Here is a 72089-nt window from a genome sequence, read left to right as displayed (position 1 = left end):
GGTCTCATAGCATGCCTAGGATTGAGTCTCATGCATACATTTGCATCCTAGTCAATGCATTTTTTTTTTCAATTGAGCCTCTATTTTGCTTGTGTGTCTTGTGTTTTTTTTTTTGTGTTTTTTTTTTCTTAATAAAAAAAAAATATATTGGTTGCCATTGTGACACTAGCACAAGTTGTTTTTGCATCAATCCTTCATTGGACTTAACAAGTCAACATCACAAATTCATGATTATTTTGTATATCTTATGCATGAGAATTGATGGCTTTGATGGACTTTGGGTTTTATGGGCATAAATGGTGTGATAAGTGTGACAATGTAGTTGTTTCTTTTTGGACTTTATGATTTTCACAAGCTTGAGTTTGACTGCATGAGTGAGCTTTTGGTGGGCAACCATGTATAGGAGTTGGACTAGCACTAAGGCCAAATTGACTAATTCGCTAGTTGAACCTTAGATATAAAACTCTTACACCATTCTTTCTTTACTTGAGCACCTATGCATAAAAAATAAAAAAATCTATGTTCTTAAACTGTGAAAAGAGTGAACAGTAATGCATTGTCCTTAAAATTTCTTACGTCCTTAAAGAAAAATTCAGTATTTGATTCATTGTGGAAAAAAATAAATGATAAATGGACATGGATGCAATTAGTGCTCCGTCTTAAGGACAATGTGTGTATGAGAGTTTCTAGGCCCTAGTATACATAAGGTTTTGCTTTTGGCTTTTGACTTTAAAGTCTTATCATACTTCTTCATAAGGTTTCTATTCAAAGCCTGACCCCCTTAACAAAATCAAGTCTTAATCTTGCTTGTAAAGCTTTTACATACTACACACAATACATGGTCTATCTGCTTCATACTATGAATGCATTGTATGTTATTAAAATCTCTATCGAGGATGTGAAACTTATGACTTTACTATACATATTTGACCTATTCAATGAGTTGTCAACTCATTGGAGACAAGTTGTTTTGAGATGTGAATATTTTATCCTAAGTGTCACGATAATATCCTTCGGGTAAGTTCTAGTGTTTTTTTTTTTTTTTGTGATTTTTAATAGTAATTGGCTATTTTTGGTCAATCACATCCGGACAGGTTTGCAGCCATGTCCTAACGGACCCTTGTGTCAATTTTCACTAATGAGTAGACATGTCTGGATGGATCACTTACTCGTCCGGACATGACTTGAACATACACATGGTATTTGATTTTAAAACACCCAAACAACTTTTCATTTCTAATTTTCTCTCATTTGGGTCTCTTTAAATCATCCATACACACGGATTTGGGTAATTCCCATTGATTTACATCTTCAAATCATCAATTTTTCTTCAACTTCAATCTAGGAAGGTGAGTTTCTCATCTTACTCATTTGTGTGTTTCTTTACAATTTCGCATTCCATACACATTTTAGGCCTTAAGGGTTTCCACTTAGATTTTCTAATAATGTGGTTGGATTGTAAAAAATTTGTCTTTTCATATATTTAGAGCACTAGCAACAGATACCCAACCATTTTCCCTAAATTTCGGGAACAAAATTACTTTTTGATTCCCTATAAAAAAAAATATTTCACAATAAATTCCCTTATATTTCTCTATGTCAATTAAATACTCTTTCTTTATTCTTATTTTATTCATTTTCTTACTTTCCTACTTTTTGTCATTTTATCATTATATAATTCATTTGGTAGTTACAGTGCTACCCAATACATTGGGTAGCACTGTAGCTACCAAGAATTTATAAGAAATAAAGGGAAACTGATGTGGGTGATATTTTGTGACTTTTGTTTGTATGGCTCACTCACACACATTGTGCACACCATATGTTAGATAAAATGCCTCGGTGGGCATTTTCTTGGATTTTGTGCATGCAATTGATTGACATAGCATTCTCTTTTACTCCATTATGCATGTCGATCATCATTGTACATTCTAGGGTTTAGAAGAAGAAAAAAATGTTTTTCATAAATTCCTCATTGTGTCATTGCCTTAGTTTTATGAGCATTTGTGTCTCATTTTGATTTTTTTTTTTTTTTTTTTTTTTTTTTTGGCATGGTGTAGTTAATTTACTCATGGTTTTTAAAACATGGTGCATTGGTCTTTCCCATGGTTGGAGGCTAAGTTATCTTTGAGAGCTTGTACACACTTAGGTGATTTTAGCCTAGGTAAGTGTCTAGCAAGTCCACACGTGCACTTTCAAATGGTTTATGTGTCACCTTATGCTTAGGTGATTACATTGTGTGTTTGGACTAGTGTTTGTTGGTTGGACTGCTTTTTTAGGGAAATGGTCAAATTCTCAAGGAGGCATTCTTGAAAGGCTGCTACTCAAGTTGTGAAAGATAAGTTCAAATCCAAGACCTTGGTAGTCGAACAGGGCGTTAAGGTATCTGAGCTTGAGAAACCCCATTTCTCTTTTATTTTATAAATCTTTAGGACTAAAGGTTGGGTGTAACGCCCCCAAAATTAGGTAATTGTATTTACATAACTGGGAGGTTTCCTGGCAATTTTCTCAGTTCAATTAACTGATAATTGACTGGAGAAGTTACCTTAAAATTGAATCAGAGTAAAGGGCATGCAAAAACATAAATTATGACCAGAGATTTAATTATAAATTTATCATCATAACAACAAGCATCATCAACTTGAACTCAGAACTTTCAAACAAACACTATTATTAAATTCTATTTACCTAATCCAGACAATATGATTCATCGACTTGGCATCTTCATCCAATGAATTCCTCATTCTATCTTCAAGAGACCTTCTAATCTGCAAAACAATAGGGTGTTTCCCAATGGAAGAGAATAATTGCTTAAGTCCATGAGCCAGTAAATAAATAATTACAAAAACGACTATTCAATGAGCCTTGAATAACAATCTTATACCTTTGGAATCTTAGACGTGAGTTTTCACAAATGATGTATATTACTTCTGTTATTACGCCTAGGTAGAAAAGTAATTTATTTTGAAGAAACGATGGGCAAGATTCCAGTAGCAATATTAATATTTTAATGCAGAGTAAACATGTTACATATTATACAAGTCATAGCTGTTCTTTATATGGTCTACCCAGGATATTACCCATTCCTAGTAGGGTTGGTGCTGTACCGAGGGACCTGTAATACAGCATTGGTGCCTTGGATATTGTACGCTACAGTCCATTACTAGACCCCGACCGAATCTAACTTCGGGTGGCCCACAGCCTCATGCCGCTAATAACGTCTGTCTATAGTGACCACCACTCAAGCATGATCGCACCAGTCACAAGAACCATTAAATTCAAGGCCAAACATCATTCCAAGTAATCTTTATGACCATAGGATCAAGCCTATATAGTAAGCCCATGACCGTTTTTCCGCACATACCAATGTACCATGTCATACGATGCAAATATTGTTAATTTGTTAACACTATAAAATAAGTATTACTCATCACGAAGCAGTATAAACACAGTAGGCTCTAAGCATATGTTATAAAGAACAAAATGCGATTAGTTAGCTGATATATCGCACGTCAAAATGATACCAATTTTGTAAGTATTTACTTACCTCAAACGATCATCCAAAGGCTCAGCCATTTAGAATTCCCACTACTGCAAAATCATGACCTAGTATTAAATGAAAACTACGAGAGTTCTAACCTATGCACGAAAAACCCTAAATATAACTTAAGCATTTTAACCTATCATTAAAACCTTAATTACCCCTTTCTCGCCACTATCGAACGTTTGGTATCAAGGTCAGTTGTTCAATCATCACAAGGATCAAAAATTCGGTCTAGTATACCGAACTTTTGAGAAGTAGCAGAATGCATGAAAGAATCAAAACTCAAACTCAAACCATTTTCTTTTAGAACTATGGCTTAAAATAGTTTCAATACGACATGTTAAATCATGTTAACATAAAGTGTAAACTCCTACTTTCTTAGAAAATGTTCCCTTTTAAGATAGATGAATTATGAAGACACCATGATACGTTTCAGACTCATTACAACACATGGTTAGGATGCTAGAATTATGAAGAAGAAAAAATGATTTTAAAGTTCATGGTTTACCTCGAATGAAGCTGAGTAACACCAAAGTCACCTCTTCTTTCTCTAAAATATCTCTCACTCAAAAAATAAGATAGCAATGATGCATGGAGGTGTGGAGGCATCTGAAGGTCATGGTGGTGGTTTATATAGACCGGTTTAAAGGAAACAAGGCTGAATGAGATAGATAGTAAATTAAAATTGCTTTTAAGGTATCATTGAACGTTCGGTGTACGATCTTGAACAATCGATGTACTATTTTGAAAAAGAAGAAAGGGTACAAATTGAACTTTCCAAAGATGCTTTGAACTTTCGATCTATTTCGAACACACGCATAAGTTGTCCACATTGAACATTGCGAAGATGATTTGAACTTTCCATGTACTATTCTAAACATGCATAGAAGTGGTCCACATTGAACGTTCCGAAGATGCTTCGAACTTTCAATGGGGGTCCATGTCAAAGATTTTAAGGGCTCATCGAACATTTGATCAAGGTTTATAAAAAAATAAAAAAATAAATAAATAAAACTTATTATTATCATTTGTAATTCAATAGGATAGTCTTAAAATATTACTGAGTTAACATCACTATGGAAATTTGGAATTTTACCTATTTAAAAAAATTAAGGTTTTTTGGGTATTACATTGGGAGTCCTTGTTTAAACCATTCAATGCTTACCTTAAAATTATTCGCCAATTCTACGTGAACATGGATTAGCAAGGGATGGATCCTCCTTCCTTTGTGAACTCCATTAGGGAAACCAAAATCAAGGTCACCGCTGAGCTTATCTTAGAGGTAATCCATATTCCTCTTGTCCCTCAGCCTGGCTATCATTTTGATAACCCTGGTAAACCAAATAAGACAACCATGTTCGCTTATGCAAATGGCTCTTCATGGTTAGAGCATGAGAAATGCGTTCATTTATCCTATTTCTCTCTAGTCATGCATCTTCTTTCCCAGATTATACTTTAGAATGTGTGGCTCATAAATTTGTTAGGGTTTCTACCCCAAAGTTTAATTACTTTGAATAAAATTTTAGTTTTAATTAAATAAATTTATTTAATAAACATCGGGCATATAACTATTTACAAGTATACTTTTAATGATTATTAATTTGTCATATACATATAAGATCCATAAGTTATATTGAATATGACTTGAACTGAGTAATGATATTATCATACAGAAGATGTAAGTCATAAACCACGTAACCTATAAACTATTGTTCGTAGTCGATAATGGAATTGAGCATTCCATTTGATAAGACTAACATGTCGATCATGATTTATCTTAATCATGTGAAGTGATGACTTTGGGTTGACATGTTAGTGTAGATACAATGCACAAAACAGGCCACATGAGATGTTATTCTTTTATAACATTGTCAAAAGAATGATTTGAACTCGCGACTCTTATAACATTAGCTCTCAATCCTGAGAGGGTCATGAACTCAAATTTGAAATGGAGGTCACTTTAATACATTTAAGAGTGAGACCTATCTCGGTCAAAATTCTTGACGTGTTGGGTGATCACATTAGCATTGTAGGAACACAACTGCTCAAAAAGGAATCCAAATTCTTTGATTTAATCAAATAGATAAGAAACATCTCCTTAAGATAGATTTAATAGAATTGATTATTCTTAATCCCGAGCCTAGGTGTGAATTGAGATTTCACAAGTACAAAGTGAAATGAGATTTCAAAATTAACAGAATAATCAAGGGATTAAATTGGGTACTCAAGGATAAAAGGTGGTGAATTAAAGTGATAATCATTTTTTGACTTTAATTCAACTAGGGATTATTTCATAGAGGAGTCAAATGCAAAACATAAAAATGTCATTGGGAGTATTTGAAATAATCAAAAATAAAATAATAGAGTGCAATTATAAGTGTTTAGTGAAATCAATTGTAATTAATAGTAACTTAGGACAAACCATGAGATGACAAGTATCTTGTGCATATTAGAGAGAAGGTTTAGAGGTTTCAAAATCAGCCATTGATCCTAGTGAAGAGCAAATTCACTATGTAAGTGTTTTCCTTGCAATTTTTTTTTTATTATTATTATTTCACAATTTTTTTTCTATGGTTTCATGATCTCTTTCTTGGGCTTTTCTACTGCATATAATGTACATAATCCCATAAAAATCACCACACAGAGATTGGGTTTGGGAGGGCTACATTCATGTTCGCTATTGTGGATGAGATTCCTATTGATCTTTGCATACATGCTATTGTGCAAATGATTGAATCTTTTTATGATAAATCCACTTCTCTCCCATATGTTGACCTCATCACCAAGCTGGTCAAGCATCTAGCATTCCTATGGCGACCTAATTCAAAAACATGACATGCATTATTTTTTTTAATCAAGCCGACATAGTGGTTAGGAGACTATACATATATCACATTGATAGATAATATCAAGGCCACATAACATAGCATGAACATAAACTCAATATCAGAATTCCATAACACTGTAATGGAAACATATGAACATGAGAGAGAATATACACGTAATAGATCAAAATTGATATAAACATCTATGTGATTAAAGCTTGCCCATTGTATCTTTTACATATAAAATAATGGATATACAAAAGGTGTCACATACAACACAATGTCTAGTACACGACAAAAGATGTGACAACATGAAAATAGATTAGCTAATAATCTGACACCGACGTCCAGCACCTATACTCTCAGTCATAGTAGCCCAAGTACAAGTCTATAGGATCCTCGTCTACATCCTCAACACCTGCATCAACAACATGGTCTATGTGATCGTAGAGTTAATCACATTAGCATAGGCTGATTAATGAGTTCACGATCTCAGTAAGTATAGAAATTACTGACTTTTACACTGAGCCGACTTATTAGTTTCTACATGAGTTTACAATAACAGCTACTTAGTTTAACTTTTCCTTCAAAATTTTCTGTAACTGATAAAGTAAGCATTGTAGCTATGAAAACATTTTAAAACATATTATCCAGATGTGAATATATATATATATAACAATCTCCCGTTTAGGAACATACACATACAAACCCATCCAATACATATCCATATTTACAATATATATTCCAGCTACACTCATATACATGCATTTTGAAACCTTCGGTGAATGCATACATATAAGCGTATCTAGACAAGAAATATCATCAAACATACATTCTACAACATTCGGAGAACACATACATATGGGCATATCTAAGTAAGAAACGTCATCAAGACATCATATGAAGGCCAACTGTAACAGTATACATATGCACTGTCTCATTCAATCGCATATATATAATGGTACATCTAACATGAAATCCATATTAAAACATGATATACATAATCATCATACATGCGTGTGTTGGGAACCTTTGACCAAAATTGTTCGTTCATTTGCGTAACATACCTGAGAAACCTTTGCCTAGTAGGTTTTCATAATGTTTCGTATTCATGCATAACATACTTGCGACACCTTTTCCCAGTTGGTTTTCATAATTTTTTCCTTTTCATGCGTAACATACTTGTGAAACCTTTTCCCAATTAGTTTTAATTTCATTCGTAACATATTCATGATGGACTTACTCGTACAATCGTGAGAGTCACTACCAAAAAAAAAAAAAAAACTCTTTCTTGACATTAATGTCAGGGTAATATTTTTTATTGTGGCGTATTGTCAAAAAATGTTAGGAAAAAAGAAAAAAAAAATCCTGGCATTTCACAATGTGCCAGGAATGTTAAACTTTCTTGACACATAATTTTATTGGTCAGGAAAATTGTAAAAAAAAAAAAATTATGGCGTTTAAATATGTGCCAGAATATTATAATTTAATGTCATATAAATTTAAATTCCTGACATTTAGAAATATGCAAGAAATTTTTTTGCCAAAATCAAAATCCCGCCTAATACTAATTCTGCTTTCGCACTTGATATTCTAGTAAGTCGGTTTTCTTTTACTAAGTATCCGATGCACACGTCTGCTAAAAAAAAAAAAAAACTGATGCACATACGCATTTTCTTTTTCCTATCTTTTCGCCCTCATCTCCCATAAGTACGCATTATTTGTTTTCTTTTTCTTTTCTTTTCTTTTTTTTTTTCTATCTTTTTCCCCTCTTCTATATATAGATATATTTATGGTTTTCATTTTAAGATTTTTAGAGTAAATTAAAATATGCTCTGTTCATATGCATGGTTGAATCTTTGTTTTGATTATATGTAGCCTTTATGATGTTCATTTGAACTATTTTCTATATGATGGTCTGTTTTGGTGCAAATCAGAGCGACTTGGACATGGGATTCATCTATTGGGGAAGTGTTGAACTGGGCCTTTCTGATGTAGGCTCGTAGCACAAATGTGTAGGAAGGGCTGCTTTAAGCATAGACTACTTTAGAGATTTTGGCTTGGGTGGTTGGTTTGCTTTGATATATAGGCATTGGACAAAGGTATCCTAGACTGAATCTGAGTCAGCCCATGAGGCAGGGATTTTAAAGAAGAAGAAGCAGAGGAATCATGATAGACACAAAAGGTTTTATCAAGGAGGGTGATTTTCTCACTAGTATCTAACTGTTTTGGTTTGAAACAATTAATAAGAAGCAGAGCAATCCGCACATCTCATTCCACTTGAAGATTAAAATCCTCCAAAAATGTCTTGAATAGGAGTATGCTTGTCGGTTTTTTTTTTTTGGGGGGAGGGGGGGGGGGGGGGGGGGGGGGGGGGGGGCAAAACTGTGTTTCCTGCCACATAAATATGTGCTAGAATGCCAGGAAATTTAATTTCCTGCACATATATCATGTGCCAGAAAACTAAATTTTCTGATACATAACTTATGTGACAGGAAATTTTCCTAACACATAACTTATGTGTCAAGAAACAAACTTTCTCGACTACAAAGCTACGACGTTAGAAATGAATTAAAGGTCAGGAATGGTTTCTTGACATTTAATATCTACTTCCTGACATATAATAAACGCTAAGAAATGCCCTTTCTTTTTTCCTTTTCTTTTTGTAGTGAGTAACTTCCATCACAATTGAGGAACCATTAACCTAGCTATGATAGTGTTCATAATTGTTTTATTTCATGTTTATATATCACGTTTCATGCTATAAATATTTGTGCTCATATTTTCCTGTTCATGCATCATTCAACATTATTTGCAAACACATCATAAATTCATAGAAATCATCAAAAGTATCGTATAAATAAGCTTATGAAGGATCCCCAATGCAAGCTTTGCAATATACCACTGCATTACACATTGCAATTACGCATTAAGGCTTAACCCAATACACTTTCTAACTCTAAACACCCTTATAAGTGCATAATTTTCACAGGTGTCAACTTCCATGACAACCCATAGAATTCTAAGGTTCCATTGGACATTTTACTAGCTATTAATACTAACCCGTAGAGAAACTTTTGAGTTAGATACCAAAAGCCCAAACCACAATACTTAGAGAAAATCTAGGTTTTAGTTCATACCTTGAATAATCGAAGTTTCGACTCACAAAACTCCAACCTGCAACTTAAAACTTCCAAATAGACAATAACCCATAATGAAATTAAAGGATTAAGCATTATATTTAGTAATATAGCTCATCGTGAGGAAAAACTAGAGCTTATGATTTTACCTTGAAACCATCAGTCAAAACAAAGTTCTAAGGCTGAGGATCGTGATTCTGGTATTATAAGTGGCTTTGGAGACCTCTAGAGTTCACAACTTTAGGGTTTAAGCAAACCCTATGAGAGACAATATAAGTTTGTGGCATGAGAGGGACGAGAAATGAGAGAATGGGCTAGAAATTTGAGCTCCTAGCTATTTATAGTCATTTACGCAATCATTCATTTGGATGGATAAATTACCCGTTCAAACGCCCCTCTCGTGAAATTCCTAAAATTCCTTCAGAACATGCCTCGTTTGAATAGATAAATGAGCCCGTTCGAACGCAACAACATAACTACTCGTTCCAACCATAATCAAACAAGAATGGAACGAGACCCACTGTAACATTTCGTTCGAACGAACTTGGAACGCGAATGGGATGAGACTCACTGTGACACTCATGTTCGAACGGAAAGGGAATGAGAATCGAACGAGACATTTTGTTAAGCACCCGTTCGAACGAAAAGGGATCGGGAATGGAACGAGACTTTTTGGAAGACTTTCTACTGTACATCACAACTGATCGTTCGAACAAAAGACTCCTTATTCGGACGCCAGTGTGAAAATCAAACTTTTCTTAAAACTTTCTGTGTTTTGCCCGGTTATTAATCCCACTACCATATTTACTTAATTTAGTGTTTTAATTACTTCTTGGCGGTTACAATTTCCATTCCCTATTTTGAACCTACCCAACTTCCTCCAGGTTTCTTTGGGAAAGCCACGGTCTAGAAACCCCTTTCCCAGCTCCAACTACCACAGATTTGGGATTTGGCTAAAGAGGAACCTACACTAGCTATTGGAGGTGACCTTGGTGCTTCTTTATCCTCATCCTACATGCCCATGTGTACTCTCATGGAGCAAGTCACTACTCTTTTGGAAAAGATGACAAATATAGAGAAGACGGTGACAGATATAAATGAGCACACAGTTGCTACGGATAAAAAGATAACAACCATGGGTGAGCATTTTGAGCAACAGTTGGCTACCCTGGGGAAACAGCTGACTCGGATTCAAGACTGAATTTGCAGCAAAGGCTGGTTGGGTTGAGCAGATAGAGGTCAATGTGAAGAACATTCTACAAAGGATGAGCAGGAGTCGTGACTGGATGCTGCTTGTTAGGACTATTTTTTCTTTTTTTTTCTATGAATTTCAGACTTGTTATGTGGTTGATCTTTCCCTTTTTCCCTTGGTTACAAAAAGTGGGAGATGTTTTTGGGATATTTTGACTGATTTTTTTTTTTTTTTGGACACATTGATTTATGGATGAATGATTTTCGGCATGGATTTTTTTTTTTTAACTTATGTAATTGACACATTGGATGGTGTACTGAATTGACATGGATGTAATGGTTATGATACATGAAAATTCAGTTCCAACTAGATGCGTTTTCATAATTTTGAGCTATTTCAATTGCTTGTGAGTTCTCCATGTGTTTTATAAGTTTGTTCATGAATTTAGAAAATAAAATTTCAAGAATTCAAATCTAACCTACTTTTGTAGTTTGTTAGGTTTAGATTGAGTCCTGGGATTTAAGTCCTGTAATCTTGTTCAATTTTTTGGTATAATTGGTTTTGTCATAGAATGGCCAAAGTGAGAATTTGTTAGGATTTTAGTTGGTTGATTCGATGCTCAAAACAAAATGCCTTAATGTAATTTGTTGCTGGATAGATTTGTACTAAGGTTTGAGTTGAAAATTATTCAAGTCAGTCAAGTACAAAGACTGTAGTCGCAAATTCGATCATAGGTGTCCGGACGGATTGGCAAGTCAGTGTGTCTCATCCACTAGTTCATTCGCACCTGTCCGAAGAACTTGAAGAAAATGAAAGTTTTGCCTTCTAGGAGGTTCGCACATGTTCCGACGATTTTGAGAAACAGTAAGCGTCATCTGCAATGGTGTACGCTGGTGTCTAGATGGCTCGCAATTTTAAGGCATGAAACCATAAAGATGTCCATATGGCTCACTTAGAGCATTAACAACAGCTTCCCTAAATCTCATTCCCTTTCCTACGTGTAAGGAAAACTCTTAAAAAATCACTTGAATCAGATTTCCTTGTTCCCTAAACTAAGGAAACACCAAGTGAACCAAAAGTTGTACCCTATATCTAGGAAAGCAAAAGTGGTTCACTTACCATTATTTTAATACAAAAAACTTTCTATTTCCTCTCTCATTCCTTTAGCATTAATTTGAAATAATCTTTAAATGATTTCTCTTTCATCTCTCTTTCTCTTAACATTTAATTTAAGTAATATTTAAATGATGTATGGAAATGATAAGGGAAACTATTGTGGAATGCATTTAAATAGGGTAGCAAAAAGTGGTTTAATTTCTTAAATTGAAAAAAATAATAATAATAAGGGAAGCTGCTGTTAGTGCTCTTACATGTTCAAATGCCGCCATAGAAAACCTAAACCGACTTTAGGTTTTAAGTGTGATTTTTCCCTATTCATAAAAAGAGTTAAGAGACACGTTTTCCTATAATTGAGCTAAGCTAAAGTTGAGATCTTTGAGACATTATACACTGAGTGCTTAGTCATTTATTTGATGCCAAGAGAAACTTATCGTATGAGCTGAATTGTGTTCCATTCTCTTGGAGTTGATCAAACCATAGTGTTCTACATCAACAAACAACTAAAGTCTACCGGTGGGTCGGTAAAGGAGACCAAAGAGAATAATTGCCCAAAGAGGATTTGAAGTTGTTGTGGCAGGAGGCAAGTAGAAGTGCTTGTATTTGTACAAATATCTAACCCGTTACAAACTTACAAGGGTTGTAAGTGTGTTGTACTTGTACTAATTCTTCGTAGTGGTTGGTTTTCTAGGTTTGACTGCCCCAGAGTGATTTTTACCTTTGATGTATTATTCAAAAGTTTTTCACTTCGTTAACAAAATTGTGTTTTATTGTGTGCTTGATAGTTGATTTTATTACTGCATAATTGTTATTGTTGTTGCATAATTATTGATTGATTGTGTTGGGGTCTAAACATCCATTTTTCATTATAATAAATGAAGTGATATCTCAATCTCTTATATCAAAGATTTTAATTAAAAATTCCAATAGAGATATACACAAGAGGATGATGATGATTATCAACAAACAAAGGTTTATTTTTTGCTAAAGCATTTGAAAGAACACCAGTGCCACGTAGAACCAAGAGACCACCTCAGCCTAATCCCAAGTACATTGATTGTTAAGGAGCAAGTAGTTGATCTGGAAGTGGCAACCAAACGCTAGAAGCAACTAGCAAGCCTTCACTTTATTGTTTATGAGTTATCTTATCCTTTATGTTTCCTTTGTTATCTTATCTTTTATCTCATGTATTTGGTAGCAACTATTAAGCAGTTAAGTCGGTAGGGAAATGGGGTATTGAGAATTGATTAAACATTATCTTGTGGTTTGTTTTGAGACCCCTACATAAATTTATTATCTATCTTATTTTATGTTCATAGTTGATCCATATTGAACTATAATTTTTAAGTGTTAAGGCTTAGAATGACACTGTAAGGATTATCAGGCTAAGTAATGAGTTGGGTGAAATGGGGAGGGGAGAATCCCACAACCTAGATTTGGCAAAATTAGAACAATGATAATGGCAAACATTCCAACAAGAAGTACAGATCAGACCGAGAAATGTTAAATCAAGTTAGATATGATAGCTGAGATTGATGTACTACACATGTCCACTGTGGAACATGAACAGTGGTGGCCACCCCCACATATATAATCATGCTCCGGGAGGAAATACTTGTCTGCCTCAACCAATTACAATAAGGAGCTGTTTGAAGAATACACTGAGGGGGAAATATTTGGTGCAGAAATTAGTTTTATTGCTATTTGACTATTACAAATTCAATTATTATGGTTTGACAAAATACAAAGATGATGAGAGACAGAGTGCAAGGTGAAAAGTAAAAGGGATGGAGTTGAATTTTGTGATCAAGATGACAAGGAGGGAGTCAATGAGATTGGAGTGTGAAAATTAAGGCCACAAAGAGGAAATGGAATGAAAGGCAGGCAAGAATCTGAGCCTTGACTCAAGCTATAAACTAATGGGAGGGGTGGTTTGGAATTGTTTTACCCACAAATATTGTAGGGTCCTGATCAGTCATGTATATTGACCCCACATAATGGACGGTTGGATGCCTGCATTAGCTGGGAGTGCAACAGATGCCACATAGAATATATGATCTCTAAATAGTGCCAAACTTAGAAAATATGAAGACAGAAGAAGAATAAGAGTATTATAAGAGCTCTCATGTCCAACACTCTGTTTCAAACCTGCAATAAAAGGTAACTAACAAGCTCATGTTTAAATGTTAAAGCAATTTCAGGCTGTTTTTTAGTCTATAATTGTTTGGAATAGGATCCTCTTCATTCAAGCATAAAGGGCCCACAAGCCTTCTACATATATAGATAATTATTGCACTGCTGCAAGTAGGGGCATCCATGCAGTCGGATATTAACCGCACGCATCCTCTATCCGTGCATATCTGCACATGCGAATGCGGATTGCAAAAATACTATTCGCGTATACAGATGCTGATAGCGGTTTTAAGGAATGCGAATGCACTTATTAATCGCATCCGCATACCTTTTATATAAAATATATATATTACATTTAATAAATTCACCAACATGACGTTGTTTTGGATTAGGTATAAGTTATGTTTTCATTGGTTTGATTGTCCATGTTACTTTCTCGTATAATATTTAGACAAAAAGGTAAAAGTAATGTGAAATCAATATGTTTTCAAAAGATTGGGGCTTCAAAGAAAATTAAAACAAGCCGAAAACACTAAATAACCGCATTTGCATTCAAATGTACAACCCTAGCTGCAAGCTCGCTATGTGTCAATCATCCAAGGACCATTTGTAAAAAGCCTCACATTAAAAGGGATAACCATCCACCACTTCAATGCATGGTTGCTAGTATTTTCTCTCATTTTCTAGCATCAGTGTACTAAGTGTATAATCCTACTTAACCACCAGGTTGTTGGTCCTTTTCTCTCCCTTTCTAGCATCGATGTACTAAGTGTACAAGCCCCACTTAATTGTTGGGTTACTCAACTCATACTTTTACAAACTCTTTTGCAAAACCACATTTTTCCTTCCAAACCTCATTCTTTTGAAAATCATTCTCTTTCAAAGCTCATTTTTCATTAAATGCGTGTAAATCACATAGAAACATAATTTCAAATTCATAAACATATTCAGATATTCTAGGCTCCACATCACAAATGAAAGCATGCCTATAGTAATACATATAGCATACGTGTAAACAATTTAGTGCTCGGTCCATAAGTTTATACTTACCACTTGCTTATCCTTTCTTGACAATACTCGCGACGTACGTTTTCTAGTTCGTCTGCATTTATGTTCTTATATTAGCTTTCTAGTTTCATCTAATAACCCTAAGGTTAATTGGACTATGAATTAGCTTTGTCCTTTAAACAACAATTATTTTTCTCTTTCCGAGCAGTAGCTTGTCCGAACGGTACGGAACAAGGCATTCTACCTCATTCATAAAATATCTCGTCTACCAAACAAAGCTCTCTGTGGTTGACCTCATTTGAACGAGGTCCGAGCAAGTTATCGAACAAGGCTCTTTGTTTTGTGTTTATCACGTAGCTCGTACGGATGGACTATGAACAAGTCCGGACGAGAATCAGTTAGTGTTCATTTTTCTCTAAAATTCTTCAAAACTCTATTTTTAACACCTCCAAAATTACTCCTTAGTTCCATGGAGTGTTTATGCATCACAAATGCACATAAAAACACCAAAGTTTTTACTTCCACATCTTTAGAGAAAACACTTGTTTCTCTTTTAACAATCAAAATAACTATATCCTCAACTTCTCAGCTCAACACATAGTACTACTATGCCTACATTTCCATAATAACTACACAAACAACAACAGGTGTAGTTTACTTTCCCTTACAACCAGTCCCTCCAAGTATCTCCTCCTTCAAACTAAAAATTAACTAAGAAACTAGCTCTTCCTTACTATTCTAGTAGCACTTCAGCAGTCGGAAGGAAAATGATGAAATGGTGCAGGTTTAACCTTCAACGGACATCCCTATTTATAGCTAAATTTTTTTCTATTGTCCACTTCTGTCTACATGAAGATTTAAGCTCGTCCAGATGCGTTTGTGTCGGCAGCCATGTCGCTCTAGTAATTTTGCGACACATGGATATCCTCTCTAGTCCGAACATATATTAGTCTCGTTCAGACGAGTATTTGGTCAGCACGCACTATCTCTCTCCTCCATTTGTCAAATCACCACGTGGCACATTCTCATCCTTTCGATCATTGTCTCGTTCAGACATAACCTCTCTTTGGTCTACACGACTTATTTGAAACGTGGTCTCCAAATTTGTCTTTCGTCTAAACAAATCCTCATGTGGTCTGAACATGACTCAACTAAAACGTGTTCTTCACATTTACTCTAAATTCGTTCGAACAAGGCCCTCCACTCGTCCAAACAGGGCTCTTTAATTTAATATTTTTTAAGTTTTTAAGTCAATTTCTTTACCTTATTTGACTCAATACTTAGTAAGTCAAGTTGAACTCAGTTTATGACGAACTTATTTACCTTAAAATAAAGTTAAAGATTTTATTTTCTTGGATGTTACAGAGCATTGAATTTTTTGTGCAGCAATATGTATTGAATAAATGTGTTAGTGATTCAATAAAAGTTATCGCTCTATCTCTTTCTTGTTCAACACTCCCCCCCCCCCCCCCCCCCCCCCCTATCCTAGCGTCTGTTGTACTAAACCAAGAAAAAAAAAAAAAAAAAAAGTTCATAGATAAAAATCCCAACTTAGAACATACCAAATTTACCTACTCCTCCATATCTTCAACTTTCCTAATTAGAATGATTAGATTATGTAAGGCCTAAGGGGTCCAACCTAAAGGTCCATGGGCCCAAAAGTGGCCTTGGCCTTGACCAAGGACCCGAGCTCACCAAAAAGGCACACACATGGGAACACTCCCCCTCAAGAACCTGAACCCATCAAAAGGGCTTACACATGGAATTAGCCCCCAGGATGAGGCCCAAACAAAAAACAAACTAAATAAGGAATCAAGATCTTATCTATTAATAACTTGCCAAATAGGAATTCCTGATAAAGGAAAACAAGAAAGTCAAAAAATCACCAAACAGGGAGATAACCGTTGACCATCTTCCCCCATGGAAAGCCAGCTACGGGCCTAAAGAACTTACCTCTCGAGAACACACCCATTAAGAAAATAATGGTCGTCGGTCCTAAAAGATAAAAAAGAAAATGAGTAATTACATTTTCCCTCCACCAACTACTGGTCATTATCAATATGCCACCATGAATTGACACCATCACCTAAAAAGAGCATTGAACTACCATTTACATACCAAAACCCCCATTCCATCAGTCAAATTCGTGAAAAGACTCAAATAACCTAACTTAAAATCAAAACTTACATATAATACCTGGGGTGGTCGTGCAGCCACACTCAACCTTTTTAGGGGTGGCCCGCAAGCCATCCCGAATGAAACCCGGGGGTGGTGCACGGCCACCCCGTAGGTCAGGGGTGGCCTTCGAGCCACCCCTAGAGGTGGCTTTGGCCACCATAGGAGTGGCTTGCTGGCACCTCCAAACCTGAGGGTGGCAGGTCGCGAGCCACCTCTAGGGGTGGCTCGAAGGCCACCCCCTGCCTCGGGGTAGCCGCGCGACCACCCACGGGTGGCTCGAAGGCCACCCCCGACCTATGGGGTGACCACGCGCCACCCTCGGGTTTTTCTGGGGTGGCCCGTGAGCCACCCCAGTTGAAACCCGAGGGTCGCCTTTGAGACACCCCTAGAGGTGGCTGGTGGCCACCCGCAGCATCAGGGGTGGCCTAGGGCTACCTCTAGGGAACACTTGAACGCCACCCCCGACCTACTGGGTGGCCGCACGCCACCCCGAGTTTCATCCGCAAGCCACCTGCAGAAAAATTTGGGGGTGCCCGCGTAGCCACCCCCAGGTTCGAAGGTGGCCAAAGCCACCTATAGGCCACCCAAAGAAACCTGCGGCCGCCCCCCCTCCCCCTAAGGGGGTGGCTACCAGTTCTTTTTTTTTTTTTCTTTCTATATATATATATATATATATATATATATATATATATTAGGTTTAATATTTTTTATTAAATTACTATTTGAGGGCATTTCAATCTTTAAACAAAATTTAACATCTAAAAAGAGAATATTTCATCTGATTTAACGAGATTCCCTAACGAAATGGGTGTTTTGGTATGTAAGTAGTTTACTGCTCTCTTTTGGTGAGTTCGTAGTGGCATGTTGACAATGGCCAATAGTTGATGTGGATAAAAGGTAATTACCCCAAAATAGAATCAACACATACAATAGATAATCCCCTAGCTGACGACACTTACCTTATTCGATATGCTTACCAATCTGATGCGCACAGACTCTACACAAGATGAGAAAAATAGGTAGTTCAAGTACATTTTGATCATAGACTCTCATTGTTAGTTTGCTCATATCCAAATGCCTTCTATTCTCCTTCCTATATTCTCTCACTAAGTTACACATCAAAGGTGGTTCTATCATCACAATCGACATGCCACTCTAACCTTTGGTTCTCTCGTAGGAATTCAACATTAGGAACTCGACGTGCGTGGCCACTGTATCAATAGTTAGTGTTGTCTATGGTACCAATAGTGCTATTCAAGCAATTGTACTTTAAAAGATAAAAGACTACCAATGGCAAATACCCAATCCATGAGCACTTAGGAGGCCCATGCCGACACCACTGGCCAACTGAATTCACAAGAGAATCACGCAAATCCACAAGTTAATCAACAATCAAATCCTCAACCTAATAACCATCTCAACCCCTTGGAGAAACACTCAAGAACAAAGTCTCCTTGCGATGGAGGCCCAACTTAACTAGATTTCATAAACGATGAATCTTTTGCTTCAACAAAATTTCGAACTAATGCAATGTCACTAACCTAACCTGAATTGTGATGGCATTGCAATTTACAATGTTCAACTGGAACAAAATCCACAAGCTAACGAAGAGGATTGTGAAAGCATCGCAGGGAATGACACAAAGAAGACCCGTCGGTAGACACATCAACAATAAGTTGACGGATGAGTAAGTGCTTGCATTAATGAGCTACAAATCAAGTTTGACGAAGTTATTAAGAAAGTGGATGGAGGGCACCCCTTAGCTGCCAACAACCTCCCCCGAGAGGCCGACATATCCTTTACTAGGAAGGTGGTTGAGCTAGCTCTCCTGTCAAAATTTCAGGTTTCCCAAATTGACATGTATGATGGGAACAGAGACCCAAGGACCTTATCGAAACATATCGAGCCAACATGACGCTTCAGGGAACCCCAAATGAATTCATGAGTCAAGCCTTTCCCCTCACTTTGAACGGACCCGATCGGAGATGGTTTAGGAGTTTCCTGTCGGGGTCAATTCAAACATTCGCCGAACAAGGTAAGACCTTCCTAACTCATATGATCGGTAACCTGAAATGAAGCGAATTAGCACAACAAAGTAAAAGACCAAAAGAAAATAAATAAATAAAATTCGAGCAGCAATCAAGAACCATACCTTAGCCATTGTTTCACACAGGCTTTTAGCCAAGTCCTCGGAGGATCCGACAGTGCCCATTCCAGCATAACCAACGAAAACACCACGAAGGCTCCTACAGTTGCCTGGTGCCCTGCGCCGAAGAGCCTTGCCCTTCACTCGAGGGCATCCGCACCACTTCTCTCGGCATCACGACAGCGGAATGAGTGGCTTCAACTAATTGGGCAACGCCCCACACTCAACCGAAGACTCCTCATCAACCCAAACGGGGAGCCTCTAGAGCTAACAAGCTAGCCCCTCCGAGGCCCTCAAAAATTAGGACCAACCCCTTTTCATCTGGCGCTCACACTTCCCTAGGTAAAGTGCTAGATGTTGAAGTCACTGCCATGCCCTCAACCACTGGCACTCTTGCCTCAACTTTGACCCCGACTTGTGGTTTTGTGACACCCCCTTCTTTTTCGTGAGGGGCCTCACACCCCGTCTACAAACCTATTCGGCTTCGTGTACGTCTTCTTACACTTCTTGGTGTCCCCGCGACAGCAAAGCCTGAGGTGAAAAGTGGACTACTTCTGGTTGTTGTAGTCCGGCGAAACCAAAAGGTGCCACACAACGCCCTAAACCAACCTTCACCCTCTTCCTACGTTGGGCCACCCCACTCGGCATGGCACTCCGCGTGCTTGGCAGCCTAGGTATTGCTGAGGGTTGCACCTCGACCTCATCCCCCCCTATGCGCATGGTCTTTGGGGGGGGGGGGGGGGGGGGGGGGGGGGTGGGGGTGAAAGATAGATTCAACCCTTCCACTGACGGCTCTTCTCCTCTTCTTTGCTTGTTCCTCTGTGGAGAGAATGCTCAGCCCTCGATAACCGACAGACTCCTTAAAGTGCTCATCTCGAATCAGTCAATCAGTGTTGTCCCAAAGTTGGGCATACATCACATTATCTCGCAACCCACACATTCTCCCATTCCACGTGCGTCTTAGACGCAACGAAAATTGTTGGCTCCTCCTTGGATGCAAGCGAATAGAACGAGTTAAAAAAAAAAGGAAAAATGAGAAAAATCTTCACTGCCCCCCTCACCCCCATTTTATATAGAGCCACGACACGTGACTCGAAGGGTGTCAGAACGCCTAGTGGATGGGCTGCTCGAAACTCAAAAAAGTACTAAAATTCCCAACGTTAGCCACACGTCATCCCCGCACAAACCCAATGGCCAACTCCTTGTTCCCAAAAAATGCACCATTATGGCGTCGCCTGACAGCATGTCACTATTTCCATAGGTCATGACATTCGCAACCCACACATTCTCCCATTCCACGTACGTCTTAGACGCAACGAAAATTGTTGGCTCCACCTTGGATGCAAGCGAATAGAACGAGTTAAAAAAAAAGAAAGGAAAAATGAGAAAAATCTTCACTGCCCCCCTCAACCCCATTTTATATAGAGCCACGACACGTGACTCGAAGGGTGTCACAACGCCTAGCAGATGGGCTGCTCGAAACTCAAAAAAGTACTAAAATTCCTGACGTTAGCCACACATCATCCCCGCACAAACCCAATGGCCAACTCCTTGTTCCCAAAAAATGCACCATTATGGCGTCGCCTGACAGCATGTCACTGTTTCCATAGGTCATGATGATGGAACCCTCAAAAGATTTGAATCAAGTGGATCCCAAGGTGCCACGTGACCTACGCCCATCAATGCCATCCACTAATCACCTCTTTGACTCCTAAAGTAATCAATATTCACCATAATAAAGTCGCCGACGAAAGTTTAGATGCTAAGGAAGGCTAAAGGACACACTCACCCAAAAAGGGGGCAATCCACTACGGAACAAACCAAACACAATTCCCATAAGACGACTTACCTGTCAAGTCACTCTAGGGAATGGGCGGCTACTAGAATGACTAGATTATTGCAAGGCCTACGGGGCCCAGCCCAAGGGTTCACGGGCCCGAAAGTGGGCTCGGCCCTGACCAAGGACTCAAGCTCACCAAAAAGGCTTACACACGAAATCACCCCCCTTGGCTGAGGCTCAAAATGAAAGCAAACTAAATAAGGAATCAAGATCTTACCTATTAATAACTCGCATGACAAGAAATCATGATAAAGGAAAATATGCAAGTCGAATAATCACCAAAAAATGGAGGTATCCGTTGGTCATCTTCCCCCCATGGAAAGCTAGCAATTGGCCTAAAAACTTACCTCTCGAGAACACACCCATTACGAAACTAAGGCCAACGGCTGTAAAAGATAAAGTAAATAAAATTGGTACATTCCATAGATAACCCCCTGGCCGATGACACTTACCTTATTCAATATGCTTACCAATTCAAGGCGCGCAGATTCTACAAATATGAGGAAAATAGGTGGTTCAAGTACATTCTGATCATACGCTCTCTCAGTGTTCATTTGCTCATATGCAAATTCTTTCTATTCTCGTTCCTATATTCTCTCTAATTTGGGCATTGAAGGTGATTTCACTGTCACCACCAACGTGCCGCTCACTTTTGGCTCTCTTGTAAGACTCTAGCATCATTGGGAACTCGACATGCAAGATCACTGTATCAACACAAACTACAACTCACTCTTTCCCAAAATAACTTTTAAACTTGATTCAAACTCAAAACAAAGAAAGTAGACTAAATATACACAAGATGTTCATCTCTAGCATCATAAAATGAGATATTTTCTACCAACAAGAGATGAGAAATAGATCCAAAATCACTTCAGAAATAGAAATCCCGATGGAATCAAATGATTATTTGTAGCTAACTAGATGCATTTCATACTAGCTGCCTAATAATTAAACTGAAGAAAAAAAAATGGTTGGAATAAGTTTACGTGTACAAATTAGTCTCTAGAGGAGAAGCTTCAAGAATGTACTATTGTGATGAAACCCCTCAAAAAAAAAAAAAAAAAAAAAAAAAAAAAAAAAAAAAAAAAAAAAAAAAAAAAAAAAAATTGTTTTCAGTACAATTGTGTTAGAAAACCCAATATTTCCTATTTATTATGTGAGTATATTTTCATTTTTGTCTTGATTTCCTTTTATATTGTCAAATCTGCATTTATTTCTATTTCTCAAAATAAGTATAATTCTTCTCTTTTTAAGATTGTATTTGGAGGTTTTTTTATAAGTAAGTTTAGTTTTATTGAAAGCGTAAAGCACCCCTACGTACACTGGAAGTATACAATAGGAAACACCTAACTAGAAAAGGAAAAAGAAGCAAGAAAATCAGCAAAGCTGATGGATAAAGGGTACAAAAAAGCCATCAACCAGAAATACAGCATATGGAGAAACAACTATAACACCTCCTCTAGGGAGCTCTCTAGGTTCTCAAAACACCTAAGGTTTCTTTCTCTCCAAATACACCAAAATAAGCATATAGGCACCATCTTCCATGTTGTAGCGCTCCTTGATCTCCCAGACTTCCACCAACTAGCAACTAGGTCTAGCACACTCCTAGGCATGACCCAAGAAATACCAAAGCGAGAGAAAATGTAGTACCATAGAGCGAAAGCCACATCACAATGCAGAAAAATATGGTCCACTAATTCCCCATCACGCTTGCATGGGCAGCATCTGTCTACAATGATTATGTGCTTCTTCCTGAGATTGTCCAAAGTAAGGATTCTATCTAGAGCTGCAGACCAAGTAAAGAAAGCTGCCATCGGGGGTGCCTGAGACCGCCACACACTCTTCCAAGGGAACCGAGTTCCTCCAAAACACGTCAAGGAACCAAAATAAGACTTAACCCTGAACACACCTTTCTTGGAAGAGACCCAACTAAGGCAATCTGCCTGATCTCTATTCACCCTAGTAGAGTCCAAAACCTGGAAGAAAGAGGTAAAAACATCTACTTTCCAATCATGCGCCTCTCTAACAAAACTCACATTCCACTGAATGGACCCGCCCAAAATCTCCATATTGTCAGCCACTGACGCATCCTTCACCCGAGCAATGCCAAAGAGATCAGGAAACACCTCTTTCAGAACCGTATCTCCGCACCACAAGTCATGCCAAAATCTAATCTTACTTCCATCCCCCACCTCATATCTAAGAAATTTGGAAAACGCCTCCCATCCTTTCCTTATGAACTTCCACAACCCTACTCCAAAAGCCCCTGCAATCTCACGAGAGCACCACCCACCCCACAAACTACCAAACTTGGAGTCCACCACAACTCTCCACCAAGCATCTCTTTCCATGCCAAAGCGCCATAACTATTTTCCTAACAACGCGCGGTTGAACAACACCAAATTCCTAATGTCAAGCCCCCCTTTTGAAATTGGGGTACAAACCTTCGCCCAACTCACCAAATGGTATTTAAATTCTTCTCCCATTCCACCCCAAAGAAAATCTCGTTGAAGCTTCTCAATGCGTGAAGCAACAGACACCGAAATAGGGAACAGAGACATGTAGTAAGTTGGTAAGTTGGAAAGAGTACTCTTGATAAGGGTCACCCTCCCTCCCTTGGAGAGATATAACCTTTTCCAACTAGCCAACCGATTTTCAACCTTCTCGATAACTCCATCCCAAATACGAGTGGACTTGTAGGAAGCCCCCAAAGAAAGACCCAGATACTTCACTGGCAAAGAAGCAACTTCACACCCTAAAATGTCGGCTAACCTTCCCACTTGGACAACATTCCCCACTAGAATAATACTGGATTTGGCCAAGTTGACCTTTAAACCTGAAACAGCCTCAAACAAGAGAAAGAGACTTCGCAAATACCGCATCTTAGAGGAGCTAGCATCACAGAAAATCAAAGTGTCGTCAGCAAACAAAAGATGCAAAAAAGAAGCATTACCCACTCTGAATCCATCCAACAAACCCCCATTAACCGCCGCTGTAATCATGCGACTCAAAGCCTCCATAACAAACACAAACAAAAGAGGAGACAAAGGATCCCCTTGCCTCAAGCCACGAGTGCTACTAAAAAAGCCGTTGGGCGAGCCATAAACTAGCACCGAAAACTTCGCAGAAGAAATGCATCGAGCTATCCACGAACACCATTTACCCCCGAAGCCGCACCTTCTCAACACATACAAGAGAAAATCCCAATTAACATGATCATAAGCTTTTTCCAAGTCCATTTTGCACATGACACCCGGCTCCCTTGATCTAGATTGACTATCAAGGCATTCATTAGCAATAAGGATCGAATCGAGAATCTGCCTCCCTTTGATGAAAGCACTCTGGGATTTGGAAATGACCTTTCCCAGAACCGACTTCAATCTGTTAGCCAAAACTTTAGCAATAATCTTGTAGATACCTCCCACAAGGCTTATGGGCCAGAAATCTTTGAGAGAGATAGCACCAGGAATCTTAGGAATAAGCGCAATAAAAGAAACATTCAGACTCTTCTCAAACACTTCTCTAGCATGAAAGTCAGAAAATACCTCCATAATGTCCAAGCGCAAAACTTCCCAACAAGCTTGGAAGAAAGCCATAGTAAAGCCATCAGGACCCGGCGCTTTGTCACCATTCATAGCGAACACTACCTTCCTAACCTCCTCCTCAAAGGCTCTCTCCAACCAACTTGCTTCTGACTCTAGAATATCATCAAAGGAAAGATCATCCAACCGAGGCCTCCAACTGTGCTTCTCAGAGAAGAGATCTTGATAGTACTGAACTACATGCTCACCTATCTCAGCCGGATCAGAAGAAATAGAATCTCCAATCAAAAAGGAGTCAATAGAGTTGTACCTTCTGTTTGAATTGGCTATAGAATGGAAGAATTTAGTACATTTATCTCCTTCTTTTAACCACATCACCCTGGACTTTTGCCTCCAACTAACCTCCTCCAAAAGAGAGCAACTCTCTATCTCACTGACAATCTCTAACTTCTTTAGGAGTTCCCCCTCAACCAAAGCCCTACTACCTTCAATAGTATCAAACATCTGAAGCTCCTCGAAAAGCTTTCTCTTGTTTCTCTTTACATTACCAAAAACCTCTACATTCCATATCTTCAAATTTTGTTTAAGAGCCTTTAGCTTACAAGTTAACACAAAACTAGGAGAGCCATGAAAAGAGTATGAGTCCCACCACTGTTTCACCAATCCCACAAAACCATCCACCTTAAGCCACATATTCTCAAACTTACCAAAAACCTCTACATTCCATATCTTCAAATTTTGTTTAAGAGCCTTTAGCTTACAAGTTAACACAAAACTAGGAGAGCCATGAAAAGAGTATGAGTCCCACCACTGTTTCACCAACCCCACAAAACCATCCACCTTAAGCCACATATTCTCAAACTTAAACGGCCTACTTCTTGTAGAAGAGTGAGCACAGTCGAGAAGAATAGGAAAATGGTCAGAGTAAAGGCGGGGAAGCCTCTTCTGAGAAGCCACAGGAAATCTAGCTTCCCAATCAGGAGAAACAAGAAATCGATCAATCCTGGACCAAACGGGAGGATCACAGGAGAACGACCAAGTATAAGAACCTCCAGCAAGAGGAAAATCGATAAGACCCTGATCAGGGATAAAATCACAAAAATCCCTCATGGCAGTCACACTACCATCTCCAGATCTTTCGCTAGGGAACCTAGTAATATTGAAATCACCCCCTATACACCAAGGCATACTCCACCAACTAAGGATCCCAGACAACTCATCCCAAAGACCCCTCCGATCGATCCTGAAGTTCGGACCATACACTCCCGCAAAACCCCACTCAAAATGATCTGCAACATTCCTAAAGGAAACTGCAAGCGTGAAAGCCCACACGCACACATCTACCTTTTCCACCACCCTCTTATCCCACATGATCAGGATACCCCCTGAAGCCCCACTAGAATCCAAACAACACCAATCCACATGATTGCACCCCCATAAGCTACGCACAAACCTTCTAGACGGATCTTTAACTTTTGTTTCTTGAAGGCAAATAATATCCACCTTCCAATCTCTGAGCAAGTTGCATATCCTTAGGCGTTTGCGCCTATTATTCAGCCCCCTCACGTTCCAAGAGAGAATCTTGGGCTTCATGGCACTACTGCAAGCCCCCTTGCCCTCATTTTACCGCGATTTGAGCAAGAACCTTTGGCATCATAGTTAATAGAACTCTCCAAGTTCTTGATCTCCCTCTTACCCTTCGTGCATCCATCTCCAATGCAGTGCTCCTCTTCTAGACAAGTCAGAAATGCTAACAGTTGCAAATTATGACCCGCAAACGACATCCCTAGAATGGGATAGATTTCATTTGCACACTGAATATTTGCACACTGAATAACCCAATCAAAGTACCCCAAACCCCCCGAGGCTGGAGAGCAAGCATTGAGAGGAGTGCTCGCATCTTCTGCCTTCTCACCCACCTTGAACTCCACCAAAATAGCACCCCCTGGAAGATTGCCACTGGAGGCCTCACCCTCATCTCCAACCTGCAGCCCAGAAGGTTCTGATTCCTCAACTGGCCCCCCATCCAATCACATCCCTCCCCTCCAACATTGTCAATGCACGGTACAATCGCCATTTCCACCAACGGTTGAGGCCATAACTCAGTCCCTAACAACACCCGTGGCACATTAAGAATATTGTCAGTTCTGAACTGTATTTGTGCCGAAAATTCCTTCACCCGAACTGGACTAGCCTCTGAACACACAACAGAAAGCTCACTGCTAACCGACTGCAACTGCTCCGAGGACCTCTTTTCCAAAGCTGCTCCGGACCCTGCGTTCAACTCACCCTCCTTCCTCTGTGACCCGAGACCTCCAACACCTGCGCTGGCTCTGAAACCACCGGCAACTCAGTGCTGCCTCGAGTTGAAACACACCTAAGCGGGAAACTGGGTTGGCCTTGTAGATGACCGGCGACTGAGCCCGGAGGTGAAGGTGTCGGAATACTGGCGACTGGGCTCTGTGGTGGACTCACCCGTGCGGCTGACACTTCTGCGCCCAAAAGAACCGGCGTAGGTGAAGCCACCACCGGCGTACGAGACTGGTCGGCAGAAGACGGGTTACTGGCGACTGGGACCAGAGATGGTACCAGCCTTGAGGAAGAGGCACCTGGCGTGAAGATCCCAGCGTCCAGGCCCGGTAGCGATTCTGCCCGAGAAGGCGAAGCACCTGAGCCCGCAAGGGCCGAAGGGGGGCGGGAGCCTGGACCCTCCTTAGCCTTGAGCACCTTGGGCTGGTCAGCCGGACAAACCAAGAGGCCTTTTCCTTTGGTGTCCCTGGCTAACTTGGAAAGAGCTAGAAATTTTGATTTGGGTTTGGATTTGGGCCGTTGCACTTTGAAGCCCATGGCAGAAACTACAGGAGCCAATCCCCTCGAAGTGCTCATTTGGAGGCTAGATCCCCTCAAAAAGATTGATTTCTCTCTGTATTTCCTTTGTTTTCTGATTTTCAGACAATAATAATTTTTTTAAAAAAAAAAAAAACATATTCCTACCAAACTACACCCTTATGCATAACAACCCCAGAGTTTTCCATTGCACTATATAATGGCCCCTTTAACTGAGGGAGTAGATTAAATAAATTAAGAAAAAGGCAAAGAAAATAACTGTGATGCCACATAGAAAGAGCTGCACAAGGGTATCCAGTTGTTTACCTTGCAGTCATCTGGAAAAAGGAACACCTATACTTGGTACTCTTGGATCTACAGAACCGAGGTTGAAAAGTACCATGTCTCTGAAGGAAATTCTTGTCTCTGAAAGCCTGATAATTTTCATCCTAGATATCTTTTTGGAGAGAAAAGTTAACATTGTTCATTGTACTTCATCCGAAAGAGCAATGTAAGGAATCCTGTTGAAACCAAGAACTATAAGACCAGCCAAATTAGTAAACCCTGTGGCAAATTGGAATCTTGTTTGGTTATTCCACCATCTATGGCCTCTCTCAGTACCTTCTGGTGCTGAAGTGTCTGTGTAACAAAGAGCACTCTTGTAGTCTCCTTTATATGTCCCTGGAAGAAAATTACAAGTACTTATATTTGAGTTTCTTCAACAATACTGTCTACCTTTGAAAGAGTCAGAGAGTTGTCATTCAACCTTCACCAATATCTTCATATCCTTTTTAAAGAACGCATATTCAGGCATTGTAGAAAACCTAAAAGGCTGCAAGAAATTGGCCATTATTTGGTCTTGGAGAAAAGGAGCCAACAATGAACAGCATAATAACCGGATGCTACATCAAAACTCAATCAAATGGAATGAAATATCCATCAATTTAAATCTAGAGGCTTTGACTCCAAGTTCTCTCCCAAAATTTCAAATGACATACATGGCCCCCAATGATCATTTTCTGGCATCCTTACTTAAACAAACGATTACACGTATCCTCCCTGCAACAAACACCACTTCTCAATTACTTTCCTGCAATCCAAGAATACATCGGCTCAGCCACAAAACTGACTTATAGACATCCAATGGCGATATCTTAAGCACCTCAAAGGAAGTCTAATACTCCCACTTAATTCCCTGACTGAATTCAAGATCAGAATCAGTAATTGAGTAACTCATTCCTTCACATAAACCCCAACAAAATTCGCTTGATCTTCTTAACGCTAACACTGTTCTTACATTTTTCTTCCAGATAATCTCAGCCCACCCTGCAGAAGGCATGGGAATTTAATTTCAACATTTCTGCTGCACAATAGAAAGCGAGAATATATTTTAAGGCGTTACCCATGCTATTTCTGGGGCTTCAGAGACCCTATATTGAAGTCTCATAACTGAAAAAAAAAAAAAAAAAAAATAAGAAACTGTCAGATGGGTTTACAACAACTAAAGCAGTGAAAATTTAACCAATGGTGGTCGGAAGAATCACAAAAGCATGTATAATGTATTTCAAAGCCATAAAGATCACTTATTTCTGACAAAAGGACTCAAATTTGAAATCACACTTCAGATGAAATTGGCACAAAATAGTTGAAATGAAGCACATGAATTTGGAAAGCACCAAGAGAAACATCTGAGAGACATTTGCATAATACCCAGCATATAGCCCATCAAGAAATATGCTTGAGCTTATAAGCCTAGGCATCCGTAACAACTTTTGTTTTGACAAAAGTGTCAAACTATATCCTAGATTCAAAAATTCTAGTATACCATCGCATGAACCACTCACACCTGGCATTGAACCAGCAAGAATCATGAGAATGATAATATACTTCCAAGTGTGATGGCAAGTGAATAGCAATCAGATCAAATCCTAAAGTATGTAAATGGAAATGGATTCTCAATTCCATAAAAGCCAAAAGTAGTATACATAACATTCAGGAAAACTATAAGAAAGAACAGTTTAGATAAAGTTTTTGAATAGTTTAAGTAGGGGGAAAAGTTTCACCTTTTAAAAGTCATGAGAATCTGGAATTTGTGAATGTCCAGCATGACCTCATGATGAAAGCTTCATCTTAATAGATCTATGCAATATAAAACTGAATACAATTCTAAAGACCCAGGCATCAGTTTTCAAATCAATAAGAAGGGTCAAACTGCAGCATCACAGTCCCTGTGTGACTGCAAGAATATACAGCACCAAAATGGAAAGGAATCAGTAGTCACATTTTCATTTTTCACAGTTATGCTTATGCATATCTCTCGTGGGAATGGTTAGCATCTCAAGAAGAAAAAGATAAGAGATACAACAATGAGAAAATAAGTGGCCGTGGAACAAATTCTCCATAAATCTTCTTGGAAGCAATGGAATGAATACCATTGAGAAAAAATAATAATAATAAGTAACCACTTCCATAGAAAAGTGTATTACAAAGGATTTTTTTCTTAAATAAAATTCTCAGACATCTAATTTTCTTCATATGCCCATTTCAAGGAAAATCTTCCTTGCTACTCTAGTTCTCTCATGGCCACACAATGGGCCAGCTCTATATCAAAAATTACAATGAATAGCCTATGGCTAATTTTAGAAGAATTGTTGCTCCGCAAAAACAATGAGTAAGCTTTGAAAAAATGGCAAAAGAAAAGGATCTATTGGGATCCAAAATTACATCCCATTTGTGTAGGATTGTTAGACAGCAACATCTGTATGATATCTCAGACAAAATGGTGAGTAGGGTATTCATGCTCATATCCATTATAATCGTAATATAGCCTTTCGCCCTTTGCAATATCACGAGTAGCAACCAAAAAGACTCGGCATTCACCATTAACACTGTATCTCACACATTTACAATTCTGCTTCTTCCTACCTTCCCTGCAAAGAATTGGATTCATTTTAAGCACAGGGGATGTCAATAGTCTCAACTCAAAGGGAAATCTTAACATGAGGAAAGAAGATAATTTTATTCTGTGAAGTTCACTGGAGATTATAGTGCACAAGTGGTGCTGTGGGTAAAGAAAAATACAGCACAAGGCAATATAAGAAGTCATACAATTAGAATTAAGAAAATTTTTATTTTATATATTTGTTTCTTTTTTGGATTTAGCCACAGTGGACAAACAGAGATAGGTTGAAAGGGCTTACAGAGTGTGATTGTTAATGCCATTGATAAAGCGCACAATGTTCCCACGTTTATCAGGACAGATGACCAGACTTTTAGATGGGTCGTTTGCCAAGAGAAGGGTCATCATACTATCACAATCATCATGTTCCCGGTTTTTAATATAATCTACATCACCCGTGTACTCAGCGATAAACGTCATATCCTTAATCGGGCCATCAGCCTCCACGGTATAACTACATCACGAGATCACAATTAACCTACTCAATATACAGGTATCATATACAGTTGCTAGCTCTACAAATGAGTTCAAGTTAAGGTACCCTTCACATGAATCAAAAACTACAATAAGGGGAGCCCATTCGCCTTTTTTACACATAGCACTGCACTGTTCCAAGGTGTCAGTATCTTCTTTGGAAAGGACCTAATAAAAAAACCACAAACTATAACCAAATGCTAGATTGTAAAATAAAGTATCATCAAGTCCCAATAAAGAGAACCAAAAGTTCAAATGGGAAACAAAATTGAAAGAGAAATTTCAAGTTAAAACCTGCATTCCACCGTTTTCAATCTTGGCCTGGTTGGCTGACCTAGGCGCCATGCCAGGCATGTAAGAGAGATCATCACTGAATTCCATGTGCAGTGCTGTCAAGGCAGAAGCAAGAGAACCCATTTGTTTCAGCCTTTGGGCTGGATCTTCTGTTGGAACAAATGGTAAAAGTCTCCTTCTTTTCTTTTGTAACACCAATGATCCTGAACGTCTCCTACGCTTTCTAGAATCTAGAAGCCAATTGAGAATAAACATAAGAAAAGCATCAAGTTACAATCAATAAGCAAATGCACGAGAATAGATATGAAAAAAAAAAAAAAAAAAAAAAGACATATGAAGACAGAAGACGCTGGCTTCACAAGTATGCATCGTCCTTCTTAGAAATTTCTATGATGGCATTAAAAACAAACTAGTTTAGGATTTATATGACATCACTATTACCCTACAAAAAAATGAAGCAATGAAAAAGCTACAAATAAGTGAATAGATGATAGAATGCTCCAAGAAGAGCCCAAATAACACAAGATTTATGCATTAGGGTATCAGCACTTGCTGCTTTTTTTTTATCAAGCATATGGTTCATATATTTTCAAATATCTATTGGGAGCAATCTGCAATAAGACAAGATTTCTGTTCAATCCCAGCAACTTTTGATTGAACACAAAAAAGAATTCTGTTTCACAAATTTGCTTCATTAGGAAACATTCTACTTATATCATAGGCCATTTTTCACTTAACCCTTGTAGTTTCTAGCCTTCCTCTTGTGTCCTCATCTTGAATTGCATCACTCCCTTTTGACAGTGAAATCACTTTGCTATTCATTCAACAAAATACATTTACCATCTTTGAAGCTCCCCATATAACCAAGCAGTCCGATCTCTTCTTTTTTTTTTCTTCTTTTTTTTTTTCTTTTTTTTTTTTTTTGATAAGTAATGATAGTTTTATTGAAAGCGTAAGGCGCCCCTACGTACACTAGAAGTATACAACAGGAAACACCTAACTAGAAAGCGAAAAAGAAGCAAGAAATTCAGCAAAGCTGATAGATAAAGGGTACAAATAAGCCATCGACCAGACATACAAGGTATGGAGAAATAACTCTAGCACCTCCTCTAGGGAGCTCTCTAGATTCTCAAAATACCTAAGGTTTCTCTCTCTCCAAGTACACCAAAAAAGGCAAATAGGCACCATCTTCCATGTAGTAGCGCTCCCAGATCTCCCAGACTTCCACCAACAAGCAACTAAGTCAAGCACACTCCTAGGCATGACCCACGAAATACCAAAGCAGTCCAATCTCCTTTCGTTAAAGAATTAAATGAAATTTCATATCAAGTAATTTAGCTCAATTTTTATCACAAAATGAATATATAGCACTTCAACCCTAATTATTGTCTGGCCAAAACAAGAATAACCATTATCAAGCACTAAATTTATAGTCTACTCAGAATTGCTATAAATTTTAAAAGTCTATGCTTAAGTAGCTATCTAGAAACACCTTTCTGATTCATCCACAGTATCTAACAAAATGACCACTCTTACATATCAAATGATTGAAACCATTCAATCATCTTCATGCCCCAATTTGTCAATGAAATCAAATTGAATATGTGCATCATGTTCGAGGAGTGTTTGCTGTAGGAGGGGGTGGCTACGTGGCCACCCTTCTGCTGTGGGAGAGGCATGGCCCTGAGGGTGTCTGTTGGGAGGGGATGGCAGGACGACCACCCCTCTACTGTAGGATGGGGTGGTCGCACGGCAACCCCCATCTCCTCTGAGCGGGGGTGGCTGCACGTCCACCCCTATCTGCTATAGAGGGGTGGGTGCACAACCACTTTCCACAACAGAGGGGTGGTCACGCAACCACCCCTCACAATTAGATAGGGTGGCCATGCGACCACCCCCCTCCCATAGGAGATAGGCGTGACCACGCAACCACCTCTCTCCCACACCCAACCCTCACCTTTTTCTTTTTTAAGATGGGACACTTTTAATGATGTGGCATTTTATGATATGGAATTTTTAATGACATGGCAATCCATCATGGCATGTGACTGACGTAGTGAAGCTAATTGTGCCATGTATGCACATGTTGCAATACTACGGGTACGACATGGCATTCCATTAGATAATTTAGTGAAAGTGGGACGAATGGAGTGATTTGAGAACGAATTAAACCTTAAGGATCAATCTAACCGATTTTGAACCTCATGGAGTAATTTGGTAAAAGCTAAAACCCCAGGGACTCAAATAGTAATTTTCCCTTGAAGCTTAATGGAGCATATTTTATAACTCAAAAATCAAATCATTTACATTAACTTTTGGGTCTTTAATTCCAAGGGGTTGTAAGATGTAAAGTGACTTGAGATGAAGTTGTCTTTTGTCTTTTTATTTTTTTAAAGGGAAGAATAAGGACGGGTTTTAAATCAAATGAGGTGGCATCTTGACCTTCAATTATATTACTTCAAAATAGAAACTGTGGAAGACTAAAGGAAACAATTTGTAGTTTGTTAAGTTAGTAGCTGTACAAGCCTGAATTAAAGTACTCTTAACTAATGCTTTCTTTTTTCGGCCTCCGATGACCCATCAACTCCTCTTAAGAGAGCTACAAAAATGGATTACCACACAAAAATAGCAAATGTTAGAGTGTAGAGGTTGTACACACACATAGAAGCATGCACACATGCACACATGCACAAACATGCACACACAAAAGGATTGAGGGCCTTTGAAAAGATCACTTAAAAGAGATGAACAACACAAAGAGGGAAATAGTTAGAAAACATTGAATGAGAGATCAGCCATCATTTTGTCGAACAATTTTTCACCTAATCTTGGACAATATTACAAGTTAAGGATGCCAACAAGTGCCATGTGCATATCTTTAAATAGACAGATCAAGAGCTCAACAAGGGAAATCGCTAGATGACAACAAAAGGTACACTAGACCCCATAACCTTCTTAAGGCATAGGGGGCATATGCTATGTTCATCTTAAAATAGATAGATCTAGGAGGTGAGTGAGATGGAGTGACTTCATTAAATTTCGTGAGATACAGCGGAAAAACCCAAGGGTGACTGCTCAGTAATGATCCCACTTCAATGGGTCTTGGGAGAGCGGCTTGTATACAGTCTTACCCCTTAGTATTTAACTATGAAGTGGCACTGAAAACTTTAAAAGCATTAAAGACACATATCCAAAAAGTATTTAGATAGATATCAACTATATGTTAGGATCATATCTCAAAGATACAGCGGAAAAACCCAAGAAAGATCATTAGGAAAGCATAGCAATGGATCATGCAAAACAAAAAATTGCAAGGCAAGATGCATACCTTGCAAAGTCAGCTACTAGGGTTTGATGGGCTGATTTGAATTCTCTTGCTCCAAACTTCAATTCACACGTGTAGGCTAGGGTTTTGAGACCTCTAAACTTTCTCCTCAATTCTGATTAAGAGACCAAGAGTGTGGACTTTAATGCCTACAAAAGCTCCCTTTCAATAGGCTTGTGTCTGCTAATGGAAGTAGTATTAGGTTTCCTTATCAAAGCATGACTTGGAAAACCTTGTCTACCACTTATACATACACGGCCAAGGGGAGAGTATCCTTGTGTAGTTAGGTCAAGCCCAAAAGAGATAATAATCATCTTGAGAAGGGACCTAAAGGGAAAATAAAACTAGCTCCAATAGGCCTAGGACACTTGTCATCTCATGACTTGTTCTAGGTTACTATTAATTACAATTTATTCCACTAAAAGGTTGCAATTGCTTTCTAACATTTATTTTGATTAATCAAAACTCACAATGACATCTTATAATTGCATTTGACCCCCATGAAATAATCCATGGTTAAATTAAAGTCATAAATAAACTATCACTTTAATTCACTCCTACTTAATCCTTGAGTACCCAATTTAATCTCTTGATTATTCTTGTACTCTTGAAATCTTATTTCATTTAGTACATTTACTTTTAGTAACTCCTTACTAAAATACTCATGCCCGAGATTCAAAATAATCAATTCCCATTAAATTTATCTTAAGGAGATATTTCATATCGCTTTAATTCAATCAAAGGATTATGGATTCCATCTTGAGAAGTAATGTTCACACAATGCTATATGTGATACCCAACATATCGAGATTTTGACCATGAAAGATCTTACTCTTAAATGTATCAAAGTGACCTCAATTTTACATTTGAGTTCACATTCCTCTCAGGATTGAGATCCAATTCTATAAGTAATCGTGAGTTCAAGTTATTCATATTGACAGTAGTTAGAATAAAATAACAACTCATGTGGCCCGTTCAGTGCATTGTCACCACACCAACATATCAATTAGAAGTCTCTACTTCACATGATCAAGAAAGATCATCATGATTGATACGTTATAATTATCAAATGGAATACACAATTCCAACTAACTAGGAAGTACAATTTATAAGTTACAAAGTTTATGACTTAGATTTTGTGTGATAATCCCATTAACACACCCAAGTCATATTCAATATAACTTGAGGACTACATGTTTATAATAAATAATATGTGCACAATGTTCTTAAAATAATTCAGCAAATAAACAACTTTATTTAACAAACCAAAATGTCATACAAAAGGATTGGCTTTTAGGGCATAAACCCTAACACTATAATCAATATTTGCTTAAGAAGGGGAAGAAAAGGATAAGTACTATAAACTTATAATCCCTTTCAACACTTACAACATGGTTGTTTCTCAAACAAGGAATTCATTTATACCATGATATTTCCCAAGTTTCCTATATGTATACACTCAGATACATTCATATGCATCTACGTGTAGAGAGACATAGAGATTAGCGTCTTTTGGACAATCTATATAATACATGAATCTAAGCCATAAATGGCAAATGCTATTGCAGTTAAAGTTCAATCATATTCATTTAGTAGTCATATGTCATCCTACGTGCCTTTTATGGTGTTTATCGAGGGAAAAGAATCACATAAGTTTTGAGGACTGGAAGAGGACATTGGAAGAAATTAAGTCGTTCTTCTTCAAAACTTTGTATCTTTGGACAGCTACTTGAATATTTTCAAAATTTGGTAAGGAATAATTCAAATAAAAACTTTGAATGGCTAGCTCATATGGTAACGCCTCTTGGCATCATACCAATGACTTGGGACTGAAACCCGCCATCACCCAGGATGGGTTCATGGTGAGGAGGGGTACCCTCGCTGTGTAGCACAACCATTGGACCAAAAAAATAAATAAATAAATAACACTTCTAATCATAGTTCATATCTTGTACATGCACAAGAAAGAAGCATTCCATCCCTAAAGATCATTTCTTTGCAAAAATATACAATGTAGATCTCATTTGTGAAAAGCATTCTATTGGCTTGTGTTTGAAATCCTAAGTTTAAATTAAGCATTAAACAATAAGAAAATTTTTCTTATAATAAGGCGGATCCTTCAGAGGAATCCTTGCGGGAAGCCTGAAACAAGTTCAATAAAAATAATCAATAAAAGTAACAATGATCAAGCCCAATGCAACTGATCAAATACCGTACATAACATCACGAAAAACAAGCAGAGAAGCGACACAAATTTCGATAACAACAACGATGATGATGGTATCGAAACCAGATGATGTCAATAGAATTTCACCTTGAGGAGACGAAAACTTGTTTTTCTTATCAGTACACTTCTGAATCCGAAAGAAATCGATTATCTTCTTCTGAGAGAAACCTAGAAAGCAATAAGAAACGCAAATACATTGTCAAATTTCACATTCCAAAAAAAAAAAAGAATGAGAAACAAAGAAAACGAAAACAAAGAAATCCCTACTTCTTACTCTTCTGCGACCGGAGCACTTGGGGCAAAGCCATGATCCGATGGGGACTCTGACGACGATCGGTCGTAGGCATTTCATATGGAAGCCTTTGTCGCACTTGTCGCAGAGGAGAAGCTCGTCGGCGCTGTCGCCGGAGCCGCATTGCTGGCAGCTCACGTCGCTGTAGTCGACGCGCTCCACCACGGCATGCCGAGCCTTCTCCATTACCTCCACCATCGGCTTGAGCTTCTTCGGCGGCGGCGACGGCGACGGCCGGCGCGGCGCCTCCGTGCGGCGGAGAGAGCCACTGAAGCGGATGAGCCGCTTAGCCGAGGAGGAGGAAGACGTGGCTGGAGCCATGGGAGGAGCACAGGCTCGGTGTTTCCGAAATGGCTGAGGGCAGAATCGGAAACGTTGTACAGAGCTGCTCTCTCTAGGAAAACTGGAAATGGTGTCAAAATGTGTGTTCCTTACTTCCTTGTCTCTCTTTCTCGCTCTCTCTCTCTCTCTCTCTCTCGCGGGAAGACCGTGGATGCAACGTGGCGTAAGATGATTGGGTGTTGTAATGCAAGTGTGCGTTCCTTGTGAATCAGTCTGAGCTTTCTTACAATTTAGCCGTTTGGAATAAGCAATGCCGAGTAATGGACCTACTTAGCGCCGAGTGGGCACCTTGAAGCGTTATTGAAGCTTGAGGGGTTATCCATAATTGATTGAATTAAAAAATTTATTAATAAATTGTCTCTAATTAAGGCCAGTAATTATGATAAAAAGAATGATTATTAATTAAACGTCTCATTATTTACCTCCATGGAGAGACTCAACGTCCATAAATTTCTGACAAGTTCAAATTGTTCACTTTTTTTTTTTAAAGTCCAATTTTCACATTCATTCATGAAAGTCTCCAACAAACATAATAACTGCGTAAATTCAGGACTTTATAAATAAATCGCCAACGGAACCTAAACCATGCAGTAAGCTTGGTTTACTTAGAATTAAATAATAAGATCGGGCGTTTTAGAAATGTCAATTTAAGTAACTAGTAAGTGTTATCTCCGCTATTACACTATTAGAGAAAAATGGTACATTTTTTTAAAAACAGTTAGGGCATAATGGATTGCACTTATAATAATTTAATGCATAAAATCATGCTGATGAAGTGTATAATATAATAATCATAATCATTTATAATTCATAACTGTTCTCATACGTTTAACCCTTTTACAGTGAGGTTTGTGTGTCTTATGAGATCTCTGATATAGCCACTGCAAGTGGCCCAACTAGGTCTGAACCCGGGTGATCCACACCACTAGTGATGCCGCAGGTTGTGACTTTCTGTAACAATCTAGTGAAATTAACAAACTGATAATTAACTTCGTGGTTTGACTACGAGTCTTATCCTAAAAAGAATAAGATCACATGGATCTCATCCTCTCCGAAGAGAGTCTGCAGCGAAAAACTTTCACTTATAACATAAAAATAGCAATTAAAGAAAAACTTACAATCATATATAATAAGAACAGCCAGAGTGAAACTAAAACACCATAACAGATAGCTGAATGCTCTCAAAGACTAATCATCAAATATAATATAGATCTAAAGCCAAAAGATCTAAGACTCATAACAACATCAAGAGTCAAGCCCTACACTTAAGAAGATAAAGCACAAAGATCATATCTATCGTATTTGGCGGGATTCACTATCTCCTCTCCACATCCCAGCCAAACAAACGAGATCTAACTTCTCAAAGATGATCTTGAGCACTCCCTCCAACAAGACCATATGCCGCTCCAGGGTAGTTATTAATAAAACTATCTATAAAACAATACATGTTTCAAATGTAGAAAAAATACAAACGTAAGTCCACAACTTAGTGAGTAATAATACGTATTATATACATGTTATTTTATGGTGGACTCGGTTTAGGATGTACTCACATGCATCAAAATGTTAATATAATTTCTCATTTTATAAAATGATCATGGATACAATATAGATATAATACATGTTTATAACAAGAATCATGTCATATATAGTACAATTCCACATGGTCTATCTAAGATATTAACTCATTCTTGGCATGGTTAGCGGCTTGGCGCTGTCCTGAGGGACCTGTAATACAACATCGGTGTCCCAGATATGTACATGTACCGTCATATACTAGCAGGCCGACCAAGTCCGACTTCAAGTGGCCCACACTACTAACAAAGCTGTAACTGTGACCCTTATTCAAGCATGGTGCACTGGTCACCAAATAACCATTGGATCAAAGGCTTATCATAACATATCATAAACTTTTGACAATAAAGAATAACTCATATAATAGTAAGCTCATGGCCATTATTCCGCACGAAACGATATATCATGTCATACGATGAAATTTAATATTTACTGTCTTTTACATGCATGACTTTATAAACTCATCATTTTCATTATTTTGTTATTCATCACTCATTTTCACAAAATATAGGTCACGGTAATTAAAGTGTATTTCATATGAGTTGTAAACATACATGTTTAGTACACCAAATAATCATAGTACGTGGAAAAAATAATAACAAGTATCTATGTGAGTTTTTACTCACTTATATTGTAAAGCTCCTATGTAAAGTCTTCATGACTCATGATGCTCCACAACCTCGAGATCTGAGAAAAGACTACAGTTAGTCCTAATCCGAACTAAAAACTAACTCTACGCTATAACAAGTTCAAAATGTGTATTCTGTCTTACCCACGAGCGCTCGTGCTCAAAGGCCGAACGTTCGAGATACGATTCGTGAACATTCGTGACACGAGGAAAGATCGTTCGAAGCATGGGAGATCAATTGTTCGGCCAAGAGGATCGAACGTTCGTTCCTGGCAAAAACTGTATTTCAAACTAAATCTAATTTAAACTACTACTAAGCAAGACCTAAGGTTTAAGTAACACTCCTAATACAATCCTAAGCCGTATCATTACATCATGCGAAAACTACGTCTAGAATGTTAAAATGCTAACATTACGACCATTATAACAACTAGAGGATTAAACTTATGGTTAGAAGTTACAAAGATAAACCGACAGCATAACGACTATAAAGGAACGAGCTTAAGCTAAAAGCATTACCTCTTTAAATCAAAAACGTATTTCTCACACCGAAACGCTCCCACACACTATCAGTATAGTAACACCAGTTCGAAGGGTCAGATTACACAAAATGAAACGAAGGGGTAGGGTATTTATAGGGTAAAAATAGTAAAGGTTGAGGATGAACTGACTTGCCACTTGTCGAACGTTTGGTACTCGAGTATCAAACGTTTGTGTACTATTGCAAACTTTCGTTGTACGATCCTCGAACGTTCGTGTGCTATTTTCCTACACACCAAAAGCGTGGGATGTACCTTTCTGACACACAGTACACCACGTCATCGATCATTTGTGGTGCGAAGAACGATCTTTCATGAAGGAAAAAATCGATATTTCTCAAAGGAAAATCAATCGTTCGTGATTGATCATTCAGTGTTCTCAAAGAACATTTGGTCCACGCAGAAAGCCGAAAGTCCTAATTTCAAATTAAGACCTACTTATTCCTATTAATAATATGGGACAATACACCTTCATCTGTACATGGTTGTGCTGGTCACTCTGAAAAATGGATTCAAGGCATCCTAAATCTATTAATTATGGGTCATAGGATCAAGTTTATATAGTGATGTGTACGTACCCTACAATCTACACTTTTTTCCCATGGTGGTGTGGCATGCAAAAATTTTAAATAACCAATTGAGAAACATATTTTAGTCTATAGTAGACAATGAATAGCAATACAATAATAAATAATTGTTTATAAAGTGTTAGTCTCACGAAATAATTTTAAGAAAGCCATGATAATCAAAATGAACAGTTTATAAATAGAATAATTATTTTAATAACAAAGAATTTTGGCATTTTCATAGGCGATTACTTTTCTCAAACGAGAGAGAGAGTCAAAGAAAAAGAATAGAGGAGAAGATGGCGAAGCCAAAGATGGAGTTTCTCGACCATGGATGTCAATGATGATAAAATCTATATCTTTTCTTCGTGCTTTCATTTTATCCATTGATTATATATCACGAAAATCATATTAATTTGGTAGGAGTTTTAGATGGTATGTTGATTCATGGTGGGTTGCTGTGGGTTTCAAAATTAGGGCTTATGTTTGGAAATTTTTGGGGTCTCCATGGAATGTTAGCCGTATGGGTATTGATTTAGGTTGGGTTTTGTTTGGGTTTTGTTTGTAGCTCTAGAAGCTTATTATTGGAGCTTTTGGTATGGGTTTGCTATTTTGGGTTTATTATCTATCGGTTGCTACTCAACCATGGGAGTTGATGGTATGGAGGTTTTGTGTCTAAACTAAAGTGTTAGGTTGCTATGGATTGTCTAGAGTGGTTGGCCAAATGAAGTTAGTGTTAAATTGTTGAATGTTGTTTAAGTGTTGGTTTGTTGGAGAAGAGTTTGAAGTTAATGTATTTATACCCTTTTGTATAAATGGCAAATACAGTTAGGAATTAAAGTCAGGGTTTTATTTTGTTTGTAAGAACCGCAGAGATAAGATGATTTTAGTCTTTGTACTAAATGAGAAATAGTAAACAAATAATGAAATATTTGTTTGCTATGAAATATTTTAAGAAAATAAATGGTTTACTAAGAGTAGTTGTTGTTGTAAATGTATGATAGAAGAACTAAATGTTGGCTCATTACAAAACTTAGTGATTTTTATACTACTGAGATTGTGGGCTCATTAATCTATCTATGCGAATGTGGCAACTACCACGATCGTGTAGACGATGATGTTTTGTATAACACCCCATAAAATATCTATTAATTAAAATGTTTTAAGAATAATATTATTGTTATTTTGGTATTATTAAAAGAGATTAAGTTCTATAAGTAAATATATATATATATATATATGTGGGGTAATTACTTTTTCCCCCCATGAACTACCAACTCGACCAAAATAGAGCATTCAACTACCAAAGACAACCATTTTTCCCCCTTCCGTCAGTCAAAGGGGTTAAAATAAACGGTCAACATGGCACGAGACCGTCACATGCCGTTTTACCCTCATTTTCTTCCTCTTTTCCCCCCATGAACTACCACCATCTTCCTATTTTCACCCCATGAACTACCACCATCTTCTAACATGCCCCCATGTAAAATGGCACATAACCCGTTGACTGTTTCTTTTAACCCTTCTAACTGACGGAATGGGGAAAATGGTTGTCTTTGGTAGTTGAATGCTTTATTTTGGTCGAGTTGGTAGTTCATTGGGGTATCGCGCATTTTTTGGTAGTTCATGGGGGGAAAAGGCAATTACCCCTATATATATATATATATATATAAGGTGTTATTAAGAAGAAGAAAAAAAAAGATGAGCTAATTAAGGGAGGGCACGTGGGCCCTATCTAGTTGACAAATGGAGTTCTTAACTCCATGCATGCTGTACATGTGTTTCAGCCTTTCCTTCCCTTTTAATACAAATGTTCTTCATACAAAATGTTTGAACAGGGAAGTGACGAGTGGTGTACAAGTGTTATTTTTAGGTGAGCTTACAATGACAAGTGTTCCTGCAAAAGTCTCTCGTGGCACCATTCATCTTTTCCTCTTGAACACTTGTCCGTCATGCAAGTGCACTTTAGAACACTCGTTTGTCCCCACCCTTTATTTTAAAAAAATGACACCTCTCGTTCTCTTCCACCTCAAGCAAAAAAAGAAAAATCAGACAATATCTGCAGAAACTTGCGCTGGTAAAGATATTTAAGAGTCTGCTCAGAAACTCCAGGTAAGGGAACACAACTTTAAAACTTCGGCGAATTTTTTTTAACAAAATATTTTTTTGAAAGACAAACGTCAAGAATTTTCAAAAGACTCTCTTCACCTAAATATTATTTGCTCTATTATATCAAGTATGAAATAATGAATATGTGAATCACATGGATGAATGAAGCTGATGATTATTTGTTACACGTGCACTATATGAATGAAGATGATGATGATGAGTTTATGATTCTCAAAATAAATATGTACACTATATGAACAAGATGATGAAACTATGTTGAAAATATATATGTTTTATGTGCATCACATAAAGTTTTGTCCCACGGCACCATAATGCTGTGATCCGGATCTTATGATAATGATGATGGGTAGCGGGGCAACCACACCAAAAGTGTGGAGCTATCGGCTGGGGGGTTCTCACCTAGGGAGCTTCCTAACCCGGCAGCTCTCCCCTATGACGACAGGATGAGCCTATGGGTCCTTCGGGATCGGTCCTATGGACGAGCCCAACGTGCACCGCTCATGGTAAAAATGCGGAAGTGGGCCAATGGTTGACAAAACTGACACTATGAATGATGATTGCATATACACATTTCTTATTGATGCTGATATTTCCATATGTGGACTCGGAAAATTCTAAATTTCTAAATTAAACTATTTATATTGCCTTGTGATGCGTTGTGTTACTTACTGAGTTATTATTAAACTCACCCTTTTCCCCTTAACATTTTTTCAGATGGCCGTTTTTATTATTGTGCTGAGAGGAGGAGTGCCGGTAGGCCTATTGGTGGTCAAGGACCCCCAAATCTGGCATCTTGAGTGGCACACTTGGACTTATTGTATTATAGAGTAGTTGGAGTAGCTGTTTGTTCATAATACCAGTTAGCAGCATGGGGATTCTGTCATTACCTTGGACCGTAGAGCGACTAGTTTCGATGTAGTACAACCTTTTGCTTGTAGTTGTACATCTTACAGTCCTATGTGTTTAGGGGGATTATTAGCAACTTGTTTGTTGATTTTTGTCTATACCTCCACACTTTTGTTTGTAAATTTGTAATGAACAATATTTCCTAGTAGTATATATTTTGATGCTGTTAATGATACTATGAAAATACTCATTTCATGAGAGCTTTGTTTCTTTTAATCTTTAGTTATTGTCGTATGTATTTAAAGTTCGCGTTCCCCTCATATCCCAAAACAGGGGCGTGACATTTTGGCTGCAGGTACCGCAGACGTCGATGAGGACCTTATGGCGTTGTGTTTAAGATACTATAATTGAAGCTCTTCGTGACGGTCGTAGGTGTTGGACTTGTGGATAGTCTATCTTTTGTATAGACTTGATAAATTTATAGCTTTTGTCGCATGTAACACTCATTTTGTATAGCCATATTTTTGTTATGTAATTAATACATTGATAAACTTTAATTACATAGATAGTCAAATGGCTTTGATGTTGTAAATACTCTGTTAGTTAATGTAATTAGTGTCCGCTGCTATGTGTATTATCTCTAATGTGTTATGTATGTTATGAGTTCTGTTAATGTTATGTTGGTTCATGGCTAAATTTCAGGCTACTGTGATGATTCGTTTTGTATAAATAAAAATGGGTCGTCACACCATGGACCTTTGAATTCACTTTAATACTATAATGAGTGATTTGTAATTTAGGCCAACCACATGTACTGATTTTGTGTTTATCCTTATTTTTAAGATATTTATATTTTTTTTTATTAAGAGTGACACATGTCATCATTTTATTTGTGCTGACATGGACACTAACCGAATCATTCGAGTATTTTGATGGAGTTTGACTGCAATGACTAAATTGTTATTTTGTCCTACCTTGAGGACTTCTGAATTATTTTTTTTACCGCATGGAGAGATTTGTAGTTTAAGCTAATTATAGGGACTGATTTTTCATTTATCCCAAAAAATAGTTTTTTTATTTTTCTTATTTATCCACCCCTTTAGTTTTTTCTTCTTCTTTTTGTTTAAAAAATAGTTGAGTTTTTTATTTTATTAGTTTATTTTGGTTTTTAAGAGATAAGGTTACTATAGGAATATAATCTAAAAATTGGTCTGGTTGAGACACCTTTGTAGTTTGGTATATCACTTTAACACACGTCACTTCATTGGGCTATTTCAAAAGAGATGTATAATACATCGTTCTCTTGTTCTTCTCGTATTATTCTTGATTATTGTGACTTTGTCAATCCACATTTATATCAATTTTAATTAGAAAAATAAAAAATAAAAATCCAATGGTGAATTGATAATGTTACATTAGCGGAGAATAATGGAAGAAAGACAAGAGAATACAAAGTAGCATTTCTCATTTAAAAAACGGTTGTTAGTTCATTGAGCTTTGTTATATTTTTCCTAAAACTTTAGAGAAATTATATAAATACATTTCTTACACATCTTATTTTTAATCTACTAAAGGAGATGTACAGGGATGGAGCCAGACATTTTAATGGGAGGGCCTTTTATTATTATTATTTTTTTGAAGTAGGGGTCAAAGTATGAATAAAATTTAAAAATATAAGTCCATGTCCTCTCATCTAAATGGTCATCCATGTAGTATATATTATTTCAATTTTTTTTCAAAAAAAAAAAAGAAGCAAATTTTAAGGAAATTAAACATAACCCAGTTTTTTATTTTTTTTTATTATTCCCTTGAAATTAAAAATCAATAAGCAAAATTGAAAATAAAGTTTTTTTGGTAAAGAAGTAAAGAAAATCACTGTCCAAAGATTCAGGAAAGGACAAATAAAAAATATTAAAAAAAAAGCCTCAGTTTCTATACTAAAATTAAAAATTTTCAATTGGATGAAATTGTTCATTTCTTACAATGCTTTTCTTGAATGACATGGTTCTTAAAGCTAATATTCTTTTACTCAATTTGTTAGAACAACCACTATAGCTAACACAGTAGCCCATTAATTGTTATACGAAACACATTATATTATATAAAAAACCCATTCAACTAAACATAATACAAAACAAATGAAACGTATTTCTTCTAAAATTTGTAATGACATCTAGCTCTATTGCAATGAATTGCCATTTTACACTACATTTTCTACGCATCTTTAGGAAATCGTGCTTTACCAGACGTGTGACTTATCGAGTCCACACTTGTCTTATTCCAATGCATTGCTTTATTAAATCCATTTCATTTACTTTCAATAAAATCTCTATAACTTTATAAAGCTCATTCCATTGTTACTCTTCTTAGACATATCCATTGCAACCTGTGAAATATTATAAGAAAAAGTTTTGACAATGAAGCTATTGCCATAGATGAGATGAAACCAGTTGAAAAGACGATAAAAAGAAAGGGGCTAAGGGGATTAAAAAAAAAAATTGTTGCTAAGGGCAAATAGCCAAAAAAACTTTATATTTTTTATTTTTACATTAAATTTTTTTTCTTCTTAATAATTAAGGGTGAAACATGGCCTATACCGGGCCCATTTTTCCGTCCCCATAAATGTGTAAAAAATGCAGAAATATATATATATATATATATATATATATATATATATATATATATATATATATATATATATATATATATATATATAATTTCTCAAAAATTTATATGGACGAGCCATGTGTTAAGAAAACATCCGTATTATTTAATACCACAGTTTTGTAATTTTTTTTTTAAAAAAAAAAAGAAAAGAAAAAGTTCTCTTAAATGCATCGTTACGTGTCTTTCTCATAAGAATCACGGATTATGATGCACTTGATTTTCTTTTCTAGGAAACTTTTAAGAGTGACATTTCAATCTCAACCACAAACGGACTTGATGTTCCAAAAAATTATATTATTATTTGGCTTAATATTGTAATTGTTGCTGACTAAGATGGGATAAAGAAAAGAAAATTATGTCTGGTGACATGGTTTTTATCATTTTTTTTTTTCTCAATTCACCACTAAATTTACGTGAATGTGGTATTACAAATTTACAGATTTAATGGTGGATTTGCACATCTTTTCTACGGAGATGAGTAAGATAATAAAACCAAATATAACTTCACTTACTACCCCTGATCTTTTATAATTTTTACAATCATACCTTTAAACTTTAAAAAATGTCAATTTAATATATCAATTTTTCAATTTCACCAATTCGTTAGGATTTTCCATTAAATCATTTCAAATTTTCAAAATATTCTTTTTTTAAAAAAGTTTCATACACGGTCATTTTGCAAATTCCGTTTAATCATGACTAACGCCTAAATCTTTGTAATTTTTTTTTCTTCTTTTTTTGCCTAAAAAAAATCTTATAAAAAATGATGGGTATTTTAGAAATTTTGACAACATCCATTAAGATATAACAGAAAATTCTAACAGGGGTGGAATTAAAAAAATAATGAAATATTAATACATTAAATTGACATTTTTTAAAGTTTATGAATATGATTGTAAACGTGATAAAAGATAAAAAAAAAAAAATATATCAAGTGAAGTTTTCACGAGAAAAAAAAAAAAAAAAAAAAATCTTGCATGGTTAATTAGTCCAACATCACCATAATCTATTGCACGTGTATTTTTGCTGCATTTACCATATGTATTTTTAAATTACTAACAATGATGAAATAATGGTCAAAATGTGATTTTTCTTATCGAACTAAATGACGTATTTTTCAATTTTATCTTAAAACTATGAATTGTTTTAAGGTTAAATACACATTTGGTCCTTGAGTTTTAAGAACTTTATTTTTTTAGTTCCTAGTTTCAATTCGGATTACATATAATACTTCAATTTTGAGAACAGATCAAATTGGTACCTCAATTAAGTTTTTTATTTAAAAACTAACGGCTCGCCACGTGTCAATCTTTAAGGTTGACATGTGGCACTATATAAAAAAAATAAAAATTAAAAATCTTTAAGAATTAATTAAAAAAATAAAAAAACAAGGGGGTGGCTGAGATTTTTAATTTTTAATTTTTTTTATATATTGCCACATGTCAACCTCATACCGTCAGTTTTTGAACGAAAAACTTAACTGAGATACTAATTTGGCATTTTCCCAAAATTGAGGTACCATCTGTGATGCGAATTGAAACTCAGAGACTAAAAAATAAAGTTGTCAAAACTTAATGACTAAAAAAATGTTTAACCCATTGTTTTAATTTATTTATTGAGTTTTAAATATTTTTAATGCTATCTTTATTTTATTTATTGACATGACATGTTCGGATAATATGTACTCATTAGTAATATGGATATATCATCTATTTATAAAAAGAGAGGTCCCCAAGGAGTAGCTCAATCGGTTGGAGACTACGCCTCAAGAAGCGGAGGTTACTAGTTCGAATCTTCCTCTCCCCTCTTGTGTGGACATGTAAAAAAAAAAAAAAAAATTATAAAAAGATAAATAATACTATTTAGTAGATTTTTATATAATTATTATATAACTGGATGACATGGTAGTAAAAAAATCACTCATTGGATCAACACTTGGTAAAAAAAAAACTAAATGTTGATTCAAGAGCTAATTTTTATTTGTATGACAATTATACATGAGTCTATTAAATAAAATTATTCTTATAAAAATACATATCATATTAGTAACGAAGAATGTTACATGCTACACTCTTATTCTTTTAGACTAATATGACAGTGCCTATCAATATTTCTTTAAAAAATACAGATTTAATGATCGATCGGCACGGTTACGTTAACTTAATATAATGATAGTTAAATCAATATAATAATAGTGAAATGTGAATATAGTATGCAACATTCTCATTAGTAATTATTGTTCATATTCTGTCTATAAGGGGTAATTAGTGTTCTAATAACAATAATACATGATTAAAGTAATGTTCGGCCTGCTAAACCAAAAAATTGATAGCTTAAAAATAAAATAGGATTTAACACATAATATTGTGATTAAAATTGTACTTTGATCAAAGTTAATCTAATTTAATTTTCAGAAATCTCCCGCTCCTCTCATTTTCTTAAAGAATTAAAGAAATAATAATAATAATAATAAAAAAGCACTATTTTGTTTTGGCCAAACAAAAATACTAATTGAAAGACTTCCCAGTCATCTCTTTTTTTTTTTTTTTTTTTTTTTTTTTTTTTTGAAGTCAACGGAATTGCTTATAGTCAATAAAAGAATAAACAATAATAATTAATTTGAGCCCAACTCATACAACATTGAATATTCATCGGCAACTTCCAAGTTTCCAACCTTCCCACTTGCCCTTCCCTGGCTTCCCAGCATCTCCCAAAGCCACACCTTTGCTTTCTCTCTCCCTCTCCAAAATCCCAAACAAATCGCCGGTAGAAATGAACCAGCCGGACCCCGGAAAGATGACACATCAGCAGAAGAAAGAGGTCCAGCTCCAAGGCCCCCGCCCTCCTCCTCTGAAAGTCAGCAAAGACTCTCACAAGATCAGGAAGCCTCCGCCGCATCCGCCTCCTAAACAGCCGCCAAAGCCCTTCCAAACCCAACAGCCACCGCAACAGCCAGTGATTATCTACTCCGTCTCTCCCAAGGTCATCCACGCCACCGCCTCCAACTTCATGTACATCGTCCAGCGCCTCACCGGCCCATCATCGTCGACATCGCCCCCCGGCGCCGGAGACCTCTCCCCGGCGGCGAGGCTTGCCTCCATCGAGAAGACCAGTCCGTCGGAGAGAGACAGGGACAGGGACAGGGACAGCAGTACTGCCGCAGTGATGGATATAATGGAAGGAGATGAGTTTCTAGATTTGGGTGAGGCTTATCCGGGGATATTATCGCCGGCGCCGGCGAATTTGCCTCCGATTCCTGATGGGTTCTTCTCGCCGTTCAATGACCCGCAGAACTTTCCTCTGTTTCATGATCTGAGCCCGGTTTGGCATAATGGGTTCTCGGCGAGTCCTTCGGGGTTGCCCTCGGCTTCTCTGGTCTCTCCATCTCCTTCTTCGATGGACCTGTTACGCAGATTTTTGGACTTTTAGGCATAGCCGTGTGCTACTGTGCTTAAGGAATTTCGGGGAAAAAAAGCCTGCAATTTTGCACAGGAAATTGGTAAAGTTTTTGCATTGACTAACTTCTTTATTCTTACTATTATGTATTCTTTTAGGGTAGTTATTAGTAGTTGAAAGTCTGTAAATGATATATTGCTAGGACCAAATGGGCCGCCACGCAATTAGTTCAAAGTAGCTGGGTGGTTTATGTAATTTTGGGGATTGTTGGTTTTGTTTTTTTATGTTCTCGTCTTGATATTTAATGTGAGGTAGTTGAGGTTGCCTTTAAAATAATAACTTTGGGTAGGTCATGTGGTTGGGAATTGTTTTTTTGGAACACTTCTTTCTCGTGTGTAGAAAATTTGGAGGTTTGAATTGTTGGAGGATGACATAATGAGACTTTTATTTTGTTTATTTTGTCCAAGTCTAATTGAGGTTAGAGTTTGTAGGTACTAATATACGAGAAATGCTCTTATTTTCACTCTTACGTGACTTTTAAAATTATCGTAAGATTAACATTTAATAATGATTCATCACAAATTCAATAGTGATTTTAAAAACTACATCGGGAGTGTGAGAGTAGAAGTGTGTGTAGCATTATTCATAATATATATTTGTTTCGTCTTTGTTAAAAGTATAGCGAGGCATTTGATTTTCTAGCAATTTAAGACCTCGTTTGTTTCGGCGTAAAATATTTTTTAGAAAACGTTTTTCCTATTTTTTGAGAAAACGTTTTTCCTATTTTTGAGCGTTTGGCGATGAGTAAAATATTGGTAAACCTGCATATGTTTTCAATTGATCAAGGAAAATAATCTAGTGAGGCGTAAGATGGTTTACGCTCCTATCTACGTAAACTAATTTGTCGCCGCTTTCCTACACTCCCGGGTAGGAAATTGTGAGAGGACTCTCTATGGGGCTTACTTGTTCGAGCAGGTCTCGGGCTGTCCACAAAGGCCCTTTAACAATTAACTGCCCAAATTGCAATCTAGATGAGCACGCAATTGCATTAGATTTCAATCTTACCCTTTAAGGCCGCCTATTTTTACACTCTCTACTTTTACAACCTATCTTCGTCGTCTCTTTTTTCCTCGTAACTCTTTAGATTATATGAAAATATAAAATATATTTAGTGATTTTTCATATAAATCAAACGTCGAAAAATGTTTTGCGAATCATTTTCAGAATGCAAACAAATAATAAAAAATAATTACTTTTTTTTTGAATTGAAAATATTTTTCAAAATAAAATATTTTATGTCGACACAAATAAGCTTAAGTATTAAAAAAAAAAAGAAAAAAAAAAAAAGAAAAAGGGAGAAGTTATAGTTTGTTGTTTGAGTGATCGGTGTTCCTCAATGGATCCAATCAACTTGTGTCCACTAGAGTGCTTCTCTTGACGTTGGATAAAATGGTCAAAGCGTGTGCCCGTGCGTATAGGTAGGGACGAAAAGTCAGCTCTCATTTTCAAATTAAGCCTTTATACTGTCATAGCACCTCAGGCTGACCTCAGCCAGCCTGAGGTGGTAGAGGTATTTCTTCTTCCCTTTTTTTTTTTTTTTTTTTTTTTTTAAAGGGTAATAATAAATTTAAAAAAAAAACATATAAAAATCACATACTATTAAAAAAATATTTATTTTTAATATGTTAAGAGAGACAACATTTTTAGAGACCAAATTTAAAAAAATTTCTTCCAACTTAATTTTGAAAAAATATGTCCTTTTATTGGTTCATTATAGATATACTCATGAGAACCAACGCACCCGATAATTGTCTGAGACAGTGGAGTGTTTTGTTTTCCTCCGGCCATTAGGTTTTAGAGTTTTTGTTTCCCTCGGGTTAGATCCGGTAGTGGTTGTCGTTCCCCGACAGAAGACTAAATCGGGTTTTAGGTTGGAAGCGGCTCTCTGGTGTGTTCTTTCCGGCGGAGTTCTGACCTGTTTTTTCTTTGTTTGGGTTTCATTCTTTGGTGTCAGATCTGTTCTCTTCGGCGATTTCTTCCAGGACACGCGCCTCACCACAGTGGTCGCCGGCTTCTTCCGGTCCTGCAACTTCTAGCCACGGCAGTGTCGGTCCTTTACGCTCGGCGCGTGGCCTACATGCGCCAGGGAAGACTCTCCCTGGACCGGCGCGTGTGTGTCACAGCTTGTCTTCCATGGCGGGGTTGGGGGGTTTTCGGTGGTTTCGGGGTCTCCTGGCGGTTCTCTGCTGTTGTGGGGTCTTCGATGGCGGCGCGTGTGGTACACGCGCCATCGCCGGTGACGGGGCCTCCGAAGCCGGTCCCGATTTTGTGCTTCTTGTTTTAGGGTGTTCTATTTCGATCTTTTAGTGTTTTCTCACAGTTTGCCTTTGTGATGCTTATTTGTTACTGGACTATTTGTTGGCTTAGGTGCTAGATCTGCCATTTTCTATTTGTGAGTTGCACTGTAAATGTAAAGAGTGGCTCATTGTTGTCCCTGTAACGATTTGTATTGTTCAGGTTGCTGTTTCAAGTCAGATTTATCTGGCTTAGGGTATTGGGGTCTTGTACCTCTTGTTTTTGTCCCTGGGACTTTATTTATTAATATATGATGGCATATGCTATTTTGTTCAAAAAAAAAAAAAAAAAAATCAAGTAAAAACTTTGAACTATGACCAATAATTCAACTGAGAAATTTTTGACTTCTGTGGTCAAATTCAATCATGGAATAATATTCCAAGTAATCGGGAATATGTAATGATGAAGAGTAGGTTAACATGATGATGTTAAATTGAGTTGGACTATATATATACATACATACATACATTCAAGAACAGGACCTGGCCAAATTTTTCATGCCAAAATTCAGCAAACAACTCTGACAAAAGTTAAATCCGGCCAATAAAATCAAACCTAAAATCTGCCACCAGAGAATGGGAAGAATCTGTTTGGTTAACAATAAACCTAAGGTCACCAAAAATTACATTTTGGATGACAATAAGTATTGGATAGAGATCTCCAACAATTTTCTGTCTCGATTGCTAGTAATTCAGACAGAAAATATGAAAGAATTCTTATGAAATCTACTTGCTTGGGCAAGTAAACTCTATAAGGAGTCTTTCACATTTTGTTCGGAAATTACTGGAAATCGGAATCCATAACTACCAAGACCTTACAAGCAATGTCCAGTATACATGCGGGTGGGTGTTGACAGAAAGCCAATAACTCTGATCTGAACATATCATAGTAAATTATGCTGGATTGTCCAACTATAATTGCTACAAAATCTTGAAAAGAACTGAAAAGTCAATGGAAATTCTGCAGAAGTCCAATGTTTTGAAAAGTTATTTACAAATAATCTTTTGCAAGATTTCTATCAGTTCAATTAGATGCTAAAAACAAAAAAAACAAAAAAACTGAGTTCATAATTGCTTTTGGAGGTGCAACTAAAACTTCAGGTTTAGTGATACCAGAACTCAAAACTTAAATTAGAACCCATAGGAGTGGGATTTCATGTCCTTGGCACCGTTGAATTCCGTGTCCCTCCGATCAATGTGCCAATGCTCTCTCCCTTTATGGCTCTGGAGATGTTACCCGGTTGGCTTAGATTGAAGACAACGACTGCATCGATGAAAAGAAACTCATCTCAATAGGGGGCACTTTCTGTTTAATTAAGATAAAGGAACATATACACGCAAAATCATTTCACTCGGCAAATTTTCAAGTACAAATTATTTCTACTTATCTTGAAATCTGATTATCTAAACATACCTGGAATGTTATTTTCTTCGCACAAAGTGATGGCCGTCATGTCCATCACTGAAAGATCTTTCGAAGTCACGTCAGCGTAAGTTAGAGTATCAAGAAGACGAGCATTCGGGTTACGCCTTGGGTCCTCATCGTAGACCCCATCAACATTGGTAGCTTTCAGCACAACCTCTGCATTGACTGATCCACAATTGAATGAGAACAATTAGCTCAGAAAAAAGGAGTTATTAGACTTTAAGACATCATTCATGCTAGACAGGATTTCAACTTTTAGCAATAAATCAATGAAGTTAGATTCAAGAAGTAACTTAAGTTTTAATGACAAACTTGGAAAGGCTTCGAGAAAGTCTTTTGAAAGATTATCACATAGTTGAAAAGGCATATGGTATTAATAGATTAAAGCTTCGTTAATTCCAAATTAGATTAATGTCAGGCTAGCATTTAGTATTAGAAAATATGACATACTTTCCGCACAGCGAAGGGCCGCAGCGGTGTCTGTGGTGAAGAATGGATTTCCAGTTCCAGCTGCAAAAATCACAACCCTGCCTTTTTCTAAATGCCTAATAGCCCTCCGGCGTATATATGGCTCTGCAACCTCAGACATGCGAAATGCAGTCTGTACCCGAGTAGGGATGCCGATACTCTCCATTGTTGCTTGAAGAAATATAGCATTCATGACAGTCGCCAACATCCTAAAAAATTAGAAAAAAGAAAGAAAAAGAAGAGGTTTGTACATTAAGAAAATAAACAGAATAAATCTTTAGGCATCTAGGGACAAGATATCCCAATTTCTAGGAAGGGATCACTAAAGCATACAGCAAGTTTCTTTTCAATTAGCAATAAAAAAGTATTTCAGTATGTCTGTGTGTGTTACAGATTGTAAATACATACTACAATAAACAGATAATAAGGAAAGATATGAGATAATTGTACTGGTACATAACATATGGATGAAACAGCTCTAGTCCAAAACTTCAAGCAACAGTATTCTGCATATATTAACTTTTCTATATGTTCCAGGTTACTGTATGCATTGATGGAACCTAAAGCTCTTGGACAAAAAGAAAAAAAAAAATCTCCAATACCGAAATTAATAAATTGGCCCAGTAGCAACAATAGAGTTATAAAGATATGTTAACCATCAAAATAGAGCTTTGATTTACAACCGAAAGGTTTTATGTGCTGATCAATCCAGATATAGGCATTACCCGATGTAATCAGCAGACGAGCGGTCAAGGCCACTACTTCCTGCCCAGGAGGATCCACGGAAGATATTCCCCCCACCAACAACTATTGCAACCTGAAACATTCGCCCAAGATGATTTAGTCATCATGCACCAAAAGCCAATTTTAGAGTTTCGAATTATTGGGTTCACCAGATTTATCTTGTGAATTTCCAATTGACCTTCTCCCAACTTATTCAGAAATTCACAGAACAGTAGAAACTCCAAACATTTCAACTATTCCCATGTTATGCAAGCACTCTTAGATTATTCTATAAATAATTCAAGAATGAAAACCAATGCTTCTTTACTTTAAGCAGTAAGGGCACATTTGATACGCAGCATGACTATTCCATTAGAAAAATGAATAATTATTACTGAAAATGAAAGGTGGTGGAATAGAATAGTTATGCCTATTTCGTAGTTTGGTGACAACACATGTTCTCACTGGAATTGTATCAAAATTACTAAAATACCCAAAATATATATATATAATAATAAATTTTTTTTAAAAAAAAAAACCTGAAAAAAATTCTTTGGTGGCCGACCACCATGACAAAACCATGGGGGTGGTCACACCACCCCCAGAGCCCCTCATGGTGGACCCCTTCCAAACCTTTAGGACAATACAATTGACTGGTAGGATTCTAATAAATAACTCCTTCTGAGACTAATTCAAACATCGATGGAATGTTCCTGTGAAGTTGGAATCAAACTTGGCTACTGTATGACCTCTATCAATTTCGTCAATATTACAATGGCAATGCCAATTGAGAGTCTGAATAGTGAAGTGAACAGTACAAAGAAGAAGAAAACTAAATCACCACCATCGGGAAGGGGCACCCCCGTGGTTCTGCCAAGGTGGCCAGCCACCCATAGAATGTTTTGTGATTAGTTATTTATTTAGGTTTGTAGAAAAGAAAAAAAAAAGGGTTTTTTTGGAAAATCCATTTCATTTCTCAAGGAATAGGTATTCCTCTTCGTAGGGGAATAGTTGAGAATCGTTATTCCATAAGAATAGCCATTCTATTCCATGAGTCTATTTCACGTACTAAACGTGCCCCAAGTTTTTTTTCCCACTCATTCTTTTTCTAAATTATACTGATTCCTAATAGTCTCCAAATTTTGCACAATTTTTGCAGCAATTAAGAAAATCTGTATCCCCATTGCTTTTTCCATGCTTATGACTATTCAAACATTTATATACACACACACACACACAATTACTACAAGAAAATGCTACCACATGAACTATACCATGAAACTTGTAAAAAGAAATGAAAAACTACGTAAAACACATTTCTAAAGGAAATTGTTGAAGGTTTACCTCAATGCCAAGACGTGTCACAGCTGCAACCTCCCTTGCAATGGACATTGTAATCTACATTGTAACAAAAAAGTCATACTTCAGAAACCACCAAGAGAAGAATACAGTAATCCATTTCAAGTAATATATATTCTTTTTCTTTTTGACCAGAACAAACAATACATGTTTTAGATCCCAACCTTTGGGTCTATATTTTGCATGCGATCTCCTGCAAGCGCTTCACCACTTACTTTAAGCAACACCCTTTGCCATTTATATGATGGTTTGGACATGCCAACTTCATTCATTGTCACTCCAAAGGATGCCATAGATGACATCTGATGCTGCCTGTTATAACAGTCGAGTAAACCAAGGGATAATTCTTATATTATTTAAAATGCTCAATGTTGAAACTAGGTAACATTAGCAAAAAGAGAAACCGTTTAAATTGGTAAATTATCATTTGTCTCAATGCTTAGTTGGAGACAAATGGTGAATTTAAGCACTAAACCATTATTCTAATAATCCTCATGTGTGGATCAAAACTACCCTGAGTGGAATCGAGATTCAAACAAAGGGCCACCTACTCTAGTACCATGATAAATTATCATTTGTCTCAAAAGTCTAAGCTAATTGAAACTGGTAAATTTGATCACTCAACCATTTGACAGAAATATTTCACAATCCAACAGTAGCAAAAAAAAAAAAAAATGAATCCACACTTAGGTTCATCATCGTTGTACAACATCATAAGTAATGACCAATGCTTTTTTCAAACAAGGCAGTGAATCCTCTTAGGAAAATCAACCTTCCAAGTATTCATTGACCATTGGACATTCAAATAGATTTGATGCTCATATTTTCTACAAAGAAATACTCCCTCTGTCTCAAAATTGATGCGAGATTGCAAATGACATGCAGTTTAATGAAACAAAATTAACATAATAGTCTTTCTAAAAATGGCCTTAGGTAGGCTAAGAAGGGTGGGGTCAAACTTGAAAAAAAAAAAAAACAGGCAGTTTTAAATTTAAGGATAATATGAGAAGTTAAATGGACAAATGCTTTCATCTTTGGAAGCTCACATTCTCTTAATGCACCACATTAAGTACAAAGGTGCCATCCTCCAAGCTTCTAAAAGGTTAAACCGTCCCAACTAGCCTCTCGAAGATGCCAACAACTCTATTATCCTTCTATGCATGACCCATTCTACACCAAATAGGCGGAACATCGAAACCCATAATTCTCTTGCCACTTCATAGTGAAGAAGAAGATGATCTATGGACTCCTCACTCCTCTTGCACATACAACACTAATCCACCACTAGACTTTCCTCTTCCTCAGGTTATCCAAAGTTGCTCTGAATTAAATTATAGGGTTAAAAGAGAAAACCTCCACTTAACCTCCACTTAAGTGCTAATCTGACCAGCAAAAGAATCGAAAAGCTGGCTGACTGAGTGCAATTCAACCCTAGTATAAAAGCGTGCGTCCTTTTTCAAGGTTTTGAGAGATTTTAGCATTATTCATTCCCAACATTCATGTCCATTGGTTATGTAAGAAAGTAAGTTTAGTTTTTTTATTCAGTCAGCAGACACTTGCAAGTTAAAGTATTGTAAATAAAATTGCTCATGAAAAAATCGATATAGGATATGTTTGCTGCCCATATCCATAACTCAAATACTGATCATAAAGCAAATATTACCTGGATATATGTTTCCACAAGTGGAAAATCCCTTCTTTTGCTCCATTAAAGGAGCCAGCCACCTTCACTAAAATCTGATTGATACCATCTTGCTCCACACGCACAGAAGATGCTAATGGGGGAAGCGAGATGCTGGATATTCAACCATTGGCTGTTTTGGGGGATCAACTAGGGGATAACTCTATGTCTACGGAGTGAGTAGTAGAGAGGGTTAAAGGCTTCTGTCAGGTTGTAGGTCTGTCTTGTGCTGGTTTTGAAGATAAATTGATCGCTTTGTTTAATGATATTGGAGCACATGTTATTCCAATGGGGTGGGGCATGATAATAATTTAAGTACAAAATTAGGGAATTGAGGACAATGTGAAGCGAAGAGATTGGAATGTTCGGTAAACTACAATGGGAAAGGAGGTCAATCGTCTAGGTTGGCTAGAAAGGGGAGGGTTAGTAAATGTTGATTATGAAGCCCAAGATAATTTCTTGGAATGTGCAACGCCTGAATGAGCCTGAGAAAAGAATGAAGATTAGGAGGGTGTTGAGGGAATGGAAGGCTGATATTGTGTGTTTGCAAGAGACTAAAATGGAGGTTATTAGTAGGGAGGTGGTTTGTAGTGTTTGGTGGTGTATTCATGTGGATTGGGTGTATTTGGGTTCGAGAGGGACTTCAAAAGGTATCTTGTTAAGGTGGGACAAGATAGTGATAAAGAAGGTTGAGAAGTGTGTGGGGAGGTATGTGGTAGCATGTGCGTTCCGAAGTGTGACGGCGAATTTTGATTGGGCGTTTGCGGGTGTTTATGGGCCTAAAAATGATGGAGTAAGAAGAGGGCTTTGGGATGAGTTGGCTTGGGGAGGGGGGGGGGGGGGGGGTATTAATACAGTTCGGTCTCCGTGTGAAAAAGGGGGGAAGTGAGGTCATCACAGGCAATGGTGGATTTTTCTGATTTTATCTTTGAATAGGGTCATGGATATTACAATGGTCGGGGGGAGATCCACGTGGTCCAATTGTCATGCTTGGTCAAGAATTGATCGGTTCTTGCTCTCTACATAATGAGAGGAATATTTTCCAGAGGTCACTTAAAAAAGATGCCTCCCTCGACTACTGTCAGATCATTATCCATTGTTATTGGATTGTGGAGTGGGGAGACGGGGTAGGGGGTCTTTTAAATTTTAAAATATGTGGTTGCAAGTAGAAGGTTTTGAGGAGCAAGTTAAGAGGTGGTGGGGCTCCTACATTTATGAAGGTACGTTAAGTTGTTTTGGAGAAAGGTGGTGGATATTAAATATGGTAGTACGAGGGGTGGTTGGTGTTCAAAGGAGGTTGGGGGTCCTTTTGGAGTAGGAGTGTGGAAACATATTAGGAGGGGTTGGGATGCTTTTGCAGCTCATATGAGATATGAGGTCGGAGATGGTTCTAGAGAATTGTTTTGGCATGATGTGTGGTGTGAGGATTCACCTTTAAAGCTTATTTTTCTAGAATTGTTTACTATTGCCTGTGGTAAGGATACATGGATGGCGGAGAATATGCAGAGACAAAATGGTTACATTTTGTAAAATATTTTGTTTACTCGCCTGGTACATGATTGGGAGGTGGAAGTGGTCTCTAAATTTTTTTTTTTTTTTTTTTTTTTTTTTTTTTTTTTTTTTTTTTTTTTTTTTTTTTTTATAAGTAATGTCAATTCATTAATAAAGCGTAGATAGGCGAAACCCTAATACATAGGAAATATACAAGAGTGCTCCTAATATGAACGAACAGAAAATAAATTTAAAAAATCTGTATAAGTAAAAACATTCAAGATATGCTGAGATGCTATCCAAATATACAACGTGTTGAACAAACGCTTTCTTAGTTCCACCATCAATGTCTCTACATCTTCGAAGTGTCGCGCATTCCGCTCCCGCCAAGTACATCACATTAAATCACAAAGGAACTAACTGTCAATCTTCATTTGCTGGACCATATCCAAACTACGCACCCCAACTAGTCAACAATTCTAGCACCATTCGTGGCATAACCTACTCTACCCAAATAAAGTAAGAATGTAACTTCATAGATCTCGGGCAACTTCGCAAAGAAGTAACAAGTGTTCTATTGACTCCCCACTTTTTTTACACATACAACACCACTTTAACACCACAACATTCCGTTTTCGCAAATTGTCATGCGTCAAAATTTTACCTGAAGCTGCTGCCCATACAAAAAAAGCCACCCTTGCCGGAGCCTTAACACGCTAGATACTTTTTCATGGAAATGAAGGGCCATCTTTCCTATTTAACACTTCATAATAGGACTTCACTTCAAATAAACCACTTTTGGAGAGGTTTCAAATTAACCTGTCATCCTCTCTATGTCGAACCAATAGAATAAAGCCGAGTGAATAAAGAAAGTACCATCTCCATCTCCCAATCCTGAACTAAACGCGTAAAAATAACATTCCACTGAATAATTCAATTTTGAACAACCAAGTTTTTTGCCACCATCACATCTTTATTCCTCACAATACTAAACAAATCTGGAAAACATTGCTTCAAAGATCTCTCCCCACACCATCAATCATGCCAAAAACTTACATGAGACCCATCCCCAACCTCAAAACGAACAAAATTGCTAAACTTATCCCACCACCTCCTAATATGTTTCCACACACCCATTCCAAATGTACCTAACACCTCTTTTGAACACCACCCACCCTTTAGACTCTCAAATTTGACATCAATCACCAATCGCCATAAAATTTGTTGGATTCCTTCGAGAAGGAAATCATTTGAAGTGAAGTCTTACTTTAAGGTATCATCTATTCCTATACATTCTTCGTTTCCTTGGAAGAGTATTTGGAAAGTAAAGGTTTCTCCGAGAGTTGCTTTCTTTGTGTTGACGGCGACTTTACGGAAAATTCTACCTTTGGATAATTTATGCAAGAGGAATATTATTGTGATGGAGTGGTGCTATATATGTAAGACTTGTGGAGAGTCTATTGATCATTTCTTCTTGTGCTGTATGGTTGCTACAGAATTGTGGAGTATGATATTGCAGTTGTTTGGTGTTACGTGGGTTATGCCTCGATCAGTGATAGAGATGTTGGAGAGTTGGAGGGGACAAAAATGCAACCGGGTGATGGTGCCCATTTGGAGAATAGCTCTCCCTTGTGTTTGGTGTGGTGTCTCTGGAAGGGACGGAATGCATGCAGTTTTGATGATTGTGAGACTGGTTCACTTACTTCGAAGAAGTTGATGATACAAACCTTGTTTACGTGGAGAGTGATGCTACATTTTATGTTTGATTGTTCTTTTCCTGTTTTTATATATTTGTGTTATTCGTTCTTTTTTGGTTTAGTGGTATCATATATACATCCTATGTACTTTGGGTTGCGCCCCTCCGCTTTTTTCTTCTTCTTTTTTATTTTTTTTTATTTTTTTAAATGTACTTTACTTATAATAAAAAAGAAAAAAGAAAAAAGGTTTCCTAGGCAATCATACCCTTAAAGCTTAAGAAAGCCAATGGAATTTTATTGAAGGCAATTTACAAAAGTCACACTAGCATTTTGATGTGGGTGTCAATTTGGTCCCTACACTTCGATTTTAATCAAAGAAATATGAAATATCCCTTTTAGATAAATTTAACGGAAATTGATTATTCTAAATCTTTGGCTGAAGTACTTTAATAAGGAGTTACTTAAATTACATATACTCAATGAATATGATTTCAAGAGTACAAGAATAATCAAGAGATTAAATCGGTAACCCAAGAATTAAGAGATAGTGAAATAAAGTGACAGTATTTTTCATGACTTTAATTTCAATATGTATATTTCATAGAAGGATCAAATGCAATTATAAGAAGTTAAGGGAGCTTTGAATTAATCAAAATAAATACTAGAGTGAAATTACAATTTTTAGTGGAATAAATTGTAATTAATGATAACCTAGAATAAGTCATGAGATGACAAGTGTCCTAGGCCCACTGGAGCTAATTTTATTTTTCCTTTAAGTCTCTTCTCAAGATGATTATTACATTTTAGGGCTTGACCTAAATGGACAAGGATTAGGACTCCTAGTGGCCGTTTATATGGAGGAGTGAGACTAGATTTTCCTAGTTCTACTTCAACTAGGATTTTTATGCCTACATAAAAGGGTCTTGTGTGCATAAGAGCCATACTCTTTATCTCAAAAATCAGAATTGATAAGACTTTGACTCTTTGAGGTCTCAAAAACCCAAGTAGTGGTCGTGCAACACCAAGAGAAGATCAGCCAACTTAGCCAACGTACACAAGGTATGTGTTCATACCATGCAAATTTTTGTTTTAAAAAATCTAATGCTATGCATTTATGGAGCTTATTTCTTGGGGATCTTCCACTGTTTCTGATGTGATTAAATTACATATATGTTCCCAACAAATATCAAGTGATAAATTGTAACTAATCAAAAGAATATAAATCATATAGGACGGTTGAACCGTAAAAGTGCCTGACCTTTTATTCTTGGAGTGCCACTTTCTAGAAACCAGGTATGATATGCTTAATGTGAGACTTTATTCTTCTTTTTTTGTGATAAGTAATTCATTTCATTGAAAAGCAAATATGAGATTTTATTCTTCTCATATTCAGTATGTCTTCTAAGAATACACAGCTAACCAATACTACAATCTACGGTGGTAAGCAAGTCATTTAATAGCACAGACATATCATCCCTGTATTTTAATTTTAGAGCCGTCTCTCAAAGTTTTAGCTGATGGAGAGACATTAGGATTAGATGGGAGAGGCTTTCTGGGTTTGCAGTAGGAGACGGTAAAAGGGTTTGCTTTTTGCTTGAAGTATGGTCTAGACTCTAGAGAGGACCGGTTGCCCTTATCATCATAATCATTAATCACCATCCTTCCATATACATACATATCGATGACAGAATGCAGAACAAAACAATTCAATTCTAAAACACAAACAGGTACACCACTCACACAATCAGCTAAATCATCGTAACAGTGAAATAATATTTACCATGTATTGTTAAAGAATACCAAAATGAAACACGAATACGAAGCACAGTGCACAAACATGAAATAAACAAAGAACAACATGAAAGGAAAACGCGATGTCCATCATGACAAAAAGAGATTTCCACACAAACCACGCCCAATTCTTTCCTACTTAAGGACGACCCAGAATTCCTTAATTCGAAATACACAAAGAAACAAGGAGAATCAGCTGCCATCCATACCTCACGTTAACGGGGTCAGGGGTAGGAGCCATTCCAGAGGAAGAACACTGAATCACCAACCGTCCGTTTGAGGTCGGATTACCCGCTACCCAACCATGGTAATGGGGCTTGAAAGGGCTCAGAGATGAGATAGTAGATGACCAAGATGATGAAGACAAAGATGAGGAAGAGATGGTAATGGGAGAAAGAACGGGAAAGAAGGAGGTGGAGATTGCCATTAGAAACTGAAACTCCTTATTATCAGAAAAAGAACAAGAAGGTGTTTTTAGCTCTGCCGCCAAGCCAAGCTCTTGCTTCACTTCATGCGCGTGCTATCTGGTTTTCTTTGTGTTTCTCACAAAAGATAATTTATTTATTTTTTTCATTTTTTTAAAAAAATTCTTCCTTCTTCCTTTGTCGGGGTTTTCTCAGAGATAACGTCTTTTTCTCGAGAAAATGACATTTCGTTTTCCCATTAAATATCTCGTGCGAAATAAAAGCCAAGGCCCAAGGACAGCAGATGAGTATATATCTTTCTTTTTGGATTCTTCTCTTTCCCCCGTTCTCTGCTTATCACGATCTAAGGTCCATTGCGTCAATTGAATTTGATCACACGGTCCAAACTAAGCCACATCTTTTTAAATCCAATCCCACATTGGGGTGGCCAATGGCCATCGATCCGATTGGGGAGGAAAACCCCCCAACTATGAAGTTGAAAGCAAATTTTCTTCCGAGCCTGTCCTCATTCTAAGAAGAGTGATATTATAAGGATGATTTATGTTTTTTTTTTTTTTTGTTTTTTTTTAAATAGTTAATATAACTTTTAAAATTATTTGATTTTGATTAATTTTAAATTCATTCAAAAAAAAAAAAAATTTAAAAATCATATTAATCTTAGGATGACTCAACACCAACAACTTTCTAGAACAATAATAAATGGGAACTCACCTAGTTTTTTTTTTTTTTTTTTAATGGGAATGTCCGAATTGGCTACAATTCAATATCCTCCGCGTCATAGACAGCAAACAACATGGAGATCGGCGAGGCTGAACAAATGTTGTGGAATTTGTGATCTAGAATGTTGGGTTATGGGCTGGCATGCCCAAATGATCGAAACACCGAGCCTATTGGGTAGTGATACATGTACAATAAATACACAACTCCAAGACATATAGAGTGGGGTCCATATGTGTAAGTCCCACTCCAATGTGCCTTGGAGTTGTGCACTTGTAGTGCACTTGCTGTAATTCTAGCATTTCTTATGATAAATATAGAAGTAATTACATTTTTCTCTCATAAACTACCAGCTTCTATCAACATGCCTTCATGAATTGATACTCTCACCACCCAACCCATCGAACTATCATTTATTTACCAAAACCCTCATTTTGTTAGTCAACCTCATTAAAAAACTTGAAATGACACAAATACCGTACCTTTATAAACAAAATTTACATATAATACTCTAAAATTTGAACATTTTTTTAAAAAAAAAAAAAAAAAAAAAAGAAATAGTAAAAGAAAGGGGGTGGCTGCCATCCATTTTTTTTTCCTTTATTTGTTATTTAAAAATAATTTTTTTAAATTTTAATTTTTTAGGTTTTATATATTTGAATTTACATTTTTTTTTATTAAGAGTTACACGTGTCATCATACTATTGATGATGATGTGGCATACTAACAAAATTCGTTAAGTGTTTTGACGAAATTTTACTGTAGGGACTAAATTGTTATTTTGGCCTACCCCGAGAATCTTTGAATTATTTTTTATTTTTTTATACCACAGTGAGCGATTTGTAATTTAGGTCAAACATATAGATTGATTTTGCATTTATCCATTTTTTTTAGTTAAAGTTTTTTTTCTTCAAAAAAAAAATTATGTTTTAGTTTTTATTTAATTATTATTTTTTTAGTTTTTAATATTGATATATTTTATTTTTTAAATGAAATTTAATGTTTAAAGAGAGAATACTCCATCCGATTTAATGAGATTCCTTAGCAGCGGGAGTTTTCGTAAGTAAATGATAATTCGATGCGTTCAGGTGATGAGAATGTCATTTCATGAGGGCATGCTGATGAAAGCCGGTAGTTTATAGGGAAAAAAAGTAATTATTCTATAAATATATTAAGATAGAAAGTCAAAGTATGAATGAGAATATATTAAGATTGAATATTATATTAATATATATATAAAAAAAAAAAAAATAGTATCCATTCAGTGTTCACAAAACATTAAAAAAAAAAAAAAAAAAGAAGTTGTTTCATCATATATTTTAATTTTCAATTCAAACACTTATCAAAATAGAAATTATGCATTCTTTAGATTTTGAAAATCATCTATTATTGAATCTGTACAAAATTTTGCAGGAATTTCTCTTTGGATGTACAACATCAAAGAATTAGTTAAAAACTCATCTTCAATTTTGTTGTGAAGCTTAATTTTGACAATATTTATAACTGAAAATGCTCGTTTTGTAATTGCATTAGAAACATGAGGAGTAAGTCAATGTTGATTCCCTTACTGCGTTAAAAACTCTTTTACATTGCTATGTGAGTTATTGCTCATGTCTAATTATTTTAATGATATATTTTGGGTTGTTGCTCATGACAGATTTGAGCCTTTAAGGTTTAGGTATAAAATGATTTTTGTTATAACAAGGATAGGTGCCTAACCTTTTAGCTTAATTAATTTAGCCCAAATATATTAATTTAGCTACTTATATTATAAATAATAATTAAAAAAAAAAAAATCAAAAGGGGGGAGAGGGGAAGGGCCAATATCAACCCTTCCCTCCCTCTGACTCTAACTACATGATTTATGAGTAAACCATGCACTCTTAACTTTAAGGATAAGTCATGTTTTAATAAGAGTAGATGTGGGATGAATCACCCAAGAAAGATGGTTTATAGTGCAAGAACCGACCGGAAAACAGTTGAAGGTAAGCCACTATAAAAGGTTATTGTTGGCAGTCAGGTAAAAGGGACTTTTTTTTCTCTGCCCAAAACTTTGTTCATTAGCAATTTAACGTGTACGTTTTCAAAAAATTTTGTTCACTTAAACATCGGAGTTATCCCCTATTGATACCCTTTGGTAGGCTTCATTGTTTATTTCTTTTCTCTTTTGCAGGTGAGAATTGGTCAGTGCTCGACATGAGAAAAGCTATTCTAACGGTTTGACACCATCTGTTGGATCACAAGAGAACTATACTAACAGTTTTTTTTTTTTTTTTTTCAATTTTATTATTTTTAATTAATTTTAAAGATTTTTTTTTAATATAGTGCCACGTGGCAGACCGTTAATATTTGGACGGAAAATGTAACAGAAGTACCAAAGTAGTAATTTTTACTCCTAAACTCATGTCCACCTATGAAACAAATGAAAACCTAGGTACTAAATTTAAAAAAAAGCTTAAAACTCAAGTTCCAATAGGGTATTTACCCCTAAATAGAAAGACCAATTACAATAAGTTCATATTTACAAACCCTTTGTAATGGACACTTCCTTGCATCAAGCAAACAACTCGCTTGCTCTTAACACAGTTGTGACGTCCCACATCGCCTGGGAATGAGGATGTGCTTATATGTATAAATGCACCCTATATGACACAATGCGTTTTAAAACCGTGATGGCCATGAACCGATCAGAACTCCGCAGTTAAGCGTGCTGCTGCGAGAGCAATCCCAGGATGGGTGACCTCCTGGGAAGTTCTGTTTGGGGAGCCAAAAGCGGACAATATTGTGTCATTGGGGGTGGGTCGTTACAAATGGTATCAGAGCCATTGCCCAGCCTGAGATGGTGGGAGCGTGCACAAGCCCAAGAGGGTTGCCGGCGGGCACTCGCTGGGATGCCAAGAATGGGGTGATCCCATGAGGGTCGCCAGCGAGGACGCTGGGTCCCAAGGGGGGGTGATTGTGACGTCCCACATCGCTTGGGAATGAAGATGTGCTTATATGTATAAATGCACCCTATATGACACAACGCGTTTTAAAGCCGTGATGGCCATGAACCGATCAGAACTCCGCAGTTAAGCGTGCTGCTGCGAAAGCAATCCCAGGATGGGTGACCTCCTGGGAAGTTCTGTTTGGGGAGCCAAAAGCGGACAATATTGTGTCATTGGGGGTGGGTCGTTACAACAGTAGCTCCATAATCTCATGCAATTCTTCTACAGAGTTTCCTCTTGCAATCTTGAAACTCGAATAGCTAAAAGCTTTTTGTATAGAAATGGTTTGTATGGTTTAACCAAAGAAAACTCTAAGAGAGAATTAGCATGCATGAATGGTCTAGGATCAAAGAACTCCCTTAGAACACTGAAATATGGTCTCTTGGTCACATAATAATTGTGCATAAGAAGTCCTTAAATAGACTTGAAAGTCTTGAGCTCCAAGAAGGAAATCAAAATATGATTTAATGCAACTTCATGTCGTTCATACGAGCTTAAGGTTACATCACTTTTTAAGTGAAGAATCAGTTTACAAGTTCGACACTCTCGAATTGGACTGCAGACGAGTCATTCTATAAGAGTACCTAAGCTTGTCCCTACGAGATTAAGAACGCCCCTGTAAACGAGTAACATTGCCAGTCTTGAAATTGTTCAATCCACATCTCGTTCCTGCCTTACTACAGTCAAGATTGCAAATGACCAGAACTGCCAAGCATAGTTCAAACGAGCTGCACTGCCCATCTTCAATTCCATATTGCGAATGACATTGTGGATGAGTAGCACTACCAAGTTATTAATAGTTCTTCAAATCCTCGTTCATATATACGAGATTGCAAATGAGACCGCGAATGAGCCTTACTGTTTGTCTTGAAAATTTATTTTGAATCAACTTGTTCGTATCAGCTGGCTCACCTCGTTCGAACTTGATGAATTATTCAACTTGTGATTTTTCTTGAAAAGAACAAATACAACACTTGTCAAAACTTATAGAAATTATATCAAAAGTGTTTTGAACACTGAATTAGCCAACCAAAAATCTAACAACTTGTCAGATTATGATTGGACTTGACGTGGCATGCCATTAAATTATTGGACGGAAGGTGGACCGAAATACCAACTGCGTTTATCAAATGCTCACAAATATTACCATTTGTGATAGTTTTTGAAACCGAAGAGTCTGTTTGACTTTGCAATAAACTACCGGTACTAAAAAAGAAATTAACCAAGAAATAATAATAATGATGTGCATGCAGGCTAGAATCAAGATAATTAGATCTTATATCCAAGTTCGATATACGGATCTAAATGTTATAAATAGGTTCTAACATAATGATGTTATTCTTACTATGAATTAGCTAAATTGATATGTAGATTATGTGAAAAAGTTTACACATGTAGATTTGGCTAAGGAACTGAATTAATAGAAGAAATCTTATTGATCTCTAAGAACTTCAATAGTTGGATTTGACTAATGAATAATAATTCATATTAATAATCGTATTGATCTCTCAAAATAGAATGTTATAGATACTAGTAAAGTATTAAGGCTATGTTTGTTAAAATGTTTTGTTTTATGTCTTTTGTTTTATTTTTTTATTTTTAAAAGCAAAATCATTAACAAACAACTTAAAACAAAAATAAATAAATAAAAATTGTTTTCATCTTTATATTACATGCATGAAAACATTTTTTTTTTTTTAAAAAAAAAAATACACTAACCAAAACATATTAACAAACGAGTAGCTATAAGGACTAGAGTTCTCCTTGTGTCATCCCAAATATCATGTGGCTTTTAAAATTACTATTGATTTTAAGATGATCATTATTGAATTTTGTTTAATAATGATTTTAAAAGTCACATGGCATTTGTGAGGACACAAGAAAGACTTTTATCCGGTTTAAAGAATTACTCTCGACAAACATACATGTGGCATTAGTTTAATCCTTAAAATCATTCACATTGGCCTAGCCCAAAAAGCAAATTTAGGTGAAAAACCACCCACATTTGGCTCGCTAGCTATTTTTTTAAAAAAAATCGCTAAGCTACTATAGTGCTTGTACGCTCATCAAATTTGGTGAGCACTATACACTCACCATACTTTTTAAAAAAACATTTTTTATTCTATCATTCTCTCTCCTCTTAGTTTTATTTTTTGTTTTGTTTTGTTTTAATTTTGTTTTGGTTTTTTTTTTTTTTTGGTTGCTCTCTTTTCTCTTCTCCCTCTTTCTTTTTTCTTCTCTTAAGCATACTCTACCTCTTTGCACAAATTTTTAAAATATATGACCGTTAAAATAAAATAAATTTTTAAAAATATGACTGTTACAGAAGAACAATTTTATTTATTTTTTTTAATTTTTTAATTTTTAAATATGACCGTTAAAAAAGAAAAATTTTAAAAATATGACGGTTAGGAAAAAAATGATTTTTTAAAAAAATATGACCACTAAGAAGAGACGGAATTTTGAAAATATGACCGTCGTTAAGAAAAGATAAATTTTCAAAAAACAAATTGTTGGAGAAAGAATAAAGAAATTCTTAGAGAAAAAAATATTTAAATAAAATAGTGAAAGTATATAGCTAAAATAGAGAGTGAGATGTACGTATATGTTTAGGAAAAATAGATAGCCAAAATACAAAAATGTGATTTTTTTAGCTAAAATGAAAATGAAATTTGTTAAGCTGGATTTGAATGTGTGTGTGTGTGAGAGAGAGATGGAGAGAGAGAAATATGCTATGTACTATATTTTTATTCAACAACTATCTCATAATGCCGATGTGGCAGTCCAAACCGTTAGATTTTTTTTTTATTGATAATAAGTGATCCATGGGTTAGTTGGAACTGACGTGAGTTAATTGTGAGATAAAAATGTGATATATATATATAAAATGACCTTCATCATTCGAGCAAAGGTACCAGATAATATTAAAGTAGTGCCTTCCTGTGCCAATTATGAAATTTCTTGCCTTGCCAAACTCCAATACTCCATGGTTTCTTTACCACTCACGAGAAAAATTACCCTGTATAAACCTTTAGGCACCTTCCTTACCTTTATTTCGTTGAAACTGAAACAAACAACAAAAATCTCTATTCCCCGATTTCCCCGTCTGTTTTTGCCTATTTACTTGATATTTTCCACATACCTTCCACCAACAACTGAAAGAACCTGCCAGTCATGAATTTAGGAAAAGCTTGAGGTCTTTACTTTCAGACCATACTGGGGATTGCAGGGCAATGTTGCCACCAGTTATATATGTCCACCTGCCTACTTTGAAAGTGTAGGTTTTACTTCAGCTACAAGCCACCAAGTTAGGCCAACCTGCTTAGAATTGTCAGAGTATACTTGAGCTCCAAGCCTCCGAGATCTTCTTTATCATTTGATATGGTTACTTCCACTTGCAATAGACACTTGGTATAACATGCATAGTTTAAATTGAAGGCAAATTTTCACCCAATAACAAATATATCAAAGTCTCTAAAGTTTTTAGAGATCAGTGCAAGAATCCTAGTGAACCATGCCATATCAAAATAGTGAGGAAAATTCGTTGGATTACAGAAATTATAGTCTATTACTTCAAGGCTCACAAAGCAAGAAAAACGAGCATACACCTAGACTATAACTAGAAGAGAAGAAAACATAACAAAAGCTTATTATTTCCATTGGATCAGACATCAGCTTAGAGTAGCCAAAAGATTCAGTTGTATATCTTTATTGTGTCGTTCTATGCATCAGGTATCATTCACAGAAGGGGGAAAAAGGGTTGAAAAATGAAAAACTGCATGGCTTGCCCTCCTAGACCCTATAATCTATTTTGACATTGGCCAAAGAGTGCAAATCTACAAACTTGTGAAACATGTTAGAAGATTTGTAATTCTAGGAAATTTTGATGTGGATAAGGTTAGGGAAATATAGGCTGACTATTAAGAACTCACGCCTGATTACATCCTCGTAAACTTCAAAGTTTCTAATGCTTCCAACTAAATGACCCGAGTCTATGGCGAGGTGGCTCACAACTGGAAATTCTTCAAGGGTAATGCAAGACCTAGAGCCTGATGGGCAATCCATAGTTGTGGAATGTTCTGATTGTTCCATCCCGTCCAGCCGTCACAATCACGAGCCCCCACGTGTCTGATATAGCTATTCGTTTTTGGGCATTATTGCAGTGCTGTTGCTGATGGCCTTCATGGTGCTGATAATGATATTCATTTTCTGAAACTGGTACATCCCACAGAGGAAGTTTCTCCTCCGGCCAAGTTGCAGAGCCCTTGCATGAGCCATCCATAGAGAACCAATTACTAAGAGAAAAACGTTCCGAATCTGTGATCCAAGAATCAGCCTCTATGCGGTTCTGTTCTTGTGAGCAATACTCAGGACTAGCACTCCATGAGCTCCTCAGTCCTGTTTCCATGCCTGACCAAGGTATTGCAACAGTTGCACCTTCAGAGAAGAAATGCTCACAAGAATGCACAGATTTTTTGTGTCTTGACAATGGGATGCACGACCCGTTATAGTTCCAGACATAAACACGCGAGTCCTCTCCAATTGAGACTATATGTTGCCCACTTAAAGTAAATGAACCTGACATCTGACTTCCTGACCTTGGAAGACCTGTTGAAATCAGCAGCAACGACTTTAGGATGACTTCATAATTGACTGAATAACGGATTAGTATCTAAGAATTGGAAATACATCCATATAAGGTAAATGGTAAATATCGTATTTGTTCACAAGTTTAGGTAAAACGCATATGGTTGAAAGAAAAAGTAATTCATTTAACCAAGAAATAGAGAACTGTGCAACAGGCAGGCATATGCTTACAATAACCAAGCATTTGCATTTCACTTAAAATGAGAAATATGCTTAAGAAACGTATTCAAATGCAATGTATGTGTAAGATGAAGTTCATAGAATAGAGCGCACACTTTCATGGTTCATGTTTATAAAAGTCAATATGCATGTGGATGTGTGCAGAAAAGTCTCCATGCTACATACATCAAAGTGGTCACAAATAAGGGAACCTAACTATGAATATGCCTCAGAAAGTCATAGAATTAGTAATGCATATAAAATTGGAGGTCCTTAGTGATTCATTTCTCCAAAACGAGTTAATATCGTGAGTAACATCATGAATAAAAGAGAAAGACGAGTTGTTAAAAACAGAAATTCACACTAATAGTCTCAACTCAATGTTATAAAATCCTCTACCTCTAAATTTGTGAA

At 36.8% G+C, this 72089-nt stretch overlaps 4 protein-coding genes across 5 annotated transcripts in view; 1 reads left to right on the top strand and 3 right to left on the bottom strand.

Moving 5' to 3' along the window:
- Positions 1-29935: 29935 nt before the first annotated feature.
- Positions 29936-37486, bottom strand: LOC133856669 (probable Histone-lysine N-methyltransferase ATXR5). Its single transcript, XM_062291727.1, has 6 exons — positions 37037-37486; positions 36857-36937; positions 31218-31447; positions 30991-31091; positions 30691-30903; positions 29936-30420 (listed from the first exon to the last, which is right to left on the bottom strand). Exons 1-6 carry the CDS (start codon positions 37380-37382, stop codon positions 30261-30263), a joined length of 1131 nt encoding a protein of 376 aa, XP_062147711.1. The 5' UTR covers positions 37383-37486; the 3' UTR covers positions 29936-30260.
- An 11517-nt stretch (positions 37487-49003) lies between these two features.
- On the top strand, positions 49004-50206 carry LOC133857691 (protein MKS1). The gene has a single exon (XM_062292998.1). It carries the CDS (start codon positions 49127-49129, stop codon positions 49781-49783), a length of 657 nt encoding a protein of 218 aa, XP_062148982.1. The 5' UTR covers positions 49004-49126; the 3' UTR covers positions 49784-50206.
- Positions 50207-52596: 2390 nt separating this feature from the next.
- On the bottom strand, positions 52597-63298 carry LOC133858102 (uridylate kinase PUMPKIN, chloroplastic). The gene is made up of 7 exons (XM_062293549.1): positions 62950-63298; positions 56245-56392; positions 56066-56119; positions 54724-54815; positions 53981-54207; positions 53519-53695; positions 52597-53368 (listed from the first exon to the last, which is right to left on the bottom strand). Exons 1-7 carry the CDS (start codon positions 63165-63167, stop codon positions 53259-53261), a joined length of 1026 nt encoding a protein of 341 aa, XP_062149533.1. The 5' UTR covers positions 63168-63298; the 3' UTR covers positions 52597-53258.
- A 7182-nt stretch (positions 63299-70480) lies between these two features.
- LOC133856575 (uncharacterized) overlaps positions 70481-72089 on the bottom strand; it is a 7293-nt gene continuing 5684 nt past the window's right edge. For both annotated transcript variants that reach the window (XM_062291633.1, XM_062291635.1), the window contains exons 7-8: positions 72075-72089; positions 70481-71477 (exon numbers count right to left, since the gene is read on the bottom strand). The exon at positions 72075-72089 is cut by the window's right edge. In XM_062291633.1, the coding sequence (XP_062147617.1) occupies positions 70912-71477; positions 72075-72089 (581 nt within the window). In that variant the 3' untranslated portion in view covers positions 70481-70911. The remainder of the gene's footprint in view (positions 71478-72074) is intronic.

This window comes from Alnus glutinosa, chromosome 14 (assembly GCF_958979055.1).
Source record: "Alnus glutinosa chromosome 14, dhAlnGlut1.1, whole genome shotgun sequence".
Classification (NCBI taxonomy): Eukaryota; Viridiplantae; Streptophyta; class Magnoliopsida; order Fagales; family Betulaceae; genus Alnus; species Alnus glutinosa.
The sequence above is the reverse complement of the archived record's forward strand: the minus strand, read 5'-3'. Positions and strand labels throughout refer to the sequence as shown.

Bases quoted from the DNA above. Each gene is read 5' to 3' on its own strand.
- LOC133856669 (XM_062291727.1), bottom strand. From the start codon at position 37,382: ATGGCTCCAGCCACGTCTTCCTCCTCCTCGGCTAAGCGGCTCATCCGC. The intron at 36,938-37,036 runs GTAGGGATTTCT...ATTGCTTTCTAG, and splicing joins CGGTCGCAGAAGAGTAAGAA to GTTTCTCTCAGAAGAAGATA. The intron at 30,904-30,990 runs GTACCTTAACTT...CTCGTGATGTAG, and splicing joins GTTTTTGATTCATGTGAAGG to TTATACCGTGGAGGCTGATG.
- LOC133857691 (XM_062292998.1), top strand. From the start codon at position 49,127: ATGAACCAGCCGGACCCCGGAAAGATGACACATCAGCAGAAGAAAGAG.
- LOC133858102 (XM_062293549.1), bottom strand. From the start codon at position 63,167: ATGGCAATCTCCACCTCCTTCTTTCCCGTTCTTTCTCCCATTACCATC. The intron at 56,120-56,244 runs GTTGGGATCTAA...GTTACAATGTAG, and splicing joins TGCAAAATATAGACCCAAAG to ATTACAATGTCCATTGCAAG. The intron at 54,816-56,065 runs GTAAACCTTCAA...CGAATGTTTCAG, and splicing joins TGACACGTCTTGGCATTGAG to GTTGCAATAGTTGTTGGTGG.